Source organism: Solanum tuberosum, unplaced genomic scaffold, assembly GCF_000226075.1.
Source record: "Solanum tuberosum cultivar DM 1-3 516 R44 unplaced genomic scaffold, SolTub_3.0 scf00008, whole genome shotgun sequence".
NCBI lineage: Eukaryota > Viridiplantae > Streptophyta > Magnoliopsida > Solanales > Solanaceae > Solanum > Solanum tuberosum.
In genome coordinates this window covers 3597391-3649231 of record NW_006238934.1, presented here as the reverse complement: position 1 = coordinate 3649231, position 51841 = coordinate 3597391, and the positions used below count along the sequence as shown (strand labels likewise).

Genomic DNA, 51841 nt, shown 5'->3' with positions numbered 1-51841 from the left:
TTGTGTTTTCAGCTCACGAATTTGAGGCTTCGAACCTGAAGCATAGACAGCAACCAGTTTGTTCCAAGCTGTTTGGGTTGTCTCAGCACCAACTAGTTGGGGTAATATTTCTTCAAATACGGAAGCAACGATCCAACTTAACACAAGTTGATCTGCTCTTACCCAAACATGGTAGTTTGGGTTAGGTTGATCATCAGACAGAAACTGCCCTGGAATTACCTGACTACCATCAATATGATGACCAAGTCCACAACCGCGAACCATCGGAAGGAACTGTGTCTTCCACAACAAAAAATTTGATGATGTAAGTTTAAGCGGTAACTGATGAGCAAGGCTAGGAGATGGTAGAGTGGTGACCGTGGAGGTCTGTGTTCTCACGGTTGTTCCCTGCAAAGAGGAACTTGATGAGATGTTGTCGTCCACCATTGAAGCTGCTACAAAGCTTCTGTTTCTATGGCGAGGGTTTAATTTTGGGTTGTTTTAACCTCTTAGGGCCCTGATACCATGAAAGACTTTCTCATTATATTATATTGTAAATACACGTTATATTTATACATATAGATCAGGTAAGAGTCCTAGTCTAAGTCATGTAGTGAGAATAACAATCCTATGCAAACTAAGCCACAAGTAAGTTATCCTTCGTCAGTTTGTAGTATTCTATATGTAAATAATAAAGGCAGAGCTCTGCCCGATGCACAAAGTGTTCTTCATTAGTACACATACTGGAAGCATGTATTCACTAGCTAATTTTATCTTGAAAGTCATTTGGTCATTTACTATTTATAAGCCGTACGTATTCCATTTATTGTTGTGTCGATCACTTTTTTTGTCTTGATGTATCAGTGTCAAACATGTGTGACACGAGTACGAGTACTTGGTGCAGATTTAGTTGATAATATTGAATGTATGCACAACTTATATATCTATTTTAGAATGTGTTATTTCTTCTGATGCCTATATTGTCGACACTATTAATCTCAGATAAGAAGAATATGAGAGAGGAAAGGAAGAAGAAACTTCAACAGCGTCGTGAAGCAGTTGCAAAGTTTAAGCAAGATAACCCTTCTCTTGTGAAGTCCTTTGTACCTAGATTGGTCATAGAGGAGTTGTCTAAGGGAAAACCAGGCGGGAGAAAAGCTTACCCAGGATTTAAGGTCTAACTAATTTCTCTCTTGATTATGTATAATTAATTCTTCTTTCACTTTGTTGTTCCGTTATTAGTAATGACTTTATGCTACTGAACAGATTGGTATACGTTATACATGCAAGCTGCAGGAGAATGACAAAATATTCGATACAAATATTGGGAAAGGAGACCCTCTTGAATTTCGTATAGGTATTGTATTTGATGTATGAGAAGTTGGCTTCTATTTATTTTGATGTGTTAAACTTGGGTTTTTGTGCTTGCAGCTTCTGGTCAACTTATAAAGGGATGGGAAATTGGTGTAAATGGTAATTTACTTGGATGACTAATTGATCATTTGACTGATTTTATAGTTACACTTCCAGTGTTGAGGACTAACATATTTTGTCCGTCCAACTATCAGGCATGCGCGTTGGGGACAAAAGAAGAATTACAATCCCACCAGAATTAGGGTGTGCACATTTGAGTTCCTATTCCGTTTGCAATGTCATATATAGTCATCAAAGTTGTTTCCGCTTGTTGGCTACATCCATGAATTTCTCTTGACTAATGAATTTATGTTTTCCCAATTTCCTCCTAAAGGTATGGGGCTAAAGGTGATGGTGGCATCGTACCACCTGATTCATGGCTGGTAATTGAAGTTGAGTTGATATATGTTGATCGGCCTACTTCCACATGACGAACATTATTCTTCCATTATGTAGAATCCTATAATTGTTGTTGTGACCTTCTCTTTAAGCCGATTGTTGCACGAACAATTTCAGTTGATGAAAGACCAAAAACATTTGGATGATCATGTTTTTCCTTAGGCTATTTTGGTTTTATTTGTTCATATAGTAAAGTTTGAGTTCTTACAAAGTTACAATATAGTATTTTTTTGGTTCAACATTAATTAATCTTAATTAATGATGTCTTATATATATTAGAGCTACAATTACGAATCTTTAATGGTGTTTTGGTACAATAATATGACAACTAAAACTATTGGTGCCGAGCTACACACTTAAGGGTGGTCAGATGAACACCCAAGGGTCTCCTCTCTCGCTAGTTTTTCTCCTTCTCTCGTCCCTCTCCCTCTTTGTAATTATGTTTGAAATAATAAGGTATATGTTTGTATATTTGAAATTTTGATCTTTCAATAAATCAATAACATTTTTATTTATCAAATCAATATATTTTAAACTGGAGAACTAATAGATATATGAGGACTGCCTATAACAACATTCACTTGCATCATTTAGTAAGAAAAATCACATTTCTATAGTGTTGAGAATGTTTCACTAATTTGTATTAACAAATACCAGAAACATAATATCTCTAGTATCGACAGAGGCGTATCCAGGATTCTAGAAGGATGTGTGTACTATTACAAAAAAAAAGAATCTAATATATAAAATTTGATCGGTTTGATTTTTAAGTTCTTAATATGAATCACTAAATTTTAAAAATTATATGTCCAAAATATATAATATTACTAGTTTTAAATTTTATATGTCCAAAATTACAACTGTTATCATGGATGGTCTTGCTAAAGCTGCTACACTATGGTATTGAGAGTTTCGTTACCATTTTGCCAGATTTTCTTAGAGGAATAGTTTGAACAACGTTTTCATTTCTCATACATAACACAATAGTATATACAATATAGTTGTCGAAATTTTTTTATATATTAATTTTTCATATGTAGGTCAATTAATCAACTTATAAAGTTTACATTATTGTATGATTTATTGCCTTCAATGTTTGCAATTATTAATTTTCGTATGACATCCTGATTATTTCGATCCCAACATATTCTAATTTTGTTTTGAAGCCCTTATGAAATACTAATAAGATCTTAGTGTTGCGGTTCCATAGCAAATATATATAGTATATATCACTTATCTCGCTAAGTGGTAAATTAATGGTCCTAATTAATTACTTTAAATTTTAATATGTTATAGTTGTAATGTATCCCACTAAATATAGGTGAAATCGAATTGAAGCCAACTTGATGAGCTTGGTTAAAAAATAAAATTTAAAATAATAAAGCTATAACTAAAGAATATGAATTTAAAACTAAAATTCATAGCTAAAACGAATTTCATAACTTCAAAAAAATTATTTACTAATTAAATTAAAATAGAACAAAAGAAATAATTTTCTTAATTTTTTTTCCAGCTGAAGCCGTCACATCGGCGGAGACGTGTCTGCTTCATTAAGTCTCTCTTATATAATAAGAGAAATTCATGTGTAATTCATAAATGTAAATGCATGACTTTATAATATTATCAAGAGGTATGGTGGGACGATGTAACTAATCTGGACGAATTTGAAATTTGAAATTTATAATTAGATAAATATCATCACAAAATACTACACTAGTACTCTCTCCCTTCCATTTTTTCCTCAAAGGGGATTAAATAGATAAACAACATAATACGTAAATATGATCCTTAACTTGGCTTCAATTGACAATTATGCCCTCCAACATTGAGTGTGCACAATTAGACACTTAAACTTGTATAAAATTGAACAAGTAGACACACGTGTCCTACATGACATAATACACATAGGACATCATGTAGGACACAAAATTGACATGTAGGGTGACATGCAGGACGAATGTGTTTATTTGTTCAATTTTATATAAGTTTAAATGCCTACTTGTGCACATCCAAAGTTAAAGGTCATAATTGTCAGATGACGTCAAGTTAAGGGTCATTTTTATGTATTATGCCTAGATAAACCAAAAAAGCATGGAGGGGGTGAAACCTGACTTTCGCATTACAAAACTAGGAATGAGGGAAAATCCTTACTCCTCCCTTCTAATTTGTGGGACGCTTTTCGAATTTCAAGATTTTAATGAATCTTTTTTAATAATAACTTTGCATGTCTTCTAATTATTTTGAATTGTCACTTTTTTTTTAATTCAATTTCTTTTTCTTGCAATACATCAAAATCGGGGAAAAGAGTTTTGTGTAATAGGCTAAAATCAATAATTATGGGATTACTTAATATTTTAAATAGTCCAAACTCATAAGGAAAATATTTTCCTAATTCTATAAGTATAATAAATTTCTTTTTCCAAATCTCCTAAAATTCAAAATATAATTAACAAATTTATTACCATAAAAGTAATTTGAATCCCATTCTGTTTAGGATATTTTTTTTTTTGGTTTTACACTCGGTGTCTGGAGCCCACATTGGAGCTCCGACTAAATCCAGTTCACGCTCTGTAGGGCCCATTCGGGGGTGGCGCTCCCAATAGGATTTTTTCCATACCGAGGGCTCGAACCCGAGACCTCTGGTTAAGGGTGAAACACTCCCACCAGTGCACCACAACCCATGTTGGTTGTTTAGGATATATTTACTTATATATTGGGGTGACTTTTTTGCTCCTTTCAATTCGATCGATATCTCTCGTTTATTTGAAAAAATTGTAACAATGGCGGAGCCGGAATTTTCACTACAGTCGAAATCGAAAGAAGGAGAGGAGAATACGCATGAAGAAGAATCTGAGGAAAGCGATTACTCAATTGGCTACGACTCCAATGATCCTTCTTTCGAAATTTTGGAGGGTAAAGCAGATCGCAAGATTTGGGAGCAATATTACAGGGAGTGGGATGAGAGTGAGGTAACTACTATTACTCAGGGATGAGATAATTGCGAGAATATTTCATGAGATTATATTATATATCTTTTTATACTACATTTTTGGTGTACAAACCTGATATAAACTTAATCTCAAATTTTATACAGATTTTTATCGAAAGTCTATGAGAAATAACCTCTTTTATAGTTTTGTGTATTACACTACCTTCTCTGGACTTAATTTACTAGTGGAAGTATATATGGGTATGTTATTGTAAGTGGCGGAACAACATGGAGTTAAGGGGTTGATCCAAAAATTACAAGATGTTGCTAGGTAAACAATAATAATTTATGTATAAGTATATTACTCCCTCCGTCCCATTTTATATGTCACCTTTCGGATTTCAAGAGTCAAAAAAGTCTATCTTTGATCGTAAATTTTTCATATATCTTTTTAAACATTTTGAATTATCAATTATTGTGACTCACAGTACTTTTTACGTAGTTTACAAATATATAAATTTTATTTCAAAAAAATTGAAGATTCCATGCGCAAATTTCTGGTCAAACTTAAACTGTTTGACTCTCAAAACATAAAAGATGTGATATAAATTGGAACAGAGGGAGTAATTGTTATGGACTGGCTTCAGGCCTGTTATGCAAACCGAAGTATATACTTGTTAGGCACATTATTATATGTTTTACTTTGTTAAATGGTGTTGTTGCGTGCAATAGGGTCTTGATATCTCTGTCCACCCGGGTTGTTTTTCTATGGCTGGGATTGAACAACTCCATGATTACGTGACGGATCCGAAGATAAAACAGGAATATACTGAGCTGTGCAAATTGGCAATTCATGATTTCAATTCAAAGAATGTAAGTGCTTGTATTGTTATTTGAAACGTTTCAAATGGTTATATATATATATCAATTTGATGATTTACTGGAACACCGATACTACTGTTGATGTTGATGTTGATGCCGCTGTAAAGACTTTTCAAGCAGCGGTGTGGAATGGATTCGATAAAACCATCAATGTGTATTTTTGCAGGCTTAAGAAATTTTTAAGTAATGAAGGTAAACTCTCTACTCTGCATCTTTCAAAGACACAAAAAGAGGGGTTATTTAAGGGAAATCGGGTGTTTTTGGGAGATTATATCCAAAATAGGGACGTTTTTGCATACTTTGGTAACCGCAGAGACAAACTTTTGATGAGTGGATGGGCATTTTGACCCTTTTCCCCTGAATATAACTACTGTTGACAATACTGAATGTATTCTCAACTTATATATCTATTTTAGAACATGCTATTTCTTCTTTCGCCTACTCAAGAAAAAGAAGAAGAAATGTCAACAGGATCGCGAAACAATTACAGAGGGTGAACTAGATAAGCCTTCTCTTGTGAAGTCATTTGTATCTGGATTGGTCATAGAGAGGGCAAACCAGGTGGGAGAAAAGCTTTCACGGGGATTTAAGGTGTAGCTTTCGTTCTTGATTATGTTTATCATTCTTTCACTCTGTTGTTTCGTTATTAGTAATGACTTTCTTCCACTGAACAGGTTGGTATACGTTATACTGGCAAACTAAAGGAGAATGGAAAAATACTCGGTACCAATATTGGAGAAGGAGAACCTCTTGAATTTCGTATAGGTATTGTATTTGATGTATGGGACAATGACTTGTATTTATTTTGATGTGTTAAACTTAGGTTTTTGTGCTTGCAGCTTCTGGTCAACTTGTACAAGGATGGGAAATTGGTGTAAATGATCATTTACTTAGATGACTAAATTGATCATTTCTCAGATTTTATAGTTACAGTTTCGATCCAATGTTGAGGACTAACATATTTGCGGCTATGGATAGCCTTGGGAAACTGCTTCATGCTTATGGTCCAATCCAATGTGTATGAAAAGTCATGACTACTGAAATAATTGTTATTAGGAAGACTCTTGAATGTGCTATTAGTAATGGATGGAGAGAATGTGAAGGTTTTTACGCATGCTAAAAATGTTGACAATGAAACTAATGTTTACTTCAATGAGAGAGATAGAAGTGATGTGTGAAGATATTTGGGGTGCTCTCAAGCATGTTTGATCATGTCGATTTTATATATATTCCTAGATGTCTAAACAAAATAGCTTATAGTTTAGCTAGATTTTCTATTTCTTTGCTAATTTACATGTCAGTTGGTCACAAATTTTGAAGAACACTTTTTCTAGAAAAACAAGTTCCTTATAAATAAAGAAAATGACTTATCTAATCCAAGCAAGGAAAATGAGTTTCACAAATGACATTACACATCGATTATGTCATCTCTACCCTCCAACACACTTCATCTTCCCCGACTCCCATAGCCCCTTCCCCATCACCCCACCCCCTTTCCTATGCCTATAGTGTTTGTCTAGATTATATACAAATACTTTTAGAATAATATTTTTTTCTTACATACTGAACACAAATAAAATAAGTAAGAAACACACTTATTTTTTAGGAAAAAATACAAAAATCCCACTTTTTAGTTTACTTTTTACCATTATCCCCTATAAGTTTTTACAAATCTCCAAAAATCCCTCATTTTCGCGCATCAGATTAGTGTATTTTGTATAAAATGTACATCAGATTAGTGTATCATGTATAAAATGTAATGTATTTTACTTAACGATTAATGTATCTCGCGCATCAGATTAATGTATCAGCGCTTATATTATTATATCCGTTTGAGGGATTTATGTAATTATAAACTTTTAAGGGATATATTATAATTTTGCCTTAAAAGTATGTGATTTCTGTAATTTGCCCTTTTTTTTAACCGAAAAAGGAGCAGCCCAAGGAAGGGAGAGCCCAAACTACAAGGGCCAATTATAGGCAGTCTTACTTTGCATTTTTGCGAGAGACCGTTTCCAAAGCTTGAAAACGTGACCTTTTGATCACATAGCAACAACTTCAGCAGTTACTCCAAGGCTCCCCTTTATCTTAAAGATTGAACCTACAGAACATAAATCTAAGATCCGCTTCTGAATGTTAAATATCGTAAAGGGTTCATCCGAATCTAGCGTTCACAATGTACATCTCCTGATCAATGCGAGACCTCACATAAAATCCAGCATTCCCAATGTATTGTTTGGTTGTGATTTTTGTTGTACACATGAAATAATATTTACATAAGTCAGACATGAATCTATATATGTTATTTTATGAGAGATTAAAGATTGAAAATTAAAACTTTTATATGAAATTGTTTAGTCCGAAACGTATGTCTCAATCTCATCTATTGACTTGTGTTAGTATCTAAAAATGGTTATAATAATTAATCTAAGATTACTTTATTTTTACAGTGAGTTATAAAAAATTTCATATGCTCTACTAAATGAATTAGTTTAAAGTTTGTAGCACAAATTAAAGTAGGTAGTAGGTAGCTCAAAATATAAGGTTAATAAATTCAAGTTCAATATAGTATATATGTGATTAGATCCATTTAAATCCAAATCACCGTTGGCCTGTTTTTGGTTATATTATTTGCTTTCTGAGAGTCAATTTGAATTTGAATGATATTTGAAATTGAATTAGAACTTAAGGTGTCATCTGATAGTCAGTGAAGAAGCAACTTGACATGTATTAATTTCTATATAAGTTATACAATATTTGGTAACTGATTACGAAATATGTTACTGATTATGTATAAAATTAATATGATGTTCTTGTTTGCAATTTATAGACTCACATAACTAATTACATGCATAAGTAGAGGTATTAATATGGGTCAATCAAGTTCATTTGGGCTTAGTTCATTTGGCAGCCCAGGTTGGTTTAGCCCATATATTTGGTGGATCAAGAAACATCAAGCCCAACTAATCACTACGTGAGCTATGGGCCACGCCGGGCTAATTCATCCTTTTTAATAATTTTTTAAATTTAAATTCTAATTATAAAATGTTAACATAAATATTTACAAGATAATATTACATGGTGATACTATGCAAATTTGTTGGAATATAACCATTCAAGAAAATAATTCTCATGGACATAAAGTTTCTATGGAACCATGTAACTTATGACATGATACGACTCGAACCAATAGAGATATTAATAAGAAAACTAAATAGTTAATTAGTAACAATATAACTAACATATAGAAATATTAACTTGTAATATCTATATATTATGGTATAAATAGACTTTGAATCTGAATTTCTCTCGTTTATTACTTATTTTTATAATTTTACTTTATTTTTATTTTTTAAATTGGTCTACGGCCAGCCCAACCTACATAGCTCAAGCCCCATAGGGAAGAGGGCCTACTACTTAAGCAACTATGTTCTTATATAGGCTTCAAAAATCTTAGTTAAACCTTATCAAATCATGGGTTGGGTTAAGCCGCACAACGGGCCTAACTTATTTTGAAAGCTCTATGTATTAGTTGTGAGAAATTAATACAAAATAGAAGATAGAATAATTAATAAGTGTGCAAATCTAACCAACTATCAAATTTATGACCCATTTGAACATGTCATATGAAAAAAGAAATACAACTTTAAAAAAATTAAATTGCATGTTTAAACAAAACTTCAATTGTGTATAATTTATTTTCAAATCACAATATGTCCAAAATACATAAATAAGTAAAAATTACCTACAATAATGAGTTTCAGTACCTCTTCCATTGCAAGAACTTTTTCCACAATTTTCATAAATAAGCAAAGTGCTTGAGAGAGAACTTTTTCAATGTTTATTTACGTCTTTCCTCAAATCGCATAGAGGTCAATTATTTATTTTATTTGTATGTATATGCCCCATAGATGGTAAACTATTTGATTTATGAGTATGTATATACTTCATTTCATATTTCAAGTTCAAAATAGGATTAGAAAGTAGCTTTTTCTATTTAAACATCTTGTTTTTTTAAAAAAAAAAAAAAAGTTACTACTCGTTTCTCAAAGAAAGAAAAGAAAAAAATTGCTCTTTTTTTCCATTCTCACTCATTTGTTCAAAATTGATACCTTTCAATTTGTGTTGTTAATATGTGTTGTGAAATAATTTCTCTCTTATTTTTAAGTAAAGTTACACAGATAATCAAATGCAAAGACTATGACAACTGACAAATTCTCGTAATCCTCTTATATTTTTTGTTATGTGATACTTGCTTATAATATCATTATTAACTTTACTAATTGCATATGCTATAATTTATGAAATAGAAGTTTAATTTGCAAACATAATTCTATTATATCTTCGAAATCAGGATAATATGAGTAAGTACATAGAAAACATTATAACTATGTAATACTTTTCTATATTGGTTGAACACACAATTTTTCTTTCTTGTTTCATTTTTGGGTTAAAGATTCTTGTTACTCGTATAGCACTGGAGAATTAGATCAAGCACTATATCATTTCACCAACAAAAACCATTTTTAGAACAATGACCATAAAATAAACAAATTTTCATTTTTGTTTCATTTTTTGGGTTAAAGATGCTTGTTACTTGTACAATACGATGAACAAGTTCAGGCTATATGCTTTCACCAACAATAGACATTTTTATTACAATAGTCATAAAAGACAATTAACATTAATTTCACAAAATATTATTATTATTTATAAAAATAGGATTAATTTTAGATAATAATAAAGTTAATAATTTGTTTATAATATATTACCTTGGATATAGTTGTAAAATTTTATTAATTAATATGAAGATTTGAGTTATTTAATTTAAAGTTTTAAAATGTTTTTTATAAAGGTAGATAATTAGCCTTTATAATGTTCGATATTATTTCAACTGAAATTTAAATCATAAAATCACAAATATATTAAAATTCACTATTAAATACATTGAATTCATCAAATGCATATTTGGTACTAGATTCATGTATCAATATAAATGTATCTCTCCTTATTTCTTTAAATATAATTGTGCAAATTCAAGGAATATAAATAAAAATATAAGATTAAAATAGCTCGAGCTTCGAGAAATTTAAAACCACAACACTAGAAAGCATATAACTTGTGCATTATGAATTTGAGAACTTAAAATGTTACAAAATTATAATTCAGAGAAAATTTGTCGCACATCTTTGGTCAAAGTGAAAAACACAAGCTAAAATACTTGGTAAATATAAAAAAGTGTCTAGATGGATAATTGGATATAGTATATAAATAAAATGGTTAAAGAAAACAAGACGGCCCAATTCGATTTTTGTGTCAATTGTTCTACTTTCGATTTGAACTAGAATTGGGGGACGAAATGGGCGCGTTATTTGAGATGGAGCGGGTTGATAGGAAATTCTGATTAATTTGTCCCAATTTAATCCGATCGATCAATCTGGGTGAAATTTGATTATTTAAAAAAAAAAAAAATTAGTGTTGGAGATAGGGGACAATACATCCTTATTTGATTTTGCTATTAATTGTCCCGATGAGAAATGCAGCACATCTCTAATCAAAAGTGGAAGAAAACTGAAATCCTTACTAAATAAAGGAGTGTCAATAGGGGTATAGTATTATCTAATTTGATTCATGCTTATTGTGCACAATTAAATGAATTTGCGATTGAGCGTTAATGATGTTCATCAATAATAGCATAAACATTTTTTTCACCAACAACCCACACATATTTGTAGAGTTTCTCAATAAGATGTGGTCAAATGATGAGCTAAAATTGAGAGAGGATGATAAGACAAATCCTCTTTTGAGAAATTATATTGTGTATATCTAGTAAATTATATTGATAGTGTAATAAAAAATATCTCAAACATATGAGAATTGACTTTTAAGTACCGTCCAACATCTAATAAAAAATACATCCAACCTAATTATTTGAATCAAGAATAACCGGAAAACTAATATCTCAAATCTGATGATTTGCTTCTTCTTCTTTTTTTCAATTTTAAATGGTCACGTGGTTTATTAGGATTAGTCACATATATTATTTAATTTATAAATTAAATCCCACAACATTAAAATTCAAATCACCGTTGAAATGTTTCTTGAATATATTTTTTGCTTTTTTGAGAGACAATTTGACTTATATTTAAAATTAAATTGAATTAAATTAACTTAAGGTGTCATTTGATAGTCAGTGAAAAAGCAACTTATTGGGTATAAGTTATACAATATTGGTTGGCTAGTTAGGAAATATGTTACTATGTATAAGATTAATAGAATTTTTGTTTTGCAATTTAGAAACTCGTCTCACTAATACATGTATAGGTTATAAGAAAGTAATGTCTTATCTTATACGGGATTAAAAATAAATAACTAATGTCTATAATTCTAACCAACTACTAAAATCATGACCAGTTTGGACATGTCATACGGAAAAAAAAGATTAAATTTCACCCAGATAAAAATTGAATTCCGTACACTAACAGAACAAGTGAAGAGAACTTCACAAAGAGCTTGAAAGAGAGTAGTTGCCTCTTTACTCCCAAGAAAATTTCCCACTATTTCAATAACAGAGCAAGAGAGCTTCACAAAGAACTTGAGAGAGAGGGCTTAAAAGTGTATTTGTTTATGTTTTCCCTTCCAGCCCAAAGAAGGTAAGCTTTTTGTTTTATATGTTGTTTTGTGTATGTATATGTTTTATTTCATATTTCTAGTAACTTTTTAAAGTTCTTATTTTTATTTTTTGTTTAAGATCTAGTTTTTTTGGAAAATAAACCTAGTTTTTTATTCTTAAAGGAAGAAAGAAAAAAAAAAGTCCTTAATCTCCCTTTGCTCTATTCAAAAATAGCACATTTCCATTTTTGTTGTTAATCTCTATTAATTTCCTTTTGTTTGTAAAATAGAGTTATATAGATAATCAAGTGACTATGACTATGACATCTAACGAATTCTAATACTTTTATGTTTTTGTTATGTTATAGTTGCTTATAGTATCGACATTAACATTACTAATTGCATGTGTTATAATTTATGAAATAGGTGTTTAATTTGGAAGATAGAAACATGCTTCTACCCTATATTTGAGATTAGGGTCGGATGAGTAAATTCATAAAGAAAACATTATAACTACGTGATTCTAATCTATATTGTTGGCTGCTAACACACAATTTTTCTTTCTTGTTTCATTTTTTTTTACTAAAGATGCTTGTTATTCATATAAGAGTGATGAAACAGTTCAACATTAGTTATTTTTAGCATAATATACTTAAAAGACATTTAACATTAATTTCACGGGAAAATATTATTATTTATAAAAGTAGAATTAATTCTAGATAATAAGTTGTTATTGGTTTATATTAATTATTTTGGTTGTTGTTGTAAAAAAGTTATTTATTAGTATGAAGATTATAGTTGTTTAATTCAAAGTTCTAAGATATTCTTAATAAAAAATATAATAATAAATTTGTTATGTTTCTTTTTTAATTTAAATTTTGTATCTTCTTTCTTTTATAATATTCGATATTGTTTCAAGTGAAATATAAATCAAAAAATCATATTTAGTATTAAATGTGCACATACATATTAAAATTGACAATTAAATACAAGGATACATCAATAGATAATTGATTAGATACATGTATTCTCCTTATTTGATTAATGTATTTGTGCATATATAAAGAAGTGTCTAGAGGGATATAGTAAGTTATTAAGAGTTTTAAAAAAGACAAAATGGCCCGATTTGAATCCGGTGTCAATTGTCCTAAAATCAGTTTGAACTAGAATTGGGGAACAAAATGGGCGTGACATTAGAGATGGAGTGGGATTGATAGAAAATCCCAACTGATTCGCTATGATTTGATTCATTTCAATTACCCGCCATGAATCGAATGGTACGATGTCACCATCACCTTTTAACCCATACCTCGAGTTAGAGGAAAAGGGAAAACATAAATTCATTAGGCAAGAGAAATTTATGGATATAGCCAACAAATGAAAACAACTCTGATCATTATACACGATATTGCAAACAGAATAACAACTCAAATGTGCATACCATAATTCTGGTGGGATTGTAATTCTTTTTTTTGCCCTAATGCGCAAACCTGATAGTTGGACATACAAAATATGTTAGTCGTCAACGCTGGAAGTGTAACTATAAAATCAGATAAATAATCAGTTTAGTCATCTAAGTAAATTACCATTTACACTGATTTTTCATCCCTTTATAAGTTGACTAGAAATTGTTAGCACAAATATCTAAGCTTAATAGATCGAAATAAATAGAATCCAACTTCTCATTCATCAAATACAATACCTATAAGAAATTCAAGAGGGTCTCCTTTCCCAAAATTATCCTTCCATTTTGAGTTACCAAACAAGAATGGCCAAAAGTTTGCTTCATTTTTTTCGTATGAAAAAACGCATAGAAGAACGTTACTTTCAATAATCATTTTGGTCATTTTGCTGGAGAAAAAACACCACATTCGAACCACTTGCACTATAAGATAGATCCAATTAATAGTATTTTATTATAGATTTTGCAAATTGTTGATCTGGAATGTCGAAATCAACAAGTCAAGTGAAAATATATTCATTCAATAAAATATGAAATATCTCATAAAACATTTCTGCAATCCTTTATAAAACACAGTTAAAATGTCCCAAAAGCAAACTTGAGAGGAGGAACAAACAATGAAGTTGTAAAATCAACATCTGAAATTTCTCTCATTATGCTAACTTGTTTTACTTCAAGAGAAGTCTATAACTACGATTTTAATATTCTACAAAAGAAAAAATAACGTTCCTACTTGAAGGCACAATCAACTATATGTATCAGCTTCACTTCAATTACCAGCCATGAATCAGGTGGTATGACGTCAAGATAACCTTTATCCCCATACCTGTAGGTCAAAGTGAAAAACACAAGCTAAAATACTCTGTAAATATAAAGAAGTGTCTAGATAGATAGTTGGATATAGTATATAATTAAAAGGGTTAAAGAAAACAAAACATCCCAATTCGATTTCGGTGTCAATTGTTCTGATTTCGATTTGAACTGGAATTGGGTGACGAAATGGGCGCTATATTTGAGATGGAGCGGGGTTGGTAGGAAATTTTGATTAATTTGTCCCTATTTAATTCGATCTATCAATGGGTGAAATTTAATTATTTTTTTAAAAATAAAATAGGTGTTGGAGATAGGGGACAAGACATCGTCATTTGATTTTGCTATTAATTGTCCGGGGAAGAAAAAGCTGAAATCCTTACTAAATAAAGGAGTGTCAATAGAGGTGTAGTATTATCTAATTTGATTCATGCTTATTGTGCACAATTGAATGAATTTGCGATCATGATTGGGCGTTAATGATGTTCATCAATAATAACAGAAGCAATTTTTTCACCAACAACCCACACATATTTCTAGAGTTTCACAATAAGATGTGGTCAAAGGATGAGCTAAAATAGAGGGAGGATGATAAGACAAATCCTCTTTTGAGAAATTATGTTGTGTATATCTAGTAAATTTTATTGATAAAGTAATAAAAAATATCTCAAACATATGAGAAATGACTTTTAAGAACCATCCATCATCTAATAAAAAAATACATCCAACCTAATTATTTGACTCAAGAATATCCGTAAAACTCAAGAATACTCGTAAAACTAATATCCCAAATCTGATGATTTGCTTTTCTGTTTTTTTCAATTTTAAATAGTCATGTGGTTTATTAGGATTAGTCACACATATTATTTAATTTTAAAATTAAATCCCCCAACATTAAAACTCAAATCACCGTTGGCATGTTTCTTGAATATATTTTTTGCTTTCTTGAGAGTCAATTTGACTTATATTTAAAATTAAATTGAATTAAATTAACTTAGGGTGTCATTTGATAGTCGGTGAAAAAACAATTTATTGAGTATAAATTTTTGTATAAGTTATACAATATTGGTTGGCTAGTTAGAAAATATGTTACTATGTATAAGATTAATAGGATTTTTTATTTAGCAATTTAAAAACTCGTGTAACTAATACATGTATAGGTTATAAGAAAGTAATGTCTTATCTTATACGGGGTTAAAGATAAATAACTAATGTATGCAATTCTAACCGGCTATTGAGATCATAACCAGTTTGGACATGTCATACGGAAAAAAAAAAATTCATCCCAAACAAAAATTGAATTCATACACTAACTCACGCGAGTTTAGTACCTACTTCCTCACACTCAAGAATATTTCCATAACATAACAAGTGAAGAAAACTTCACAAAGAGCTTGAAAGAGAGTAGCTACCTCTTTACTCCCAAAAAAATTTCCCACCATTTCCATTACAGAGTAAGAGAGAGCTTGACAAAGAACTTGAGAGAGTGGGCTTAAGAGTGTATATGTTTACGTTTTCCCTACCAACCTAAAGAAGGTAAGCTTTTTGTTTTATATGTTGTTTTGTGTGTATGTATATGCTTTATTTCATATTTCTAGTAACTTTTTCAGGTTCTTATATTTTTTTTTTGTTTAAGATCTAGTTTTTTTAAAAAATAAACCTAGTTTTTTATTCTTAAAGGAAGAAAGAAAAAAAAAAGTCCTTAATCTCCCTTTGCTCTATTCAAAAATAGCACATTTCCATTTTTGTTGTTAATCTCTATTAATTTCCTTTTGTTTGTAAAATAGAGTTATATAGATAATCAAGTGACTATGACTATGACATCTAACGAATTCTAATACTTTTATGTTTTTGTTATGTTATAGTTGCTTATAGTATCGACATTAACATTACTAATTGCATGTGTTATAATTTATGAAATAGGTGTTTAATTTGGAAGATAGAAACATGCTTCTACCCTATATTTGAGATTAGGGTCGGATGAGTAAATTCATAAAGAAAACATTATAACTACGTGATTCTAATCTATATTGTTGGCTGCTAACACACAATTTTTCTTTCTTGTTTCATTTTTTTTTACTAAAGATGCTTGTTATTCATATAAGAGTGATGAAACAGTTCAACATTAGTTATTTTTAGCATAATATACTTAAAAGACATTTAACATTAATTTCACGGGAAAATATTATTATTTATAAAAGTAGAATTAATTCTAGATAATAAGTTGTTATTGGTTTATATTAATTATTTTGGTTGTTGTTGTAAAAAAGTTATTATTAATATGAAGATTATAGTTATTTAATTCAAAGTTCTAAGATATTCTTAATAAAAAATATAATAATAAATAATTTATGTTTCTTTTTTAATTTAAATTTTGTATCTTCTTTCTTTTATAATATTTGATATTGTTTCAAGTGAAATATAAATCATAAAATCATATTTAGTATTAAATATGCACATACATATTAAAATTCACTATTAAATACAAGGATACATTTGATTAGATACATGTACTCTCCTTATTTGATTAATGTATTTGTGAATAAATAAAGAAGTGTCTAGAGGGATATAGTAAGTTATTAAGAGTTTAAAAAAAGACAAAATGGCCCGATTTGAATCCGATGTTAATTGTCCTAAAATCTGTTTGAACTAGAATTGGGGAACAAAATGGGCGCAACATTAGAGATGGAGTGGGGTTGATAGAAAATCCCATTTATTGCAATTACCCTCCATGAATCAGATGGTACGATCTCACCATCACCTTTTGACCCATACCTCGAGGTAGAGGAAAAGGGAAAACACAAATTCATTAGGCAAGAGAAATTTATGGATGTAGCCAACAAGCGAAAACAACTTTGATGATTATACACGACATTGCAAACAGAATAGCAACTCAAATGTGCATACCTTAATTCTGGTGGGATTGTAATTCTTCTTTTGCCCGAATGCGCAAATCTGATAATTGGACATACAAAATATGTTAGTCGTCAACGCTGGAAGTGTAACTATAAAATCAGATAAATGATCAGTTTAGTCATCTAAGCAAATTACCATCTACACTGATTTTTCATCACTTTATTAGTTGAGCAGAAGCTGCTAGCACAAATATCTAAGCTTAATAGATCGAAATAAATAGAAGTCAACTTCTCATGCATCAAATACAATACCTATAAGAAATTCAAGAGGGTCTCCTTTCCCAAAATTATCCTTCCATTTTGAGTTACCAAACAAGAATGGCCAAAAGTTTGCTTCATTTTTTTATATGAAAAAACGCATAAAAGAACGTTACTTTCAATAATTATTTTGGTCATTTTGCTGGAGAAAAAACACCACATTCGAACCACTTGCACTATAAGATAGATTCAATTAATAGTATTTTGTTATAGATTTTGCAAATTGTTGATCTGGATTGTCGAAATCAATAAGTCAAGTGAAAATATATTCATTCAATAAAATATGAAATATCTCACAAAACAATATTCACCATTGATTTCTGTAATACTTTATAAAACATAGTTAAAATGTCCCAAAAGCAAACTTGAGAGGAGGAACAAACAATGAAGTTGTAAAATCAGCATCTGAAATTTCACTCATCGTGCTAACTTGTTTCACTTCAAGAGAAGTCTACAACTACGATTTTAAGATTCTACAAAAGAAAAAATAGCGTCCCTACGTGAAGGCACAACCAACTAATATATATCAGCTCCACTTCAATTATCAGCCAAGAATCAGGTGGTACGACATCAAGATAACCTTTATCTCCATACATGTATGTCAAAGTGAAAAACACAACATAAAATACTCGATAAATATAAAGAAGTGTCTAGATGGATAGTTGGATATAGTATATAATTAAAAGGGTTAAAGAAAACAAAACATCCCAATTCGATTTCGGTGTTAGTTGTTCTGATTTCGATTTGAACTGGTATTGGGGGACGAAATGGGTACGGTATTTGAGATGGAGCGGGGTTGGTAGGAAATTCTGATTAATTTGTCCCAATTTAATCTATCGATCAATCTGGGTGAAATTTAATTATTTTTAAAAAAATAAAATAGGTGTTGAAGATCGGGGACAAAACATCCTGATTTGATTTTTCTATTAATTGTCCGTGGAAGAAAAAGCTGAAATCCTTACTAAATAAAGGAGTGTCAATAGGGGTGTAGTATTATCTAATTTGATTCATGCTTATTGTGCACAATTGAATGAAATTGCGATCATGATTGGGCGTTAATGATGTTCTTCAATAATAATAGAACCAATTTTTTCACCAACAACCCACACAATGATTTTATCGATTTCATGCCACACCAATGCTTGAAATGTCTTAATTGCATCATCTAAGAAAGATAAAATGAAAAGAAAATATTAAGCAAAATTATGCGATCACACCAAATTGGTCGTAACATAAAATGAGTTTTTTCATTGTTATCTAACCATGAATCTAAACGATATGATATAATAGAATTTAAATAACAATCAAAACAAACATTGTATTTAAACTAACAATAAATACAATAAAATAAAATACAACATGTAACAACGTCCATACAAACAAGGTGTTATTAGGCTTGCCTTCATATAGTTTACACTCAAATTATATTTATTTTTTTAAAATTACTACTACTACTTTTGGCATAATTTTGAATTTCGAGAGTCAAACTTTTCTTTTTTTAGTTTTGATTGTGAATTTGGATTTTAGACATTGAAATTTTTTAAATATAAAATTTACATATTTAAAAAATTACTTAAAATATATTATAACTTATAATAAGTGAAAATTTAAAATAATTAAAATATATGTATAAAATAATTTCTAGAAAACTCCTTTTGAATATCAGAAAAGTATCGCAAAAATTAAGATTGAAGGAGTACTAGTGTAGTATTTTGTCATAATATATATAATAATTATATTTTCGGTTAAAATGATCATGAAGGCTAACTAAGCAAAATTAAAATAACTTTTGAAAGACAAAATAAAGATAACTGAATTTTGAGATAACCATTAAGATATTCACATGTAACTATCTCAAAAATGACATGATAATATTGTACACATCGGTACATAAAACTTAAATTCTTTTTATTCCATCATAAAATCATTATTATACATCAATTACATTATAATGACATTTGACCTCAACCTTGGCTCAAAAAAAGTGCTTGAGCATTCTCATCACTACAATAGAGACAAGGATGTTGAGTCTTAATATGTTCATCATTTTCCAAAACGTACCTAGACTTCATCACCAACTCTTTATAACTAATAGGGCCACAATTTTTCTCCAACACAAGTAAAATTGCATGACTAAATGCCCCATAAGCTTGATTTTCATTTTCAATTCCTCCAACATCTTGACATTCTTCATTAGCTTGACATCCACTTAACAAAATACCCTCATCTTGTTTAAGTGGCTTCCATAAATCTAACTCCAATTGAGGCAAAGAAAACATAACACTAGCATCATTTCCAAAGAGTTGTAACATGTGTGTTCCAATATTTGAGGTGTTTATGTTTGTTAAGGATGTTAGATGTTCCAAGATTGTTTCATGAGGGATGAATTTAGACTTGGAATAATAACATTTTGATGCTGACTCTGACTTGTTTGGGACTGAGACATAGTTATTGCTGTTTTTTTCGAATTCTTGATTTTTTGGTTTGTGGTGAGATGGTCCAATTTGCTCTTTTTCTTTGTCAATTAGGCCTCCACTATGGCAAGAATCTGAAAGGATAGTGAATGTTGCTCCTTGTGGTACTCGATTCACTATTTTTCGAATATCCACATCTGCCAAATAAATATTTTAATTAATTTAAAGGTTATTAAGAACTTAAAGATATGTAATAATAATATAAAATATAAACATATTTTTTTACAAAGAATAATTGAGTCATTGGAAATGATGGTTTCAATGAGTAGATGATTTGGACTCTCCTAAGAGGCTATGCTAAATTAGATGTCATCCCGTTATACGAGTTGATTTCTCAAATGATTATTCAGTTTATTACAATAATTTCATGTGACAAAGATAATTTATCTAGTTTTATGACTTTTCTCCGATAAATCGTAATCCCATTTGTGAAATTTTACTAGATATGTTTGTTGTTGTTTGCAATAAATCGTTAGTTCAGTGTTGTATATCACTTAAAGTTTTTAGGGTTAACATGACATAATCACCATAGCTATTTTTTATTTAATTTGGCATGCTTAATATTTTTATGTCGGGCGAGATAAAATGGGCGAGCACCAAAAGTCTAGTAAATAGTAATATCCGAGTTGATTGATTAGACAATAATTACTTATTATTTCAGTATTAGCCTCTTATATATCTCACTAGAAAGAACATTTTAACGCGCTTAACATAGGAAAAGTTTAGTTATTTTGAAGTGGCAAAACTTAGTTTTATGACCAACCATTCGAGAAATCAACCCCTTAACAAATGCCTTCTCTAGAAGGCAAAAATACTATATTTCATAAACTTTATACCTAAGATTAAATTAAATAAGATAAAACAAACTTACTAGTAATATAATTGAAATCAAATGGAATTATTGCCTCTTCTTGATTCTTTTTTCCAGTCAATGTACCATGCCCACTAAAATGAAAATACAAAATATCCCCTTGTTCAGCTTCATCAACCATTTTATTAAGTGCTTTCTTGATATTAATTCCAGTAGGCATAATAGGACTGCCTGATTTATCCATGAGCAATTCAATGTGCTGTGAATCGAACCCGAATCGATTCACTAGCACATCTCTCATGGCTAAAACATCGTTGTGACATCCATGTAACCTGTACCAGCAACAAAGTCAGAAATTTCGTTAAACTATTCAAAGTTTAGTATATAGGTAGCAAAAGTCAATATTTATCTACATATATCAGTGGCAGAGCTAGAAATTCAAATAAGAGATTATTTATGCCGAAAAAATTATTATTTTTTACATATACCAATAATTTTTCAATGAAGGAGGTTCAACTTGCACCCCTATGGGCTATGTCTATGCTCTTGACATATACAATATAATTTTTTATATACTCGATATAGTTTTTTTACGAAGGATGTTCAACTGACCGACTCTTCATATAGACTACGTCACGACTAACCTGTAAGGTGTATTTTCGTAGTTGCAACCAACTAGAACTGCTAATTTTTTTCCAACTTTCTCCATTTTTTTCAAAAAATAAATGAATGTAAGATTTCTCTTTGTTTGTATATATTTATCAATGTTGAAGTGTTTTTAATTTGTGGTTTAATTTAATTGGAGTTCAAATTTATAGAGAATGTTTTATTTGTTATTGCTTGTAAGTTTCATTTCTTGAAGTCATTATTAATTGCTTATAAGGTACCATTGTTGAGTTTTTACTTTAAGAAATTAGAGGAATTAAGCAAATATTATTTTGTTCACACGATTAATTTTTCTTTTTTTTTTTCCTCTTTTAAATTAAAGGTTTTGTAGGATATGAAAAAAAAATAGTTTTATTTTGATTGGCGCACGCAATGATAAAAGATGTTTCCTCGATGACCGCGAGTTCAAGTTGTGAAATCTACCTCACGCACAATGAGAGATATTAACGCAGCCTTTGAGTAATCTAAACCTATCGAAAGAGAGTCGTGGCAAAAGTTGTTGTTTTTGTGCCTAACCAGAAGGTTACGGGTTCAAGCTACGAAAACTAAATTACCTCTGATATAAATATAAAATAAAATTATGTATAATAGACACATTATGATCCGACTAATAAAAGTGTGACAATTAGGATAAAGTGTGTTTTTTTTTTTTTTGATGGGGACATGAAACTGCATGTTTTCTTACACGTAACATCTAAATCAATTAGAGAAATTTCTTAGAAATCACTTTAGTAAGCAGCAATTTCATATATAGTATTAATTAAAACCTCTTATTAGTGGTTTGATTTGATGTGTAAGCATCATATGGTATTTACGTGACACAAAATTATTTTATTTAGTTTTGGCTTCTAAGGCTTGATATGGAAATGTGTTACTTCAAAGCAAAGAAATACATATGGAGAGCTACCAACACTTGTTGTGGTGGAATCAACGAGTCGTAAGTATTTATTCATCTTTAATCATAGGTCTCAAATTCACCTTGGTTAGGAAGTGTTTTACCCCAATGTAGGACTTTCTGACAAAAATCTGAATTTAATTGGGGTCGAATCCCTACGGAGTCGCCTTTGTTAGGGAGTGTTTCCCCCCTAATGTGAGACTTTTCAGCACGTATTCAAATCTAATCGAGCTCCAACATGGATATTGAACGTCAAATGTGAAACCAAAAAAAATACATATGGAGACGTTATTCAAAGGCTCCAATTAGGAAGTTAAGAAATGTGTTCTCATAGTAACGTTAATCGTGGTTACATTCATAAGTAGTCTGGTCCATCGTAACATTATGATTTTTTTAAAAATACCGCCAGAACGACGTAAATCATTAGATGATTGTCAAGAGTAGTCTTATTTGTCTCCATAGGAGCACAACACAAGTTTCTAGCTTGATTCTTCAAATGCTACACATAGATTATAAGGTGTTTTTAGCACACATATATGTTAGGATGAAATCTGGAATTCGTCTCGACGTCCTTTTAGCCAGGTGGCCAGTTCATCTGTCGTCCTCCGAGAAGGTGAAGGTGAAGATGGTAAACAGATTGGCCTGAAAACAACAATCTTCGAGTTAATATACATATAAAATGGAACTACGATAACTGGAAACAACGGGAGCAAAGAAGTTACATACATCCATCAGGCCCATCGTTGATCACGAGTCTGAATCCATTCTCGAGAAGACCTTCCTGTTTGGCTACAAGCTTTGCTGTGTAGAGAAGTCGACCAAGAACATCACAGTTCTTTTCTTCAGCCTGAAAATAGAAATTCAAAACGAGAGGTTTCCATATTATAAAGCAGCATAGAGCTAATAGTACTCAAATCTTTCAAGAGATTCCCAGTTATGAAGGACGAAGGACATTGTTCTACGTACTCTAGACAAGTGTTCGTTCAGGAAACCAAAATTTGTTATTCTCTATTCTCAATAAATAAACTAGTGAGAGAAAAGAAAGATGAAAGAATGAAAGAAGATCAACCCCTCAGCCACTAACTAGTAGCTTCACCGAATGCTGAGTGTCTTAACCAGCTCGGTGCTAAAGCTAATTTCTAAAATCTTGTATCTCCTTTTTCTCGTCTTCATTACTATTTTCTTCATTTGATCAGGCAAATCAAGGATCATATTAAAGAGCAGTACGTGAAATAAGTAAACATTTAGACTTCAAACCAACAAGTTCGGTGAAGCAATCGCTTCAAAGCATCACCAATTTTCTCGTTTCTTATATATTCATGACTCATATTCTTATAGCAAAGGCAGTGCTTCATTGCGCTTCTTGTGTGCAGGCTATCAACAACTATGAGGGACATCCTTAAAAAAATCGTTCCTATTAATAAGAGAGAGAAAACTACCTAACTCATGATTTAGGACCAAAACCCCAAATTAGTCGGAAAATGAGTGAAAAAGAACGCAACAACAACATACCTAGTATAGCCCCACAAAGAACAAATGATAAGAAATGCGTAAATTGTACAGAGCCTACACATGTTACAGTTCAAAGCAAGAAAAGAAAGAGAGCAAGAAACAAGAAATAAAGAATGAAGAACACCAAAAGAAACAACTGATTTACTAAAAAACACAGAAACAAACAAAACATGGAGAACTCCCTACACCTAGTGTAGCTCCATGGAGTGCTGCGAGTCTACGAGCAGCAATGAGCTAAAGCTAGTTTCTAAGTGTCACCTCTAAGCCAATAAATTACCAAAGCTAGCCTCCAAGTGTCACCATTTTATACTTCACTAAAGGAACTGCACCTCATATATTCTGAAGCACAAATACAGGAATTACTGTACCTCTTGTGTGCAACGTTTTAACAACTATGAGCTCATACAAAAGCTTGTTCATACTCTTTCAGAAAGAAAACAAAATACCTTGGAAAGTCCGGTTAAGCCATCCCTGACCTTGGGAATAAGCAATATGTGCACAGGAGCTTGGGGATTTATGTCTCTGAAAGCTAAAACCTGGCAAGAAAATGACAGAAACAAATATGAAATACATTATACATCAAAAGAATCAGCTGACATGAAAGCTTAAAGACTTGGGCATATTGATGCACGATATCAAAATACACATACCATAAGCGGTGGATAAATAACTGACAGCACCCCAAAAAAAAATTCATGCTTCGTAGAGTAATTTGAACTTTTAGTAAAACAACAGCACCAAATTACACAATCTTTGCTAACATCCGGATACTGCTAAAAAAGCAAATAGCCTATTCCCTATTCCCCATGTAATCCAAAATATGAGTTCAGAAAATCACACGGAAAAGAAACATGCTTTACATCTCATGGAAGCGTGAACCATTTGTATGATAACCATTTGTCATTTACTTCTAGACCTAACAAAAAACCAAGTGGTGTCCACTCCTACCTCCTCAGGATACCTACATTTTCCCACGAGCACTTCTCTTTCTTGATATAAAATTGAGTAGTTGGAAGATTTTACATAGATTCTCGTGCTCCTCCGCGGTATTACTATACAGGTACCAAAACGCACAACAACATACCCGGCGAAAAATTCCACAAGTGAGGTTCACGGAAGGCAGTGTGTCCGCAGCCTTACCCCTACCTCATGAAGGTAGAGAGGCTATTTCTGATACTCTATACAAACCAAATACAGTAGCAAAGAAGTCAAGCTAAAAACAACGAAAAAGAGAACAATAGCAACGCCAAAAATACACGATAATCAAAGCAAATCAAACATCAGGTAAAACCAAAACACTTAAACAGAACGAAAAATTCCAGTACAAAACATTCTCCTCCAAACCAATCTCACCCTAATACACAAAAACTGCACATAAAGGTTTAAACTTTATACCTCAAACAAATACAAGACAAAAAATTAAACACATAACAAGCACACATACCTTGTCATCCTCAAATACAATATCTGCTGGGATTTCCTTGTTAATGATCTTGTCAAATCTGAAAATCAAGATTCAATTTTTAAGAAACCCCATTACAAAAACAGAGCTAATTACACATAAAATTGAAAAATAGACAGAAAAATGCATACATAGTAGGAGAATCTGACTGAAAATCAAGAATCAATTTTTAAGAAAACCCCAATATAAAAACAGACATAATTAAACATTAAACTGAAAAATATGAGGAGAAATGCATACATGGTAGGAGAATCTGAAGGAACAGCAAGAAGAGCAGCTTCTTTCTCAGAAGCCATGGCTGACTTCTTCTGATGAGTGAAGTGTGAAGTGAGTATTTGGAGTCTGCTCCTATTGGGGTTTTCTTCACTCATATTGTTGTTAACTTCTTTATTGCTTTGTGGGTATAACAACTTATATTAGTCAACAGATTAGTGCTATAAGTTTCTCATAATTATGATTAGATATACCAAGTTTTTGTTTGTACAATACAAGAAAATATTATCCTGGAAAGTAGTATGTGCAGATATAGATGAAGATGATGTGTGTAAAAAAATATCATCAATGTCGAATAACACCTAAGAAACTTATTTTTCAACATCCTTGATGAATTATTTTTAAAGAATTTCTTTTTGCATAAAATATATTTTTCAACAAAATTTGATTAATTGAACATATGAAAATGTTTTCCTCCACAAATTGATACATTTGACCTTTCAACATATACTAGTAGAGGGGACACACATATTTTTATGGAATTTAATTTAAAATGTGACTTTAGTGTGAATAACTTCACTTAACTTATTTATTTTATAAAAAATCAACCTTTCTTACTGATCAACTAACCATTAGTCCTAACACTTCATTAGTATCGATAAATAGTTATTTATTCTTAGTTAGAGATTTTGAATTTAAATTTTGTTAGTATACTAGGTGAAAAGAATATTGCAACATGTGAAGATATTTGGATATTGATGAGTTTGTTTGATGTTTGTAAATATTATATACATTTCTAGGACTTAGAATCTAGTAGCTCATTGATCAAAGGTAGTAGTAATTTGGAAAAACAAAACTTTGTATTTCTATTATATCAAGAGCTAGATTATTAGCGATGAATTCGAATAAACTTAGTAATTTTTAATTGGATCATATATTTATATTAGAATTTTGATAATTAAGATGAGTTGTGAATTCAATGACAAGTTCACAATCGATAAAAAAAAATAAAATCACAATCGATAAGCTATAAATTTTGTATTCACCTTCAATTATATTGTGTGTTGAGTCCACCTCCTGAAATCATATGCATAACATATAAATACATTAATATGGGGTGGAAATTAAAAAATTTCATCATAATATGACGATTAAAGTTTGCATACAAAATATCCCATGCATCTTCGAGAGGATATCTAGGTTGTGAAAATCAAAAAATTCATCAACTTATAAATCTCCTAAACTAGTATTTACGATCATATACTACATATCCTTTAGAATAATTTTCTTATGGATTTATTTGCTTTACCAATATTGGGCTGGGATATCATGATGAAACTTCCTTAATTGACTAAGCCCATTTGAAAAAAATTCTTGTTCTCTCTTTATGGGCTAGTGGGCCAAATAATACATTAGATCTTGCATTTCATGAGTCCCCCACATTTTAAAGTTTAATTAAGGTTTTAAGATATATATGATATACGAGAGTTAAACTGTCATGTCATTCAAAAAGATATTTAGAAAAAACATTTTAAATAGTGATTTTGTAATCTTGAAAAAGAAAATAGATTATCTATTATAACAAGTAAATATAATATGATAATGTAAAAAAAATCTTACTTTCACATTTATAATCTAGGACGATAAATGACATGTAAATTCCACCATAAGTTGTATAACGTAAATTCTTATATACACTGTCAATATTGTATCACAATAGGATATGTTACTTGGTATAATAAGTAGATGTGAATTGATAGTGTAAAATTTTTTTACACAGTAACAATTGATGTACAATCAAACTTTTATATAATGTTGTTATATTTCTGGATATTTTTTTAATTGCTATATTATAATACTATCATTGAGAAGATATAATAGTAATTTTATTAGAATTTTTTTTTTACACAAGAGAGATATAGAAAAGGTCATTTTAAAAATTCAATTTAATTCTACATGGCTATAAAACATCATTTCCTTAATTTAACATAATATAATATAACACAACACGATAGATCAGTTAAAAAACATTTTTATTATAATATAACTTTGTTTATCAAATATTTTCAATTACTTAATTACTCTCAAGACAAGAATCATATACCCTTAATATAAAATTTTATACAAAAAAGAAACCTTGTGTTATTGTGTACGATCACATTATAATAAACCAAACAAGAATTAGGTAAATTATAAAAGAACACCTCATCCCTTTTTATTGAAACTATTTTTGTCAAATATATTATTTTTTCCACCGACAAAAATAGTCATAATTTATTCTTTAGAACCCCACAAATTAATTAATCATTTTGGCAATACACTAATGCCAAATTTTTATTCTATTAAGTCACTATCAAGTAGTCTAATCCAATAACAACTATATTGGTAACAAAATCAGAATAAAGACAGATATATTTATTCCAAAATCTAGGAGTTTGAATCAAGAATAATAATCCAAAATTTAAATAACTACCATGATAGTGACAACAGCTTGATTAACAAGAGCTTAATTAGTTAATATCATGCTTATTATATAATTAAATTAAAAATAAACATTAGTATAATGTTTTTTTAGTGGAATAATTAGCCGACACAATTGATTTAAGAGGTTATCATTATGTTTTTTAGCGGAAACAATTAAATAGCCAAAAACATTATAGGTTTATAGTTTGTTAGACACATAAATAATGAATTAGTTTGTACTACTTTCGTCACAAATTAAGTATCACTTTTTTAGAGTTAATTTAATTATTTGAATGGAATAAATAGTTGTAATTCTTCTTATGTCTATACGATGAAAACTGAAACTTCTTAAACGTAATCAAAAGCTTACGTAGTTTGAAGTTCCAGAAGAAAAAAACGACAAATATTTTGGAACAGAAGGAGTAGTTCAAAACGTAAGTAAAATTTAATTATTTATTTTTTGTTTTGTTAGGTTACAACATCGGAAGGATATAATTAGGTAAACCAATTTGTGGATAACTACGATGTCCATATTATTAATATTATTTTGGGGTATTTTAAGAAGTGGAACATTTGCTATTATCAAGAACATGAACCTAATTTTGGATCGTTTTAGGGTTTAACGATTCTTTCTAGTATATTTCAATATTTGTAATATTATTTCTTGGAAATATGATTAGTATCTATGAGAACAAGAAAAGAATCAAAACTGACATCTTTGTTTATTGTTTAAAAAGGAAGAGATTTAGATTCGCGGTGACAGAATTGGTTGATCAGGTGATCTTTCAAATAGGAAGTCGCATAGGAAGTCATAGAGTCTCAGGTTCGATATCTTCTGCATACTTTTTCTGGCTAAATTAGTTGAACAGGTGAACTTTCAAATAGAAAGTCATGGAGTTTCAAGTTCAAAATCCTCCACATATTTTTTCTAGCTAAAATGGTTGAGCAGTTGTTCTTTCAAATAGGAAGTCGCAGGGTCTTAGGTTAGATATCCTCTGCATTATTTTTCTGGCTGAATTAATTGAACATGTGAACTTTCAAATAGGAAGTCGCGGAGTCTAAGTTCAAAATCCTCCGCATAGTTTTTCTAGCTGAATTGGTTGAACATGTGATCTTTCAAATAGAAAGTCACTGAGTCTTAGGTTCAAAATCCTCCGCATACTTTTTCTGATTAAATTGGTCAAGTAGGTGATCTTTTGAATAAGAAGTCGTAGAGTCTCAGGTTCAAAATCCTCTACCTGTGTTTTTAATTGAACTCATCACACGAGACTTATCTAACACGATTTATGAACTATTACACTAAAACAAAATTTACCTTGTGCACACTCGAAAATGTTTCTTTGTCAACAAACGAAAAGGACGAGATTTAGATTGTGACAATAATTAAAATTTCAATAAATAATATTAATGAGCAATTAGGTTCAATTTATACTACTTTCCCCCCCCCCCCCCCCCCCCCCCCCCCCCCACCACAACCCCCCCCCCCCCCCCCCCCCCCCCCCCCCCCCCCCCCCCCCCCCCCCCCCCCCCCCCCCCCCCCCCCCCCCCCCCCCCCCCCCCCCCCCCCCCCCCCCCCCCCCCCCCCCCCCCCCCCCCCCCCCCCCCCCCCCCCCCCCCCCCCCCCCCCCCCCCCCCCCCCCCCCCCCCCCCCCCCCCCCCCCCCCCCCCCCCCCCCCCCCCCCCCCCCCCCCCCCCCCCCCCCCCCCCCCCCCCCCCCCCCCCCCCCCCCCCCCCCCCCCCCCCCCCCCCCCCCCCCCCCCCCCCCCCCCCCCCCCCCCCCCCCCCCCCCCCCCCCCCCCCCCCCCCCCCCCCCCCCCCCCCCCCCCCCCCCCCCCCCCCCCCCCCCCCCCCCCCCCCCCCCCCCCCCCCCCCCCCCCCCCCCCCCCCCCCCCCCCCCCCCCCCCCCCCCCCCCCCCCCCCCCCCCCCCCCCCCCCCCCCCCCCCCCCCCCCCCCCCCCCCCCCCCAATTATTCGTCCAACTAAATATATTCTAATATTTCAGAGGATGATTCCTATAACCACAGCAACAATACCAAGAACAACAGTAAAATGTTGGGTGAAACAGTTGGGAAAAAATTTACAATAAGATTTTTTAAAGTTATATATAATAATATACATAGTATTTTGTCCTTGTCTTTTAATTTCTTTATTATACAAATAAACCACTAATTACAACTTTTTTATTCTTAATTAATATTTTTTTTAGTAAGATTCCCTAAGTAATTAACCTTGGCTTTGTGCCTTTTTCAAGGTTTCAACTTTTTATTTTTGGACACATTTGTGCATGGTGAAGATGTAGTTAATCTCTGATCTAAAATTAACCCAATCTTAATCATTACTAAATAAAATTATATTGACTTTGATAATTTTAAACTTCATATAATTGCTGAAAAAATATATAATAATCCAAAAAATTGCAACCAAAAATAAAAGTGAGTATGTAGTTATTTCTTCAAAAAATATTGACTGATGCACATCGAGCCTCCAAATACATTGCATTCTTGGAAAATCCATGTATGGTAGGCCACACAATTAAAACAAAAGATTAATCAAGTTAGGCACTTTTAGTTCTAATATTCTTTTTATTTATATAATAAAAGAAATATTTGTACCTACTTGAAAATGTCTCCTTCATTAAATATGAAAACACTAGAGTAATTAAATACAACTTGACTATCTTTAATTCTCTTAACTACTTATAATTAACGTCAAAGAGTTGATTCAAATGGTCAAGTAGGAATATCTAGTAAACTCACTAGTCCCAATAATAGATCACACGTCTTCACTCCTATGAGTCAAACTCACCATTCTCAAGACTTTTTTTAAAAAATAAATAAATCATCCTTAGTATGTGGTGGGACGATAAAAATTCTTTTATTCATAATCATAAATCTCAGATTTTTCTAAAGAAATAAATCTCATGTCTAATTCAATTCTCGTGAGATGAGGATTATCAAAAATTATACACATGGGTATATAATTTTCAATTCAATCGATATAGGACTCGACACCCTCTATACGCTTAGGATTGCATGCACATCGATCTGGAGTAAGGATAATATAAAATGGGGCAATATCTAGTTAGAAAAAAATTGAAATAATCTTGATTCTGATAGCATGATTAAAAATAAATGAATATCGCGCCTAACTCATATCTATAAGTTAGTTTATAAGTTAGTTTATGAGGTGAAGATTAAAAACCATATATATATATATATATAAAAGGCACATAACTCCGTTCGTTCGCACTGATGTGAGACTCAACAAGTTTAAGCTCTCAAATTGTAGTTGTCATTCATAGAGAACGCTTTAATTTATCCATAAAATAGAATTTTTTTTAACAAGAAATTGAATTAATCAGGTTCTAAATTAGATACTAGACACCGAATTATAAGAAATCATATTTTTGTGTGTGTGGCTGGATTTAGGGTTTCCTCATTTTAGTAGATGGTATACCCTACCAAAAACATTAAACCAAGGGTTTCTAACACTACTATTATAGTCTTGCTTTTTAAGAGTGTATAATATATGATGTTATGTATTTAAAAATGACATGTTTGTATCTTTGTGGATTAAAGTTAGAAAAAAAAGTCTAAAATGTCAATATTCACGCATAAGAAAATTAATGCATATGTTAAAAAGAGTAAGTGATAAATCATTTATATATGTTTTTTGATGTTCCCTTAGATCACTTTTCAACAAAGACTGCCTTTGGTGTCCTTTTGTTTCAAGAGGGACATCTCAACAAACCCAATTACAAACATCTTTTGTGGGGTAAAATTAAAGAGTTAGGAACAAATCAATTCTTAGGAGAACTTTTCTCTCTATCTCTTTCCATTTATCATAACATATCAGACTATCTATTAATTGATTTGAATATATATAATACGCTATGAAACAGGCGAAGTAGGTAAAATTATAATCTTCATTTCTTAAAACAGGATATTCATCACGTTTTTTGTTAATTTTTGCTACGAAATTATAACCTCTACGATAATTAAGAGTAATGTGAAGCATATAGAAGTACTCGCTCACTCTGTTAAATTGCTATTCACGAATGAATTGATCAAAAAACCAAAAAATGATTCGCTTTTGATCACAACGAAGACCCAATGTGGTTGTTGTTTGTGCGTAGGACTGTCCCCCACTTCCCAGAGTTTGAAAAATTAAAATTGTACATTAACACTCCTCGAAATTTTTACATTATTGTGTTAAGTTGATCTACAATAACATACAACTCTTTTAACACAAGCTTAATATGGTAATCAGAAATATAGAATAATGTTAGCAATATTTTACGTACTTTATTTTGTGGAATTACATTAAATTTGTTGTTTTAGCTTCTAAATTTTATTTCACTTTTTAGGAAAAGAAACATGAATTAGGCACCTCGTGCATGAATAATAATTATGGTGGGAATCAATCATTTTTCAATTCCTAAATTTAAGTTTTATGTTTTGACAATAACTAATAAAGAATTTGTGTCAGTAGTGTAGTAGCTATGCTTGAAATTTCAATAAAAAGATTGTGACAATTATTATAGTGGGAATCAAGCAAACGTGGCATACTGGCAATAAAGTGTTAGGTAAACTCAGAAAAGATAATTATTGTGCTTTTAATAATTACCTTAAAGAAATATAAAGATTGTACATAGATTTTGTTCATATGAGCTTAATAAATAGAGTAAATATTAGTCGGTGCATGACATTTTATATAATCGATTTCAACTTATTTAAAATTAAATTATTTTTACTTGTTATTAAACTAATTTAAAAAATTGATTTTTTACCCTCGTTCGAACATTTATATTTAGAATATCAAAATATTGACGATACTTGTATATATTCAAGGGACAAATGATAAATATATATACCCCAGACTATCGTAAATGGTATGCAGATACCCTCTGTTATACTTTTGGGACATTGGTGCCCTTACCGTCCAAAAACTAGAGTATATATAGCCTTCACTCTAACAAAAGACTAAATAGAGACACGTGGTGCAATTTATCTGTCGGATCGGCGGATAAGATTATGATACATGCATGTTCATTAGTATAAAGGGTATATATATGATTTAATTTTTGGACGACAAAGCACCAATGTCCTAAAAGCATGACGGAGGGTATCTACATAACATTTATGATAGTTCGAGGGTATATTTGTCATTTTTCTCATATTCAATAATGAATACACAAATCAAGTAAAATTATTACAACAACCTTAAATGTAATATATTTTGATAGACTTTTGTCCTAAAATAAGTATCGCCTGAGCCAAAAAAATTGTCTCAAAGTAAATGTCATCTTCAAAATTTAGGAGAAAAATTAGCATGTTTTTTAATTATACCTCTATACTCTATTTACTTAGTAGAGTTTAGTTTTTAAAAAATATTTATTAAATAGAAATAGTTCGATAAACTATATTTATTGATTTTTTTAATGAACATAATTTTTATTAAGACACTAATTTTGAAACATAAAAAGTATAGATTAGAGCAAAATTATTAAGTCTTCATTATTAACAAACAAAAAAATGTGTATTGATGAATTGTTCTTCTTTGAAAAAATATTGTTTGAAATAATCACAAAAAACCAATAAATAAATTTTTTCAATTTTTGGAAAAATAATATTTCTTTTTAAGTTCAAAAGGTGTAAAAAAAAAAGGTGATGTGTAAAACCCAATAAAGTGAAAACTGACACAAAATTTTGTCGATATATGGTCACACGTGCTAAGACAAGATTGAACCGCACGTGTGCATAACGGAATACATCGTCATCCGGAAAAGTGACGACCGTTTCATTTTCCTCTTTAACAACAAAAAATGCGTCCCACTTTCCCATAAAAACAAAAACTTAATCGTGGAGTGATAACTATTTTTTCGTTCTTAATTATAACTATCGAGTTTAAATTTTCTTAATTTCTTTGAATACGAAATCGTCTTTGTTACAGAGCATTATGCCCTTTAATGTAGAACATTCCAACATGAATCTAAATTTAACTGAGCTCCAAACCATTGAATAATATGAAAGTACACCACACTACTAATAATACTTGACTATCTACTACTTCCTCTGTCCACTTTTAATTGTTATGCTACGTTTTTCGAAAGTCATAACTAATTTTCGAAGTGAACATTAATTCGATTTTTTAAACAAAAAATTTAGATATTAAAAAATTATACGAAAAGTACTATAAATTGTAATTTTCGTACATATCAATATGATAAAAAAAAAATCGTAAAATATTAATCAATATTCTTATCATTTGACTCTAAAAAGAAAACTATGATAATTAAAAATGGATAGAGCAAATATTTTTTATTGTAATCACCTTCATATATTTTTTTTCTATATAAGATTATATATTTAGTAAACTGAAATATCTATGATTATTAAATTTTAATCTACATCTTAATATTCATATGTTGTACTCTAACTCTAATTAAAAAAAAAATGAGACCTCAAATGAAAAACTAAATAATAATAATAATAATGGATAATATAAAGTTTTTTTTAGGACAAAAGTAAGCGTTACAAAGAATATTATAACAGAATGATAGAAAAAGGCTGAAAAAGAAACCGTTGTTTGCGCCATAGGTTTTTCCCATTCCACGTTTGGTCCAATCCCACGTAATTTATCACGTACAACCCCACTCCTTTAACCCCCACAACTGTCCTTTACTACAATTTTTCCGATATATTACGATTATTTTATTCTGCATTTGATCGGAAGTATATTCCATCTCTTACTTTCAATCAAACGAACTCTAAGGGTAGCTTTTGGATTACGTATCATACTATTTATATCGTAACGGTGAGATAAATTATAACATATATATGATGGAATAACAGATAATTAATCTTCAGACGATTTGTTTACAACAAAACGATCCCTAAGAATAGGATGAAATCTATGTATATCATATTCTATTAAATTTTCATCGTACTATACTCGATATGTTATTGTTGAATGAATTTGGAAAGTTTTTTTTTTTGGGGGGTTCAATCTAATTCACATAGTAAAAAAAATAATGAAATAATAAATAAAAGTTCCGCCTCTATTTTGGACTTTAGAGTCAAATTGACATGGTATACACCGACAAAAGGGATCTTGATTAACATTTTATTTTAACCTATTGATGCCTTTAATAATTATTTTTTTTTTTTTGTAGTTTCTTTCGATGTTAAATTTGTTAGGTTATAGTGTCTACTTTTAAGAAAAAAAAATTGTAGTGTTTAAGATTGAGATGGATAAAATCACTCTATCCTCTATAGCAATTTTTGAATTCAAATGAAGACTCTTGATAACAAATCTTGATTAATAGTTAGTTGGGATGGTCTCCCTTATTAATATCACGTCCGTTTCAATTTATATAATGTAATTTGACTGGTTAAGAAATTTAATAAAGAAATATTAATTTTTAAAATTTATAATCTAAAATAAATCATAAATGTTTGTATAACTATAAATCATCTCATTGAAGTAAAATAAATATTCTAAAATTAAATTGCCACTAAATATGAAAATGTGTCATTCGCTTTTAATCGACTACAAATTTTTTTTTGTATAAAGTATTTAAAAATAAATTAACCGAGTCAGTAAATTTCAAATACATAAAACCGAGAAAAGAACAATTAGATTCTATTTTCATGAAAACTCGAGAGTAGCACCAGTTACAAGAAAAAAAAGGCACAAAGTCCAAGTGCAACAGTGTGTGTTAATGGAAGTTCCCACCCACCCACACGAGCGGTTCTCATTTTCCCACACACACGACCACACTTATTTAAAAATTATTTTTATTATTTTATTGTTTACTTTAATTATTATAGTTACAACCGAAAGTATAATAAATTATTATTATTATTACTAACAAATTATATAGTAAAAAAAAAAAGTTACATTTATGTAATTTTTATTTATATTACTGATGTATTAACTTTTCGATTGATGTTTTTGGTTAAAGACAACGGTCTAGCCATTGTTTCTTTAACTTTATAATATTATGACTGAATTTTTTTAGCAATTGTTGAGAAAATATTTGAATTTGAGATCTTTAGTTAAGAATAAATGAATTATTGATAAATTATTGGTATCTTAGTGACATTGTTTATCTTAAATATATAAACAAACTCAACTTATTATACTCTTTCTATTCAATTTCAGTTGTCATGATTTTATTTTTTAGATTTAAATGATAAGAATTTTGACTAATATTTTATAATGTATTTTTTCATCATATTGATATGTAAAAAATAGCGATTTATAATATTTTTCATTTAGTTTTTGAATATCTAAATTTTTAGTTTAAAATATCGAACTAATGTGATCTAATTTAACTTTAAAAATTAGTCAAATTAACTTTCAAAAAACGCAACATGACAATTAAAATAAGGTCGGAGGGAGTAATATAGTAATTTATCATAGTGTAATATGTATTAATTAGGCATGATTAAGTGCTGAAAATACATGTTATGCATCTGTTTAAACAACAACAACAACAATAATAATAATAATAATATATTCAATGTAATACATATAAAAAATTAAGCATGTAAAACAAACGCAACAGTGAAGAATCCATATTAAAAATAACTGACAATAAAACATTAACAACCACAAATAATATAATAACTAAAGGTAAAGACGTGATAAAATCAAAGAATAAGATAATACGAGAGTAATAAAAATAGTACTCATTTGAAAGTCATGTAAATATTTGTTAAATATATAGAGTAGGTTATAGCAAAAATAAAAAAATAAAAAAGAGAATTTTGATTCCTAGAAAAATGAAAGAATCGTGTAAGTTTTTGTTTTTTTTTTAAAATATATTTTTTTGTTTTATTCTTTTTATTTCTCTTATATATTCAATGAAAAGACGATTCTGTTTCATGCTTCTCGTCACTTGGTCCTTTTTAAACGTTACAAGTCTTTTTCTTTTTGTTCCCTTATGCTTTCATTTCTTCTCTAAACATCAACAATGAAATTACTCTTCTTCTTCTTTTGGTCTAATTTTCTGACCAAAATTTAATCTTTTTTCAAAACTATTTCCTACCCATTTTTCCTTTTTCAAAGCAGAAAAAAACCCATTTTGAATCTTTAATTTTGGTTTAGTAAATCATTTTTTCTAAGTATTACAAAAAAAGGTGTCTTTAAACACATGAATAGTGGTGTTGGTTCTTGTTATGTTCAAGAAATGAACTTTTTAGTCCCTTGTGTTGAAGAAAATCCTTGGAGATTACATCAAATGGAAAATAAGTTTAAGGATGAAGAAGAGGGATTAGTAGATTTAATTGGGATTAAGGAGACTAATCATAATAATAATAATAATATTAATGGTGGTACAAAGTTATGTTCTAGAGGTCATTGGAGACCTCATGAAGATGCAAAGCTTAAAGAACTTGTTGGTCAATATGGTCCACAAAATTGGAATCTCATTGCTGAAAAACTTGAAGGAAGATCAGGTAATATTTCATTATTATTTTTTTGTGTATTTTTGTTGGATATATTCAATGAAGTGTTCATATAGTATAAAGTTTGTTTAATATATTTAATTAAAATGTTTTTACATAGTAGCGGATCTAACTATGAGTTCTGAAATTGTGGTTAGTCTCGCTACCTCTTTAGTTAGTTATCGTCCTCTACTTGCTCATTTGCAATTATTATCACAAAAAAAGTTGAATCATATCTCTGCTTAATTAGTGGAACATGTTTATTGGCCGGGACAAAAGGTCGGTTTCAACCCGTCTATAGAATGGGGCTAGTGTTCAGTGTTGGTTGGTTCTATCTTTTTGTGGTAAAAAAAAGGCTAAGCCAACCAAACCTTGAAGGAGTTAGAAGATATATCACGTCCTTTGTAGTCAATAAAGTGGTTGAGATCCACGTTCGAATCCCAATGGAGACAAAAATTCTTCCCATTTAGAGATTATCTAGTACTTATTGCTGGTGGGAGATGACATACGTGAAAGTTATCAACTTATAAATCACATTTTAATTACTCAAAATCTACCATGTCTTCTGAATCCCATAACTTACTCTTTTTTTTTTTAACTCAGAACTCACAACGTCTAAATTCCGATTCTTTTTTTCTTTTTTAGGGAAAAGTTGTAGATTGAGATGGTTTAATCAACTAGATCCAAGAATCAACAGAAAAGCATTCTCAGAAGAAGAAGAGGAAAGATTATTAGTAGCACACAAAATGTATGGCAACAAATGGTCAATGATTGCAAGGCTATTCCCAGGGAGGACAGACAATGCAGTGAAGAATCATTGGCATGTCATAATGGCAAGAAAACATAGAGAACAAAATAGTGTGTATAGAAGAAGAAAAACATCAAATTTGCAACAAATTATTGCTCCAAATAACAATAATAATATTAATAATGATGATGATATGATCATACAAAGTGATTCAACAATTTCTAGCAACATTGTTGATGATCTTCAAAGTGATTCAACTTGCACTGATCTTTCACTTACTCCATCTTCTTCTAAAGCCATTATTCATCCTTTTCTCAAGACAAGATTTAATCATCATCATGTGGAGCATCAAGGAATCATTTATTCTAACAAAGGTATAAGCTTTTTCTTCCTTCTTTTTTACTTATTTAAAAACGAGTTTAAGTTATATATACTGATAATATAAAATATGTATATTTCTATTATCACTATAGTTAAAACCTGTGATTTTTATGATGTTTGAACTCTTCAAAAATGTTAGGGGATACATCATATCCCTTAAAGTAGGTATATTTGAAGGGTTATGGTCACTCAACTGATAGAGTTAGTTTTTTTCTTGATTTCAATTTTCTTCGAAAAAAAAAGGTGTTTTTTTAAGATAATAACTACTTCTTCCGTCTCATATTTACTGTCTACTTTATTATAAATAGTTGTACCTAATTACTTGTCAATATACAAAATAAAAAATTAATTGATTTTTACTCATTTTACTCATAAAGTAAAAAAGTTTGTTAAGTTTAAAAAACACTTTTTAAGGGGTAAGTAAAACTACCCATACCATAAAGGGGAAAGTGGACAACTAATATATAGGATAGAGTAAGTATTAGTTAAGTGACTATACGAGAAATCAACTCTGATCCATTTTCAAAGGATTTGACACAAATACAACAATATTTTTGAAAAGTCCGATAAACATTTGCTTGTAACAACTAGTGTATTATTATTTCTAGTAAATTACCATCAATATATGTAAATCTTTTTAATTATTTTATTTTTTGTTTTAATATAGGGTTGTCAAGAGATGAAGAAGAGGTGAAAATGGGCTTGTATGGAAATATGTCAGATACAAATTCAGAAATTTCAGCATCTGAGTCAGTAGCCAACAACATGACCAATATTGTCAAGATTTATGAAGATGAAGATGATGTAAAAACTGTGAACTTCATTGATTTTCTTGGAGTTGGAGCCACTTGAAAATTAAATATAAGTGGGATTTTGAGGGTATTTTATTTTATTTTATTACATAATATAATGTGGAATTGTAGTAACAATTAATAGAAGCTAATTAAGAGTTTTGTTTTATCAACGGATGAAGTAGGATTAATTAGTTTGTAACTTGGTGGTGATTGCTTAATATTGCCTCTAATTATTCTCTATTAATAGAGTTATCTTGAAATACTAGTAGTTCTTTGTGGTTTGTATAGTCTTCTATATTAATGGGGAAAAAAAGGCTTTGAAGGGTAGATGATTCTTTAAGGTTTCGTTTGTTTTTATTAAGATTATATGACGTTTGAATTTAGACGTATATCTGAATATTAAGATGTTTAAATCTGAATACACATATGAATATTAAGATGTTGCATTAAGATCTGAATACTAAAATAAGTAAGACGGTTTGTTTTTCTCAATGTTTGAATGTATAAAATTTGTTTAACTTAGTATTATATAAATAAAATATTTCAGATATTTATATGACAATTGATAATGGTGATGCCTAACGATAATGATTGTCTGGTCGATTTGGAATGGTGTTGATTGATGATGGTGGTTTGTGAGTTGTGTTTTATGGACTAGTGATTGATAATAGTGATTAACCATGATTATTATTGGTAGCGATCGATAACTAGTAGTGGAATAATATTGATACTAATGGCGATGATGACTGATAATGTTAGCTAGTGATATATAATATTGATTAACAGTGATAAGTATCAGTAATAGTGATTAGTGGATGTAATAATGATTGGTGATCATAATTATAAATAATAATTAATAGTGCTGATAATTGATTTTGATGCTTAACGATAAGCATAGTGATGGTCATAGTTGATTTGAAGATGGTAGTTGTGGATGATATAATTAATGATGATTAACGATGGTGATAATTGTGGCTGAAATGGTGTGATTTTCAAAATAATTCAAAGGAAGTCTATTTAGTTTGAATGACATTGAAGTATTAATTGTAGTTTTTGGCATATCAGGCAAAAGATAAAGAAAAAAGGGGTTTATTTGCCTATCTTTTATGACTTTTTTGTTTAGAGTTTGGTATACTTTTGTTGACTGCCTGTGATAGTGATTTGTTGAAAATAATTTTATTATATTTTTGCATGTTTTCTTTTAATAATTACTAAATACCTTTTACACGTGTGCTTCATGATGACATCTTTCTGGCATGCTTGTTAATTTTGCATGAAATAATTAACTCCTTTTTTTACTATTTCTGATTGGATTAAGTGAACCTAATCACTTATAGGATAAAATAATAAAAAATAAACATATACTCATATGAAATCAATAACATGAGCAAATTCTATTGAGAGCTATTATCCTTCTTTATTTCGAACTTAAAATCGACAATATGAACGAGCTCGTACGATAATCAGTTTACTAGCAATAGCAATAGTATAATATTAAGTTCAAAATGTGAGTAAGCTCGTACGATAATCAATTTACTAGCAATAGTGTAATATTACAGTTCGATACATAAATTATCTTATGTTTGTATAAAAAGTCTGAATAGGATCAAAGCAAAGGGCAGAGGCCAATTCAAGGCACCATTATATTAACATAGGCGTTAGCAAAACTTTCAATGATGATTGAGGGATAATATTGTGTCTAATTGATTATAGTGATGTAAGCAATAAGCGAAAATACAAATATATAGGTAAAATATTTTGGGATCAATCTGGGGTCACAGACTCGCAGTTATGGTGCAACATAGATAACATACCTAGGAGTCGTTTGGTTTGAATTCAAGTTATGATGGGATAAGTTATACTAAGATTATTTTTTATTGAGTGTTTGGTTTGTTGTATTCAAAATAATAAATCTTAAGAACAATATATAAGTTTACTAAAATACCCTTCATAGATGTGAAAGTAATGTATAAAAAGTGTTTAAAGGGACATTTTTGTCATTTAGTCATTTTATCCCGGGATAACTTACTACACCATCCATGGGAAGAGATAACTTATCCCAGTACTAATTATTAATCCCAGGATAAGTTATCTCAAACTTCCCAACCAAAACACTAAATTAAGTGCCACAAAATAATTATCTCAAGACTATTTGTATCTATCCTTCACACTAAACGACCCTCTAATACAAATATTAGTTATTGATTTTACTCGAAATTGTGACATATATATCACACGAAAATAATTTTACCATTTGATCCAAGTTCACGTGAAAGAAACCATTTATACATTGAATAAGATAAAGTTGAAAGATTTGAGAGAATATTTTCTCCAATCACTTCCTAATTATCTGCAGAAATACTGCAGACAGTCTTGTCTTTATCATGATGGATTGATAGACTTCACACACAGGGTAAGAAAGATTCCTTTGTTTACTTGTCATTTGTTTGCACTTAACGAAAGTTTTAATCTTAATTAATCATATTTTGGTTATGAAAGTCTATTTATTCATTGAGATCGTTTGATAGCTGGTTAGAATCAAATAATAATTATGCAGATATTACTTGTTTCATCTTTTATCCGACCTAAGATATTCCCAATTTGCTTATAGCTTATACATATATTTAAGATGTGAATTTTTAAATTGCAAACCAAATGTCGTATTAATTTTGAACATAAATAACTTATTTCCTAACTAGCTACTAAATATTATAGAGCAACTTTCACACATAGCAAACACAAAATTCATATTTGTATGCTATAGCAAAGTTTGCATAATTGCGCTCCATAGCAAACATATATATGTATAATTCGCTATATATATACAAAAAAAACAGTTGTATAATCTGTTTTGGTATACATATACAAAAATATCAATTGTATAAAGTGAGAGAGGCGAGTGAGAGAGCGAGATCTGGGAGAGTGGCGAGCGAGATCTGGGAGAGTGGCGAGCGAGATCTGGGAGAGTGGCGAGCGAGATCTGGGAGAGTGGCGAGCGAGATCTGGGAGAGTGGCGAGCGAGATCTGGGAGAGTGGCGAGCGAGATCTGGGAGAGTGGCGAGCGAGATCTGGGAGAGTGGCGAGCGAGATCTGGGAGAGTGGCGAGCGAGATCTGGGAGAGTGGCGAGCGAGATCTGGGAGAGTGGCGAGCGAGATCTGGGAGAGTGGCGAGCGAGATCTGGGAGAGTGGCGAGCGAGATCTGGGAGAGTGGCGAGCGAGATCTGGGAGAGTGGCGAGCGAGATCTGGGAGAGTGGCGAGCGAGATCTGGGAGAGTGGCGAGCGAGATCTGGGAGAGTGGCGAGCGAGATCTGGGAGAGTGGCGAGCGAGATCTGGGAGAGTGGCGAGCGAGATCTGGGAGAGTGGCGAGCGAGATCTGGGAGAGTGGCGAGCGAGATCTGGGAGAGTGGCGAGCGAGATCTGGGAGAGTGGCGAGCGAGATCTGGGAGAGTGGCGAGCGAGATCTGGGAGAGTGGCGAGCGAGATCTGGGAGAGTGGCGAGCGAGATCTGGGAGACGAGAGAGCGAGATCTGGGAGAGGGAAGAGAGGGGAACAAAAATATATGTATATATACAATTTTCTCTCGCTTTATACAAACACAAACACACTTTATACACTTGCGTTTGTATAAAAACGAGAGTGGCGAGCGGGATTCACCAGGAGAGAGGTAAAAATAGCAACAGTTTGCTATGAGGTACAATTAAATCAAATTATATTTATAGCATTTAATTTGAATTAATAGTTTGCTATTATATACAATTTTTTCAATATTATATAACTTGTACAAATATTAATATATGAATAAATTACTTCTCTACTAAATACAAGTGTATTTGGTTTTTATATATTTTACGACCATATAATAAAATCTAGGCATCATTAACATGTCTATTTAGAAATTTCCACAAAGATTATATGTGATTTATCACTACGCCATTCATTTTCACTACTAATTCCACCATTATCAACTACCACCAGGCACCGCCACCATCATCAGCCGCGGCCCTGATGTGGGATTGAACCGAACAATATATGTTTACACATACTATTTTTCAAAAATAGGAACAAAAAGTGATCAGTAGACGTTATTTCTACGATAGATAAAGATGGCTCAGAAGGAGAAGTTGTCACAGAGACAGAAATCTAACGGGGAATCTCAGTAGCTCAGTTGATTGGCTTGGCTACCTGAACTCTCATCTTGTTGGTTAGGGGATTCGACTCCCCACCTTGTAATCCCCTACCTGTTTCCCCCTCCCCCCTGCCTTAACAAAAAAAGTATTATAGGCAACACATAGCTCAGGCAATAAAAGGAAGATATCAACAGTGGAAGAAACAACAAAATATAGAAGAGAAGTGCAGTCTACTCTGCAATGACAAAAGTATGTAACAATTTCTGTATGTAACAATTCTAATATGTATCTTATCATATTCAATCCAAATGCGAAATACTAAACCAAACGGCTTACATATGAGCATTTTAGGTAGGATATGCGACACTGGTTGTTGCAAGAAGGAAATGTAGACGCGGATGTACTTCTGTTTGGAGCTTTTTAGAGATATTGTCTAATTCCAGCCATCTTCTCAATGTGTTGGACGCTGCACATCAGAATGCTAACTTCATCCATTCTCACACATACCCCAGAGCCGCTCTGTCATCTGTTGCAGGAGAAGAGTTTCATAGATTATCAGTTGAACACGAGGATTAATAATAAGAAATGGATGTGGTAAAGCCTGAAATGATAACTGATGAGTATGTTGTTTTACGCTTAAAAGTAGCACAAGGCACTGAGGTGAATGATACTAAATTTAAGATTCTGATCCGACAATTACTCAAGGTTCTATGCTGAGAGATACAGTATTAAGAATCTGGATCTAGGATCACAACACCTTGAGATCCACTTATTCCAGTAATCAGCAATCAGAAGAAGGACGAGGCATTTTAAAAAGGTGGAGGATGGTACTTGCATCTCCAACAATAAGATCCTACGGTTTGAGTTATTACAAAAAGTTCTTTTTCATATAATTTGAAGCCCTATAGCACAAAACATAATATAACATAATAACATGAAAATACTTGGCTGCCAAGACAAGTGCACTTGTTTTTTAAAATTAAGTAATGAAATTTCATCCAAAAGCGTCCAGATGATGCAGAGCAGAAAAGACAAGTGCACTTGTGTTAGTATGACCATCGCAAAACTCTGGTTCCAGCTTTCAACTATCCAGGACCAGCCCACTACCAAAATTACAGATATTTAATGCACAAAAATAACCTAACAGAAACTGATATACGAAGCTCGTTCATCATGTTTCCTTACTGATCTCTAACATGATTATTCAGTTTTTTTTTAAGAAGTGTAGATTTCCCCATACTTGGACTTGGTGGTAATGAAAAAGTAGTCAATGTTTGGTCAAGTCTGAGTTAATACATCATGTGATAGAAATTTTCAAGTAAGTTAATAAACGATGCAAGCCTATACTTGTCCCTAAAAATAGTACAAATTGCAAAAAACATATTAATTCGTCAAACATTCTTTTCACTAACTAGAATACCATAGACTATTTGCTCAGAAGTTACAAGGTCAATTGGTCGAGATGGAACATTTTATAGGGGAACGGATGAAACATACAGAACAAGAAAGGAGAATCCATTGATAATATTCAATAAAATGCAGCACACATAAATCCCTCACAGAAATGTATTGAAAGATAGAAGCAATCAACCGGTCAATCTAAATGCCACCTACAAAAGTCGATGTAACCAGAGGACACATTCTGTTGCAGTTACACTTTGCAGATCATGAGTGAATTACTAAAAGAATAAACAAATGAAATTCAGTTTTATCAAATACGCTACCTAAGCTCTACTTGACAAATAATTTGAAGCACGACTAAAGTCAATATTTAAGGTATGTCAATCACCTAAACCTATAGTCTTCAAAGCTAGAATTTGATAACCATGAAATACACCTGAGTAATAAAGTCGACTAAAAAGAAGGCTACTAAATATACATTCACATACTGATATCAAAATGCATTACATTTAAGACAATATGAGCTTGAATAACTATGAATCATATTACAGGGGATCATGTTCAAGTAAGATCAAAAGACATTACCTAGCGGCCCAGAGACGAAGGATAGGTCACCCCTCCTGCGCCAGATGAATCTTTTGCAGGTGTAGTTATTGTTGCCATTGCTGCTGACCCTCCTAAAGAAGGCTGCCACATTTGTGCACCCTGATAAGTCCCTAATCCCTGCAAAGCTGGGTCTGAACCATAACTAGCTATGACAACCGGACTAATGCCATTTATACCATAACCAGCACCAATCCCTCCAAACAACGGATTAAATCCAGGTGCAAGCAATGGGTTAATTCCAAATCCCATGTTTTGCCCTATCAAAAGGGGTATACCATTCATACTTGCGCCACTCAATATCCCGGGAGTCACTCCAAAACCATAACTCATCTCATTCTGCTGCACACCTTGATTTGAATTACTACTACCAGCATTGTTCAAATTCTCCACAAATTTCTTGCAAAACAATTGACACCCATCAAACGATTTCTGCGGTTCCTCCAACGCCTTATTAGCCCCTTCAACAGACTTATACACAAATATAGCAAACCCCTTAAACTTCCTACTAACACTATCAATCCCTGATGGCCCTTCCTCAATTTCACCAAATTTCGCGAAAAAAGCCCGTAACTTTTCACTATCCACATCCTGCCCAACATTCCCAACATAAATTTTCCGGCCACCGGAATCTTGACCAGTCACAGCAGATCGCAAAGCAGCCAGCTGACAAGAAGTAGTACGATTCCCAATTATCTTCTGGGGCTCCTTTAAAGCTCTTTTTGCCCCGACCCGTGTTTCGAATACCACAAACCCGTACCCTTTAGCTCTTCCTGTAACCTTATCAGTAATCAGCTTACACTCTTCGATTTTTCCATAGGGTTTAAAGGCGTCGAGCAATTGCTCTGAAGTTGCATCATACCCGAGTCCATGAACGAAGATTTTCCGGTGGGTCGAGTCGGAATCAGCAAAAGATGTGACCCGAGAAAGAATTGATGGATTCTTTGAAGCTGCGGTTTTGAATTGCTGGATTATTTGATCTTTACTGAATGGTTCAAGAATTTTCCGAATAGTATCTCGCTTGGTCGCCTCATCTTCGCCGTCGGAGTCGGATTCTAGATCTGATTCAGATTTCTCTTCGGATTCGGATTCTTCGGGCTCTTCTTCGTACTCTTCTTCTTCCTCTTCTTCTTCAGATGAAGATTGAGGTTGAAGTTTAGGTTTTTGTTCTTCAGGTTGGGGCCTTGAGGTTGAAGATGATGATTTTCGCTTAGTCCCCATTGAAGCAAACTGGAAGCTCAGCTCGGTACACAGAAATTCTAAACCCTAATTCCTTTTCCTCTAGCGTTTATGTAAGCTAATGTAAACACGGGTCGGTTTGGATGGGTTATCGGTTGAAACCAAAATCAAATTAACATAGTCTGTTTTTAAATTCTCAAAATCAAATCAAACTAAATATAAGGCCAAAGTCATTTGTAGCCCCTTAAAGTTGTCCGCATAATTCATTTAGACACCTCAACTAGGGGTAGTACCTATTGAACACTTTAACCTTAAAAAATTTATATCTATTAGACACAAAATGTCAATCAATTAAAAAATAAAATTGCGTGTAGCTCAAACGCAAATACATAGTAGGTGTACCAATGAAACAACGACACGTGGCAGTTGAATTCAATTTTTTTAAAAGTTCTATTTAAATAATCCAAAACGAATTTTAAGAATATAAAAATTTAACTTTTTTTAATTAACCGCCCCCCCCCCCAACCCCAACCCAACCCTCTCATCTTCTTCTTTACCCCTTTCCGCCGGCGTCGACACACAAATAAAACATCTCCCAACTCTTTCATTCCCTTCATCGGCATCGACAACACCTCCTACCCATTGCATTCATCTTCTTTCGATAATAAACATTTATCACAGTTACAAAAAATAATAACAAATTTTTACCGAAAAAAGAATTGATTCAGTTTTCTTTCATCAAAATAAATGGAGTTTCGCCAAAATATTTACAACCTGAAAAAAGAAGGAAAAAATAAGAAGAATAGTTGGAGAGGGTGAGAGAAAGAGAGAGAGAAAGTTAGTGGGGTGGGGTGACATGGGAGGTAACTGGTTAGTACAGAGATGGTGGATGGAAATCGTTGAGGCTGTTCCTAGGAAGAAGACGTCCTTTTTTTATTGTTAGTTAATTGTTTTTGGTTTCTTCATTAATTAATGTCAAGGTCAATAAATTTAAAAAAATGTACTTTTTCAGGAAAAATAAAAAGGAAAATGTTGTTTCTACATCTTCACGCGCCCATGGAAAGTGAATCACAAACGATTTGCCATGTAGGCAAAAAATGCTTAGACAGTTCAAAGCTGGGGTGGTAGAGGTGTTCAATAGGTACTAGGTGTAGTTGAGGTGTCTAAATGAATAATGAGGACAACTTTGAGGGGCCGCAGATGACTTTGACCCAACTTTGAGGGGCCGCAGATGGTTGTTATCAGTTTCGATTCAGTTTAGTTTGGTTATTCGACTATTAATCATACACAAAAATAAGTGAAACAAGAAAAAAGTCAAGACAACAATCCATTCAAAATGAAAAATAGTAAAAACGACTGATATTATAAAACTTTCGATCACTAAACTTATTTTGAGTAGAGCTTCAAAATTCACCATTTTGGCCTAGAAGGAAGAGATAATGATAATTCAAATTCCATGAAGAATTGTCATATACACTCATATACATGAAACTAATAAGATAAATGTTCTCGTTTTGGACGCTTTTGCTTTCATAAATAGATTAAAAATGAATTTTGATGAAAACATATATAAGTTCTTTAAATTGTTTATATAAATAATATATTATGTATGTATAATGATAAAATATATGTGTATAATTTGTCGGTTCGATTCGGTTATTTCTTCCATTTTCACAAACAAAATCAAAATCAAATATTATCGATTTTTTAAAATTAAATCTAAAACCAAACCAGGTCAAATCCAAATAAAAATTGATTTATGTAATCGGTTTGATTTGATTTTTTGATTTGGATTGAATTTTATCCAAACCGTGAACACCCCTATATATTAGTTTATGCCAATTTCTAAGTTGCAAATCGAATGTCGTACTAATTTTATAGCTGAACATAGAGCCATCAAAATAGGCTTAGCTCATGGGGCCGACCCAACCCAATCTGTTATTGGGGTAGGATTGGGATAAGATTTTTCAAGCCCATCCAAAATTAGGGCTTATAAGCCCAACCCATATAAGCCCTTGACCCTTGAGGCTTGATCAGGGCCGGGCTGGGGTCGGTCCATGGGCCAAAACTTTTTATTTATGGGTGACTTACCATAATCTCACTAGTATATAATCCAATTACTTAAATACACGATATGTTGTAATATTATGAATCTTACCAGATTTTGGTACGTCCAGATATATGTATCTCGGAATATATAGACTCAAAATTAGGTTAATATGTTCTAGATACACTCTATCCAAGTAGATTCGCATGTATCTAGGATGCATAGACAAATCTCTCCCCCTCGCCTCCCTCCAATCTTACTTGTCACTCTCGTATCTCGCTCGGGTATCTGGTATGTGAGATACATGCTAATTATACTAGACTTTTTGCTAGTGTTATTAAAACAACACCATTGTTTGTCATATTTGATTTGAAAATTTTCTCATTTTCTTAATGTTATAGAATTATAAGTTTGAAAAAAAAGAAAAGAGGATAGCCCTCCCTAGCCCTCGGCCCTTCTAGGGTTGGGTTGGGTTGAGCATTTTCAAGCCCTTCATTCGGAAGGGCCAACCCACCCTAGCCCTTCAAATTTCTTAGCCCGCGAGGCTTGAGCCGTATGGGGCTAGGCCGGCCCTTTTTGACAGCTCTAGCTGAACAATTTACTTTTTTAACTAGCTATCAAACATTGTATAACTTATACATAAATCAATACAGGGATAAGCTATATCTTTACAAGCTACTAAACGACCGTAGGGATATTTGGTAGGGGACAGGATATATACATTTATCTCATAATTTGAGATATCTTATAAAATTAGTTATTCTGTCATATATATGAAATAACTAATTGCAATATTTTAGTATAAATGATAGGATAATCTTGCATTTTATCTCAGGATTATTATCCATTATCTTCATACTAGCAACCTCTTAGGGATAGTTTGGCTTAAATATAACTTATGTTAGGGAATGATTATCTTGAAATTAGTTATTCTAATATTATTATTTTATTGATTGTTTAATTTGTTATATTAAAAATAACATGTACTGACTAAGAATAAGTTGTTTGTTGACAAAAATATCTTCTATCTTATTTAATAGAAAAAAGTTTAAAGGACTTTATAGGTATTTTTATCATTATAATTGTTTTATCTCGATATAACTGATCTAGATATTATTAGTCTACCCTCTCACATAATAACTCATTTCTCCACTTTGACATAACTTATCCCAAAATTAATAATCAAACAAAAACAGGACAATATTATATGTTTTTTTTAATCTCAAGACTTTTATGTTTTGTTCAAAATACCAAATGACCCGTTAGAGTTTGTTGGATGGTAATTGTGCAATTACATTGATCTTTTAGAGCTTCGTGAAGAGAAATATGTTCATAAATACTTTTCGATTGAAGGGTAAAAATTTATTCGTATCCGATGTTTATCAAGCTAATATATAAATAAATACATGACATATGTTGACAATAATTCATGGTTTAATTCCATGAAGGAAGAAAACATAGGATAAACTCAGGTGGGTTGGGCCCAACCTGACCCTCTAAGGGATGGACTCTTGGTCCAAATGTATTGGACTATGTCTTACATGTTAAGCCCAATTGTGGGGATGAATTTTATACAAAAAAAGTAGAGATAAAAATAAGAAAAAACTCTTATATATTAAGTTTATTTATGCTTTTAAATAATTATATATCTTACCACTAATTAAGAGTTTTCGATCATATATTGAGGAAGATATACATAGATACATATATTTTTTATACCAAATACACTAAAATAGGAAGAAAAGCGAGTGAGATAAGGAGGGAGGCAAGCGAGATAGTCATGTATACCAGCTACATGTGAATCACACTGGATACACATTAAATACATGTATTTGTATGTATCTGATGTGATATGCATGTATCTGGGACACTAGATACATAGGAGAGTTGTGAACGAGATGGGAGGAGGCGAGAATATTTGTCTATGTATCCTAGATACATGTGAATCCACTAGGATACAATGTACCTAGAACACATTACACCTAATTTTGACCTCATGTATCATGTGATAGATGTACCTGATGATAAGATTCGTAATATTGCAAAGCTAGAGTGTATCTAAGTACATAGTGAGTTGATAAAATAAGCGAATTATTAACCGGACTAAATCTGAATAGGTTAGGTAGATCATTAACCCATCCAAATAAAAACAAATTAAATGAGTGAGCTAATTTTATCGCCTTTATATATAGTTTTTTTTTCATTTGGTGTCCGGTACCTACAACTACATTAGAGCCCGACTAAATTCAAATTTTACATCGAAAAATCCCACATTGATGTGTAAAACACTTCCTAATAAAGGTGACTCTGTATTTAGGTCATTTTTCTCCATGCTTCTTTTGTACTTATTGGCAACTCATAGTACATTTATTAATTAAATTCAAGATAATGTTCATGAAGCTACTTGGTTATATTATAAAATTGCCTTAAAATTTAGCATGACAGACTCTCTCTTATCTCATTTGTCTCCATAAATTAAACAACATATTTTGTTCGTTGGCTAGTATATTAGCAATATTAATTCATTATTTAATTATATGTACACAAATTGGCCACGTCTTCATGGCAACACGTCTAATATTTATCATTTATCAATATGAGTTATAGTGGGATGGTTCGAGAAACTTTAGTCAGAAATTTCGAATCCAAACTTCTACAAATGAAATAAATTCTGCTAGGAGTGGTGCCTTCAAAAATGATCATTACGTTATAGTATGTAAATTCAAAATTGATCACGCTCAATACAAATATCAGACACAAGGGAAAAGAAATATCTAATAGCTAGTTTTTGCCAATATTTTAATTTATCTTTGTTTTTATCTATGTTACATTTAATTTTGCTAATACATGTATCAGACATACATAATTGGATAGGGATATCTTTTTTTATAAGTTTCTATTAAGTTATACAAATAATTTTGCAAAGTAAATTTTATATAAATATTTATATA

At 31.5% G+C, this 51841-nt stretch overlaps 6 protein-coding genes across 6 annotated transcripts in view; 3 read left to right on the top strand and 3 right to left on the bottom strand.

Annotated features, from left to right (window-relative positions):
* Window positions 1–1957, top strand: part of LOC102602983 (probable FKBP-type peptidyl-prolyl cis-trans isomerase) — a 6720-nt gene extending 4763 nt beyond the window's left edge. The window contains exons 4-8 of the mRNA XM_006339157.2: window positions 982–1154; window positions 1246–1336; window positions 1411–1452; window positions 1548–1596; window positions 1727–1957. Coding sequence (XP_006339219.1) covers window positions 982–1154; window positions 1246–1336; window positions 1411–1452; window positions 1548–1596; window positions 1727–1823 — 452 coding nt within the window. The 3' untranslated portion in view covers window positions 1824–1957. The remainder of the gene's footprint in view (window positions 1–981; window positions 1155–1245; window positions 1337–1410; window positions 1453–1547; window positions 1597–1726) is intronic.
* Window positions 1958–4571: 2614 nt separating this feature from the next.
* LOC107061383 (FK506-binding protein 4-like) lies at window positions 4572–6500 on the top strand. Its single transcript, XM_015310554.1, has 5 exons — window positions 4572–4760; window positions 5453–5593; window positions 6050–6163; window positions 6277–6367; window positions 6442–6500. Exons 1-5 carry the CDS (start codon window positions 4572–4574, stop codon window positions 6498–6500), a joined length of 594 nt encoding a protein of 197 aa, XP_015166040.1.
* Window positions 6501–19533: 13033 nt separating this feature from the next.
* Window positions 19534–21711, bottom strand: LOC102602646 (metacaspase-9). Its single transcript, XM_006339156.2, has 3 exons — window positions 21589–21711; window positions 21005–21276; window positions 19534–20270 (listed from the first exon to the last, which is right to left on the bottom strand). Exons 1-3 carry the CDS (start codon window positions 21651–21653, stop codon window positions 19624–19626), a joined length of 984 nt encoding a protein of 327 aa, XP_006339218.1. The 5' UTR covers window positions 21654–21711; the 3' UTR covers window positions 19534–19623.
* A 1099-nt stretch (window positions 21712–22810) lies between these two features.
* Window positions 22811–25862, bottom strand: LOC102602314 (14 kDa zinc-binding protein). The gene is made up of 5 exons (XM_006339155.2): window positions 25720–25862; window positions 25462–25519; window positions 24464–24553; window positions 23232–23352; window positions 22811–23147 (listed from the first exon to the last, which is right to left on the bottom strand). Exons 1-5 carry the CDS (start codon window positions 25848–25850, stop codon window positions 23080–23082), a joined length of 468 nt encoding a protein of 155 aa, XP_006339217.1. The 5' UTR covers window positions 25851–25862; the 3' UTR covers window positions 22811–23079.
* Window positions 25863–37054: 11192 nt separating this feature from the next.
* On the top strand, window positions 37055–39857 carry LOC102601981 (myb-related protein B). Its single transcript, XM_006339154.2, has 3 exons — window positions 37055–37619; window positions 38253–38729; window positions 39404–39857. The coding sequence occupies exons 1-3, from the start codon at window positions 37316–37318 to the stop codon at window positions 39586–39588; spliced, it is 966 nt and encodes a 321-aa protein (XP_006339216.1). The 5' UTR covers window positions 37055–37315; the 3' UTR covers window positions 39589–39857.
* A 3997-nt stretch (window positions 39858–43854) lies between these two features.
* LOC102601647 (UBP1-associated protein 2B-like) lies at window positions 43855–46942 on the bottom strand. The gene is made up of 2 exons (XM_006339153.1): window positions 45647–46942; window positions 43855–44186 (listed from the first exon to the last, which is right to left on the bottom strand). Exon 1 carries the CDS (start codon window positions 46883–46885, stop codon window positions 45647–45649), a length of 1239 nt encoding a protein of 412 aa, XP_006339215.1. The 5' UTR covers window positions 46886–46942; the 3' UTR covers window positions 43855–44186.
* Between the last annotated feature and the right edge of the window lie 4899 nt (window positions 46943–51841).

Coding starts and splice junctions, on each gene's coding strand:
- LOC102602314 (XM_006339155.2), bottom strand. CDS start 25,850: ATGAGTGAAGAAAACCCCAATAGGAGCAGACTCCAAATACTCACTTCA. Junction 23,353..24,463: donor GCTTAACCGGACTTTCCAAG/GTATTTTGTTTT, acceptor TTCTATTTTCAG/GCTGAAGAAAAGAACTGTGA. Junction 23,148..23,231: donor CAACGATGGGCCTGATGGAT/GTATGTAACTTC, acceptor TGTTGTTTTCAG/GCCAATCTGTTTACCATCTT.
- LOC102602646 (XM_006339156.2), bottom strand. CDS start 21,653: ATGGAGAAAGTTGGAAAAAAATTAGCAGTTCTAGTTGGTTGCAACTAC. Junction 21,277..21,588: donor TACGAAAATACACCTTACAG/GTTAGTCGTGAC, acceptor TTGCTGGTACAG/GTTACATGGATGTCACAACG. Junction 20,271..21,004: donor TGATTTCAATTATATTACTA/GTAAGTTTGTTT, acceptor TTTATTTGGCAG/ATGTGGATATTCGAAAAATA.
- LOC102601647 (XM_006339153.1), bottom strand. CDS start 46,885: ATGGGGACTAAGCGAAAATCATCATCTTCAACCTCAAGGCCCCAACCT.
- LOC107061383 (XM_015310554.1), top strand. CDS start 4,572: ATGGCGGAGCCGGAATTTTCACTACAGTCGAAATCGAAAGAAGGAGAG. Junction 5,594..6,049: donor ATGATTTCAATTCAAAGAAT/GTAAGTGCTTGT, acceptor CGCCTACTCAAG/AAAAAGAAGAAGAAATGTCA. Junction 6,368..6,441: donor ACCTCTTGAATTTCGTATAG/GTATTGTATTTG, acceptor TTGTGCTTGCAG/CTTCTGGTCAACTTGTACAA.
- LOC102601981 (XM_006339154.2), top strand. CDS start 37,316: ATGAATAGTGGTGTTGGTTCTTGTTATGTTCAAGAAATGAACTTTTTA. Junction 37,620..38,252: donor AAAACTTGAAGGAAGATCAG/GTAATATTTCAT, acceptor TTTCTTTTTTAG/GGAAAAGTTGTAGATTGAGA. Junction 38,730..39,403: donor AATCATTTATTCTAACAAAG/GTATAAGCTTTT, acceptor GTTTTAATATAG/GGTTGTCAAGAGATGAAGAA.